A 72,089-nucleotide genomic window follows, 5' to 3' on the forward strand; every position below is an offset into this window, starting at 1 on the left:
AATGTAGTATAAACCGTAAAGAAAGTCTAAGCAAAACAAACAAATGGAATACAGTCAGCACTTGTTTTCATATTTATTTAGATTTCCATACTATGTGTGTTGTGTCTACATATACTTGGCATTAAACCCCAACTCTGAAAGAATGTGGTTTTCAAACTGAACGTGGGTGGTTTTGTGAGGGATACACTGCCAGTTTTTCCTGCATTAATGAAGTTTAATGTGCCAAGTCAGAGCTGCTCTGTTTTTAATCTAAGCTAGTAGCTTTTGTTCAGATTTTAAGCCAAAACAACCTGCTTTAAAAGCTATCACTGAATATATTCAGTGTTGCAGACGTGTGCGGTGTGAAATACCTGATTTTCAGTTCTCTACAGACTGTGAGAATTAATCAACATAATCATATCAAGAGAAACTAACATCGTCCATGCAAGTTATTTATTTTCTCCTTCACTAAAATACATCTTATTATGTTAAACTCAATCAGCAACCACCAACTGCAGAAAAAGACAAATTATTACATTACACTGTAAATGTACAACCATGACAGTAAAAGACCATAAACTCCATATGAATATAAAAAATATATAAATACAGTTTCTGTAACAGTGAAACACTCATGATTCAAAGTTATATCTCGAGGCAAAGTCTTTATTTATACGGCATTTTAAAGGAATCTATATGGAATAAAGTTGTTTTTTATATTACGGACGTTAAACTGCACAGAACACCACCATCATATCTCATGGCAAAAACTTATTTTGTACAACATTTATATGATATTTTCATGTGGTGTGTTTCTTTTGATGGTAAAAATGTGTATTTATATGGTAAAATATGAAATAAAACTCCAACTTTACCCGTAAAATCAACAGTACTAATATCCTTTTACTGTAATAGTAGAAAGGTGATGCCATATTTATTTTTTACAGTGTGGGGATACTGTGTACTTCCTGGAAGGTATGGGTAGTCCGGCAATTAGGAATTGTAGACAGGGGGAAGACATTTTTCTAAATTGGACCCCTCATCCACACTGACTACAGCACCCACCCACTTTTAACTCTAATACACTGGCAATTTCAAAAAAGCTCTTGGTCAATAGACTCCAGCAGGCTGCAATTTAATAGCCTTATAAGGGCAGTACAGCAGTGTTTATTTAAATCTAGTTAAGTGAACAAGCTAATGTTACTAATAGGTTAAAGCTTAATTTGCTAGTCCTCCAACTTCCTCACTTCTGTTATGTTCAGCTTTGCTGGCCAAGTGTTTCAACTGCACCATCTTCGCAAAACAGTGTCGGGTATGGTATAAGCTGAAATATGTTTTAATGATAACAATACATGTATTTATTGTGTATTATTGGTTAAAGTATGGTCATTATCAGTGATATAAGCCAACAATTATAGACCTTTTTATGGGCACCCAATAGGCCTTAGGCTGTGGTCATCTGTACCCTTCGACCCCCTGACAGTGGGCCCTGTATGGGAGGTAGGGTAAACTGTGTGTACTAAAATATTTTTATTTTCAACTGAAAATATGGTACATTTTAAGGAAACCATACAGCTAGTATCAGTATTCTGACGTGACAGCGTGCCTTCGCCTTAGATGAAGTTTAGAGGAGCTGCCGAACCATAAACAGTGTTCTGAAAGCGTCCAGCAGTGAGAGTGAGGTTGCATGTCATCCAAAGGCACATGTATTCAGAATTTACACCACTTTTTATGCTGCCTGGAGGCTTTTTCCTGTGTATCCAGTGTTTTCTTATTTTGTTGACATGGAATGTCTGTGTCCTCTTGTGCACACCGAGCAACAGCTAACCCACTACCAACCTGAGGTGGTGAGGAGATGAAAAGCAAATGCTCTGCAGAGAAAGACAGCTGCTGATTCTGAGGACAGACAGGGTGGACGTCTACAGTGTCTGAAAGATGATGCATCATTAATATCATGATGAATAAAACACTTCAAAACATGTCCAGCCTGTGTCCTTAAGGTTTATTTTTTATTTTTCAGTTTTATAATGTGAGTCAGCAGCAGCGGAGCTTGTTGCAGGTCCTACCAACATATTTAATGATAGTTACTACAATCAGAGAAAAATGTTTGCTTGTTTCTTCTCAAAACATTATTAGTTAAATAGACAGAGCACATGAAAAACACAGTGAACTAATTCAACTTAAACTGTTTGAGGAAACCGATTGCCTTAAACTGTATCAGACTAACTTAAAAGGTAAATGGACTCGATTTGTGAAGCGCCTTAAAAATATTCAACAATTAATTTCTGGGTTTCTGGGTTTAATTCATGAGAATGAGTTATTCTAAAACAAAGTAATGTTAACTTACTCCTGTTGTGTACTGTAATTTGCATGGCTGCATTCAACTTCCATTAGAAAACCAAATAAAGAAGCGCTATAAAGTTAGTGAACAGTGGAGCAGGAATTAACCTGACTGCAGTCTGGTATGAGTGGATCAAACACAAGTTCAGTGTGTGTTTATTATGTAGTGCCAAACACAGGCTAGTCTGTGAAAGAGAGAGACTGACATTTTTATTGTGATTATCCTGAATCTATTTGTGAAATCAGACAAAGAAAGAACTTTATGGTAAATGGTAAATGGACCTGTACTTGTATAGCGCCTTTCTAGTCTTCCGACCACTCAAAACGCTTTTACACTACGTGCCACATTCACCCTTTCACACACATTCACTCAGTGATGGCAAAGTCCATCGAACAGAAACTAACATTCATATACATTCACACACCGATGCACGGCATCAGGAGCAATTTGGGGTTCAGTATCTTGCTCAAGGATACTTCGACATGTGGCAGGAGGAGCTGGGAATCAAACCAATTAGGGGACGACCCGCTCTGCCTCTGCACCACAGCCGCCTTTACATGGTACAGATCCCATAAAAATAAGGATAAATGTAACAGCTGGTGAAAATGTAGCACGTGTTCATTGTTTTTAGGTTTAGAGAAAGCTGTGATTCAAAAAACTCTTTTGTAAATTGAAACTTTCAAATCCCTGTTTGTTCAACTCAAAGATGTTAGTCATCAAGCTTAAGATCTGGGTTTGTTAGTTTGAGAGATTCCCAAATTGTATTTCTGCAAACATACACTTCTGTGGATCTACACAGAGGAGGGTGATTCAGGCAGCCACAGGTTGCAAATTCCCAACTTTGGCTATGAGTGTGAATTCTCAATGGGACTTTGGATCAACCAGCTGATTGGGTGGGTGGGTTTAAACTGGAACTCTCACTGCAAAAAGAAGAAGCTGAGCAAACTCACAATTTCAAGGCAAAAAGGTTTTATATAAAACTTGAAATTTTATGATAGGAAATAAACTAAAGAAAAGTTTTGCCAATCTATAATTGTCTGTTGACATAATTTTCTTTATTTGAAAAACTTAAATCTCTGAGTTTTAGAAACTAAAAGTTCTATTTGACAAATTCAGAGTGAGCTGTTAACCCAGTTTTTCATTATTCGGGTGCTTAAAAATGAAATATTCGCCATTCACAATGTTATATTATTTAGTTTTTCACTATGTTGAGTTTTTAAAATGCACATGATTTTTTGCTTCCAAAACTTTTTGGAGTTTGACATAAAACAAATTATGAGTTTTCTCAACTTTTTTCTTTTCTTTTACAATGTTGGAACTGAACTGGACATGTTAACGTCATACACAAATCCAGGCAATGAAACCCCCCTAACACAACCAGTCTCCAAATAACAGAATATTCTGTTCTGGTGAACAGGGTTTTTCAGTGTCCATGGTCTTTGAGGGCCCTTTTCACTGGAGGACTAACATGAGCCATGCACCATGAAAGAAAAGTAACGTGAGGATAACCGGGGCGGCTGTGGCTCAGAGGCAGAGCTGGTCTTTCCTTAATCGGTGGGTTGTGGGTTCAATCCCCAGCTCCTGGTGCCACATGTCGAAGCATCCTTGAGCAAGATTCTGAACCCCAAATTGCTCCCGATGCCGTGCATCGGTGTGTGAATGTGTATGAATGTTAGTTTCTGTTCGATGGACTTTGCCATCACTGTGTGAATGTGTGTGTGTGAAAGGGTAAATGTGGCACGTAGTGTAAAAGCGCTTTGAGTGGTCGGAAGACTAGAAAGGCGCTATACAAGTACAGGTCCATTTTATCTTTTTTTTTTTTTACCATAATTCTTTCTTGAAGAAACTCTAAACAATGACCCAGTGTACAAATAAGGATACAGTCATATTAAAAAAGAAAGAAAGAGATCCATTGTATATCCAAAGTGGCTATTCTTTTTGGTTAATGTCTTTATTTGCTGACTGCAGATCATCTATGAATACACATCCTCTGAAACTCTTATCTGAATGAAAGAAAATATCCAAATATAGCCCAGAGGAAAGTTACTCAATTCAAACTGAACTACAATATCCAAGAAAAACAGAAACTAACTACTGCCATCCCCTCTTGTCTGGACAACACCATTTAGACAAGTCAGTCCTTATCACTGACGTGTGTATAAATGTATGTGTGAGAGAGATCACTGTGACACTAAGCAGCCTCCCTCCTGGGTGGCTCTGCTCCTCCCCAAACCCCCTGCCCTCCCACATTCTGTCCCCCCCAAGGGCACGCTGACTGGAGCCAGTCCAGACCGGGGCAAGTCAGGGCAGCAGGGAACAAACAGGGTCAGTGGAGAGAGTGTGTGGAGAATGTGTGTATGTGTGTTTTTTTCTAAGTTGGGGACTGGAGGAGGATGGGTGGGAATGAGCTACAGATAATATCAGCACTGGGGGCTACAACTGCTGCTGTGGTCGCCTCTCACTGATGTTGTGTGTGCGTGAGCATGTATATATCTTATGCAACTTCTGCAGTGGGATCCACCAGTGCACATACACTGAGAATGGACTTAACAAAGTTTAAGACTTTTTGTGACCAGCAATAAAACTTTAGAAATGAACAAGATTTTAATATTTATAGATTCTAGGATTTTTAATGAGGTAAAAGGAGCAGATTCATTTTTAAGAATTTTACTGTGGAAATTAAACTTTTTTTGTGTTCATACTTTCTTTTAACTTTTTCAACAAGAAGGAGATGTCAGGAGACATCAAGAAGCCACAGGCTTACACAATGGACCTCCCTTCCCATAAGGAGAAAAAAACAAACAATAACCAAAAATGAAAAATGAAAACTAAGCTAATCGGAAGATTCAACAACAAAAAATAAACGTCAACAAAAAAACACACAGTGAGCAGAATAATGAACCAGTGACCCAATAAAAACAAAGAAATACATAAAAACAAAGACCAAGAAATTATATCTGTCAAGACCAGTGTTGGGCAGTAACTCATTACTAATAATAATATTACCGTAATAATATAAGTTTCCCCATTAACTAGTTGTGTAACTAGTTACTAATAAACTTCAGTAATAAGATTACAATTATCTCCCCAAAAACTATTACTTACAACCTTATTATTGTTGTCACCCCACTACTGAATCTCACAATCCAATCACATCCTTGGATTAATTTTTGTAATCATGGAGAAAACTAGTTTGGAAGATGGAAATGTTGGAAATAATACATTACTTTGATTTCAACAAAGAAAACTGGATTTTAATCGTCGTTAGTCTGAATTTTGGGGAGAAAGAACACAATTACAATGTTTCTCCTCTTTTTGTTTGATAAATGTTATACATTAGACACTGTCAATGACAGTGTATATTAGGTAGTTCTGTTTCTCTTAATTTGCGCAAATGTTGCGTGCTAAACACTCTTTTGTTTATACACTGTAAACTAGAGCTGACCCTGCATGAATGTGTGTGAAAGGGCTGAGTGTGGCATGTAGTGTACAGCGCATTGAGTGGTCGAAAGACTAGAAAGGCGCTATATAAGTACAGTCCATTTACCATTTATATGTCTCATGAACACACTCAGTCAGAAGAAAGACTTCCAACTCGGGAAATGGGACCATCCAAGGGGCATGTGAATACACCATGAGCCCGGCACACTTCAAACCAGTCCAAACCAGAGAAACATGAATTAAGAAACAGGACACAGGACCCCACCGCTCAGAGTAAGAAGGGCCTTTAAGAACCAAAGAATGGCAGTTTAACATAATTTGCACTCCTGTCCTTCTTTCTTTGGATAAGGCCCGTCACTCATTCACCCACATCTGAAGAGCCCATAATCAACCTTCACACAGGCCGTCCACACATACCTGCGGTTTTATTTCCACCCGTGCTGATCAGCAGGGAATTCCAGCACTGATTCACCGCGATGACTGCTTTTTTTTTGTCCGACGGCATCTGCAAGAAAGGAGAGCTCCGACAGGAAAAAGTTCAGCCTCCTATAATCCGCTTTGCCTTTGTGAAGTGAGTGACTTTGAAACTCGCTATCACAATTACCCCCCTCCCCCTCTTCCCCCGACTCACCGGAAATAGAGAAGTCGTTCTCTCCATTTCACCGTCCACCTCTCTTCAAATCCTCCCGTTTGTTTGGGGAATTGTAAGTCTCTCTCGTTTTTTTTTGTTCTTATATTATCTTTCATTATACTCTATTGGTTTTTCTCATTTGGAGCCTGGTGTGCATAAACGCACATGGAAATTAAAACTTTTTGGTTTGTGACAGAGATTAGCGTCGAGTGGAGGTCAAACATAATGGCTTCCATTTAACAAGAAAATAGATATGATTATACTGCACTTGCTCTTCGTTCAACTTCTGTCCTCAATCTGAGCGGCGCTGCTCCGATAGCTCTGCCCTCATTATGCGCCAACAAAAGGGCCCGGACCAACGGCTCACACCGCCGCTCCTTGCTATTTGTCATCCTATATTTAACACCAGAATGGGATTCTCAAACCAAAAAAAGGAAGACTGAGAAATTGAATGGGTGTTATTTACCCACCCTCCCTGTTTGCTTGTAATATTTATAGTGTGCACCAACAAAGGTTTTGTTGGCATTGGATGAAAACATTGATGAAAATTCAGCATGTACAGGAGGATTAAACGGGACTAGAGATGATTTAGCGTGTGCATCTGAACTCCATCTGCAGATACCACAATCTACCTCGGATTACAGCCACAACATCGACTTCAGACAAATAAAAACACAACAAGATCTCCTAAATCTACATGGCTGTTTTAAAACTGACTGAGTTGATTACAAAATGTTTGCTGACATGATTGAGGAGACAGTTTTCCTGATTTGTCATTAACATATTGAGGTCATGTTCGCCATATATTATCACATTTTGGGGAAGTGGTCACAAGTGTTCATTTCATGCTCAGATTAGTATGCTGGAAAGCTTTAATCAATCAATCAATACAATACAGGGAATCAAGTGTTTTTATTTGTTACCTCGTACGGAAAACCAAGCGGCTCTTAAACCTACTGCTCAACTGCAAGGCTCCAAATAAAATATCAATTTGTAAAAGGTTTACAGCGTTTGAAACCATCCAAACGATAAGTTTGGGGCTGTATAAATGTCCGCCACATGTTTGTCTCTGTGGTGAAACAAAGCCAGAGCTTTGTACACATTCCTGCACAGATTCATTTGTTATTGAGGGTTAATGAGTGACTGTGTCATCCAATGAGGACATGAATTGTTACAGGAAGCTTATGCACCATAACAGCCCGACCTCATATAGAAGTTTGTCATTAAACAGAGAGGCCAGCAAGTTCTTTCTCCCAACTTATTAAATACTGCCGCTTGGTCAGTGGCACTGCGTTTCAAAATATGAAGCTGTAGGTATTCTTTAGTGTCATTTCTGGACAAGAAGGGGTCCGCAATCAAATTAGCAATAATGACTAGGCAACAGCCGGTTAGAATTTCAAAATGAAGCAGCTTAATATTGTGAAACAGTTGCTGTTGAGTTAAGTTTAAGCACAAAAACTACTTGGTTATGTTTTAGACTGTAAGTTACATTCCTTATGTAACTAACACAAATAACTTAAAAGATATCAACTTTGACCATTGGTTTCAAACAGGAAAGAGCGACCTCCTGGGTTAAAGTCCTGTGTTTGTTTGAGCCATCCATCCACCCCACCACCTCCATATGCAGACTTTCTGGCTCTTTATACTACATCTATATTAAATACCGCTTAAGTATGGAGCCCTGCAGGTCCACAGATGACACTAAGGGGCACCTGCAGCGTCACATTTTGAAGGGCCACTGACCAAGCTGCAGTGTTTCACGAGTTGGGCAGGCTGGAGATCCTGGATCCAGATTATTATTTTTTTTTTGTATCAATGATGATAATATGCTTGATATGCTTTGCAGATCAAATCAAGACACTTCTTCACATTGCTGGAAAAATTATATGAAATATAAATTAGCTCCATCTTGACCACATTAATGTGACAGCTAGTCTCTGTCATACCTTTTGTACTTTTACTTATGTAAAACATTGAATGCAGAACTTTTTTACATGAATATGTCTGCATATATCTTTATATCATATTATTGTTTTTATCTATAACAGTGCATTATATTGTATGAGCTCACTGATGATTCTCATACACAAAGCACTCATACTGAGTAAAATGGGTCAAAATCCGTACTCCGGCTTAACAACTTCTGGTTACTACCGCCCACTTACATAGATACAGATGATGGGGTACTTGCTCATCCCCAATATATGTGTATATATATATATATATATATATACACACCAAGAACCTCATAATTGTACAGAAATAAATAAATTTACTGACTTTCCTCCACTTTATAAAAACTACCTTCTCACAGCATTGGGGACTGAATCAGATTTCTGAAAACTGTAAAAAAAAAAAAAAAAAAAAAAAAAAAAAACAGTGGACATAAAGAAAACACAGAATTCCTTCAGTCAGGTCACCTGAAATCGGACTTTTTCTTTTACCACAAGGAAATACATCAAAATAAAGGCACGCAAGACTGTCCTTTTCGCCATTTTTTCCCAGTTTATTGTTGGCATATTGGTGTGTTTGTAACGTGTGAGAAAGTAATGTGTGTATACTGTATGCCACCGCATTGTGTACAACACCTTTTGCATTTGGCCATGTTTTTGTTCTTCATAAATGGACCCTTAAAGTTTTGGTTACAATGACACATAATTACCATGGATTTCAACCTAAATTATTACCTCCTTTTTATTTATAGACATGATCTTTATCCAAAAGTGGAGAGAGAAAAAAATGAAATAATGTCAAAAAATGAGAACTTGAGTTTTACATCTGCTACGGCTGTTCTGTCTCTCTTTACGTCTCCCCAATGGGAAAAACAAAAAGCCTTCTTCAGGGGCACTTAAATAAGAGTCGAACCTCTGAATCAGAATGTGGAACCCAGCAAACGGATGGCACGCCTTCAGAACAAGTAGATATAGATAGATTTATATATAGAGTTTTATATTCAGCTTGAAACTTTTTAAAAGAGTACAGTAAACACTTCTCACACATGATAGAAACTACTTGATCCCTCAGAATCAGAAAATTGCGGGCAAAACACTGTCCAAGCCCACGATAAGGTGAACCCACCAAACCCAAAGTAGAACAAAAAGAACAAAAACTGAAAAAACAAAATAAAACAGAAAAATAAAAAAATATCCTGCCCACAATCTTTTCTTACAAAGTTTGAAGTAGATCGGAATAGAGACACCTGACCACACAAACAGAATAGAAAAATCTAAAACAGTGGTATTGCATTTTGAAATGCACAAAGATTCTCCTGTACAATTTGGCGTCTCTCTGTGAGTACAAACGCCTAAAGGGCTCAGTGGCGGTTCCTCCAGGTGGCTCTCGATTTGTCTTTCAGTACACATACATAGTCCGCGTCGGGTTTAATTTCTTCAGAGATGTATACATCAGTGCTGTAAACAGACACACGCAGATTGGAAAAAGGACGAGAGATCAGTGTCCAGTTTCATCTCTCTGTCGCCAGTGTTCTTCCTCCTCCTCTTGTTAGTTTCTCAGTCCTGCTGAGACAGTGGGCTCCCTTCAGGTAAGGCTATCCATCTACCTGCCTGCACTCATCTCCCAATCCCCCCACGCTCTCCTAATCCCAAGAGTGGGGTGCCTCCAAAGCCCGGCAGTGCTCCAAGGAATTCCAGAAAGCTCCTCGAGGGTGTCATTCCTCAGTTTGCGTGTAGTTTGGGTGTGTTTTAATTTTGAATTTCAGGCTGGGTGAGGAGGGAAGAGGGCAGGGAGGGCAATAAAGGTTAAAAACTTGATGCTTCTTCTTATTTTTTTGTTTTTATAGCCTTGGTTGTTGAGGAGTGATTGTGCAAAGTCACGCAGTCTCTGGTATGTCCACGCGGAAAGAGCTAGCAAACCCTTTTCCTCGCTGCAGAGAGAAAAAAAAAAAAGCATGGTTAGCTGTGTTTGTGTGTAAGTGTAGACGGAGGGTGTCAAGTCTGAGAAGGAAGACAAAAACAGCACTTAAATGGCCTCATTCACACGGAATTAGAGGGTTCACATATGCACAACAAGGGGTAGGAAGTCTCACATCCCTCAGCTTGGCCGCTTTAATTCACTCTTGTGAAATGGCTCATGGATAATGGCTCATGGATAATATGTTAATATGTTAAGGGGGGGTTATGGGAATGCATGGGGGGGGGGACTAATGCATTGCAGCAACAAAGAGGAAGGCTGAGCTTTAACAGGCCAGTACAAGTCTTTGTTTGCCTGCCTCCGTGTCGTCTGAATTTGATGACGGTAATCACTGAGCTCTGGCTATCATCCCCACACCCACCCCCCTCTGACCCGACCGAGGCCAGTCCCAGGCCCAGGCCTGCAACTCCCCGGGACAAAAGAGTCTCTGTGTATCACTGGCTGACTTGATCAGATTAGAGGGAGCTTCAGCCTCTCCTGTATCATCATTCTATCCCTTCCTCCACTCCCCCTCTTCTTCCCCACTCAGCCCTCTCTCTAACCCCCCCACCAAACACACACACACACACACACACACACACACACTGCCACCCCCGCGCTCATTAGCATGAGGGCCACAGTGATCCACTTTGCGAGGAGAACGAGTGACGGTGTTGGTGGGAAACGCGGCAATATCAGAAGCCCTTCAATTGGAGTGCTGCATCATGAGCGCATAATAAGCACATCCATGGTAACTGCTGGAGCCACAACACAGTGTGGCTGATGGGCGTAAAGAGGGAAACACACAAATGATAATAATTTGAAACTTATTTAATGTTTGCCTGCATGAGGGGTTTTTACAAATAGCTGCATCAGAGCTGCCGTGGAGGCTACTGCGCTCATTCTGTTCGATACAACCTTTTCTTTGTCACGACACCAGTGCTACTACAATTTTGTATAATTTCACAAGTTCTGTTATTGTTATAATAGGAAGTTTTTCCTTGCCGCCGTCGCCAAGTGCTTGCTCATGGTGGGAACAGTTGGGTCTCCGTAAATCATTTTATATGCAGTCTAGACCTGCTCTAATTTTCCTGAGATAACTTTTGTTATGAATTGGAGCTATATAAATTAAATTAAGCTGAAACTGAATTAAGTAATGATTTATTTTATTTTGCTGCTGTTGGACGGAAATCTTGGATGTCCAAATTTGTTACTTATCAGGAAATGTTGAGTCGAAAAAGTTAGCAGTGTTGGTTTAAAGGTTTTTAATTGGTTAATTTTTTTTTTTAAACCCAGACAGACAAAAGGGTGACCAATAGCATTGATTCATGAAAAAATAAATAAAAAGGATAAAACATGGACATACAGTACAAGGTTTCTGCCAGACAGCGAGGATTTCATACTTCCCTACCTTATACTGCTGTAATAACCTTCCTCAACATAATCAATATCATATAATTTGCATCCAATTAATTTATAACTGCCCAACCTTCGTCCCCTGGAGGGCCAAAACTGAGCCTTAATGGTGAATCACGAGCAAATTACAAACACCTATTGTACTGTTCAGAACCAAAATGGTACTAGACACAAAGTGTCACTTGGTTAATAATAATTAGGGATTCTACTTATTTAAAGCTTCACAAAAAAAGAAAACAGCATAAAACTTTAACTTTTAATTCTTATTTTTAGCCTTTTATTAGATTTTATTTTGCTAGAAATGTTTTTGCTGGAACCTTATGGCAGACCTTTGGGCATCCCTGTCTTATACTCATAAAACCCTCTCAATATGGCTGTTTTTTCAGAAAGATGTCAACATTAAGGGGTTGTGCAGCACCATTAAATTCCCACAACTGTTGATGCTTTAATTTTGTATTGTTTTAACTGTTCTTTATTCGGTTTACACTGCTGTATTTATTTTTGCTGCTACTACGGAAGATGTTTAGAGCCACATGTGAACAATTTAATCCTGAGTTTAAAGTCAGATTCTTCGTCTTCTGTAGGAATGTGTACAAGCTTATCCTAACCTACATTCAACTCGTAAAATTGGCCATCCTTTGTGAGGCCGGCACACAGCGTGCTAGAACACAGCCTTCATAAAGAGCAAAAAATGTGACACTTAGGAGCTTGCTCAATATAACGTTTTGATCCAGGATAAAAATAGGGGGGGGGAGCACAGCAAATGAATAAAACATTAATTAAAAGGAAAAAAAGAGCGTTTTTCCTGCTGCTCCTAACAGCATGCTGTGGTTTTAAATGATGGCACTGGGGAAGCAGCGGTGCTCTGACAGTTTGATAATTCCAGCTAGCTGTGTCGGATGATGAGAGAGGGGGCCTCTTCAGGCACTGCTTGACAAAATTATAATTAAGCATTATCACCAAATTGCAGTGATTGAGAATGTATCTCTTTGTGGCCTGTGAATGAGAGTTTAGAAACAGTAATTCCTTGAAAAATGCGCCTTTTCCCATTTTTTTTGCCGAGCTCTGTGAGAGCAACCATTTTTTCCATAGTAAGACAGAGCTTCCTTCATGCTAACATCTGCACCCACATCAAACCAACCTTAAAGATCACATTGCTTTTGGCACATTTAATTTGGAAAGGCCCACAGGCTAATCAATGCTGGAGCTTTTTGTGTGTGTGTGTGTGTGTGTGTGTGTGTGGTGGGGGGAATCGAAACGGTAGGTGAGGGAAGATAAGATCATTGCAGTCGGAGATAATAGAGATGCCTGAGAAAGAGGGAAGAGTTAGTTAAACACTCTGACAGGGAGGCTGACAGAACAGGGGTCAGACCTGAAATGAATTTCACGCTTCCTTCCGCCGGCCAATCCGAGAAGAAAATTTAATTTGGAATCTTTTTTTCACCTAATTCGATCACCAGATCTGCGAGTTGATTTGGCAGGCACTTAGGCCAGAGCAAAACACAATACTCACTTAAATAAGCCAGGTTATAAGGTGCTCTGGAGCTAGGCAGAAATGCCTCCAACTCTTTCCTCTCTAGGGAGCCCTGGTGATGGCTGAGGTGATGGTTTTTGAGAAGGTGGTGGTGGTGGTGGAGGTGTTGGTGACTGAGACTCTCTTTGCCAAAGGTGGAGAATGACTTATCGGCCGTTTGCTCGGGGCTTTCAAATACCTCTGTGTCCGGGACCGAGTCCATGCCGGGCACGTGGAGGTTGCTGCGGTAGTCAGGGCCCTGGCGCCCTTCAGAGGGCACAAAGCTGGGCATCCAGCAGCGATCGGAGTGGCCCAGGGCCTTACACTCCTCTGTGCAGTTAGAGAACAGATCGGTGCCTGGGAGAGAGGAAGGGGAGGGAGGAGATAAAATGTGAGAGGTGTTAAGGAAGTTAGTGTCTCTTGAACACACACACACCATCTGATGCATATCCGCAAGACTTTCACAATATGTATTTATGCAACCTGCTCTTTGATTTCTCATGTCAGGGCTTTTCTGTTCCCTGATCGCTGAGATCAAAGCCAACCACACAATGTTGAACACACACACAGAAGGAGTGTGGAACAAAGACTCATGGGACTGCTGGTTCTGCTTTGTAAAGTAATAAAAAACTATAATATAATGTATAGAATATAATTTTGGGTACACATACAGGTACAAGCTATTTTCCCTCGATGCTGCTTTATACTTGTACATTTATCTAACAGTTACCAAGTACTATTTTACTACAAGGTTTTTCATAGAAAAAAACAATTTCAGTGTGTGGAAGATGACAATAAAGGGGCAATTTTAGGACAATAAAAAAAATAAAAATAGAGCCAAAGCCATATTGTGACCATCCGGACCCACAATAATGTGCCCCACCCTACCGGAGTCTGAACCTTGGCAGAATTTAACTTACTTACTTATGAGCACAGAGAATTTAAGAAATGTAAAAATGAAAACCAAGTAAGAGAGAGAGTATTTCAGGACAGACACAGGAGGTGCTTTACAGATATGACATACTTTTATTTTATTAGTATTTCTACTTACTTACTTACATCCACTGTTACTATTTAATGTACACATCTTGTTGATGGTACATGAGATTTCGAACTCAGGTACTTGTTGTATCAGAACTTTCACATCAGGCTGAGCTGCAGCCAAGCAATTTTTTGTTTTTCCAAAGCAGTACAGTATTTATTTTACATGACATTTTAGTAAATTCATCATAGGGTAAAGGATTTCACTGCAAAGAAATAAACTGCCACAGCGAGCCACTCAGCACTCTTTCTCCAAAGCAGAATGATTTCCGTCAATGGGTGAGATACTCTAATTCATTAATTCAGTTTGAAACAACTAATTCATTGTAGTTTCCCTTGTTTCTGAGCAAGTAAAGCAAATTGCTGCTCTACAATCAAGACAACTATCCCTGACATAAGTTAACTTGCACTGAAAATTATTCTTTCACTTTTTTTAAGAAACAGACTTTTGTTGTTAAATAATTGAATAGATGCCTGGTTAAGATGAAGATTTATGGCCTTGAAACTGTTGAGGTCTCTTTGTTTTCTTTTTCCTCAAACAATTCCAAGGCTAACGAGAAATCTCTCTGCTGCAGGAATGGGCACAAGTGTAAGAACTTGTCATTTCGTATGGTTTAATAGTGAAATTTATCAACACATTTTCAATAATGTTTTTGGGGGGTTTTGAAGGGGAAGCAATTCAGTTTGAAACAACTCAACACCAACAACCAGAAACACAATTCTCAACCTTGGACATGCCCACACGGTCAAATAAAGTCAATTATAGCACAGACTCATTCCTGAATAATGCAAACATAATGCACAAAATGTGGGAGAAAGCGTGGGGTCAGTTGGAACCCCTTTGTGGGTTAATCCGACCTCTGAGTCTTTGTTCTCTAAATTCTCTCTAAATTAATGAAATAATTCCAGACGATTAATAAAATTCCCCCTAAAATCTGGTTTTCTCTCTTCTTACTGGGATTAACATGTTCACCCTGGTACTTATGGCAAGAAATATCTCGTTTTTTATTTGGTTTATCTGCTTCAAAGTTCTAACGTGTGTAAAATGTTGTTAATAATTAACAATTTCCTAGGACAAATGCCAAAGACATGACCCCAATGGTGGCTGGTGCCAAACACCAAACAAAGCTCTGAATCCTCACCAGACAGATCGCCTGTGCTAGACACTATCACCTCGCATTTATCTTCAAGAATTGTTGGCCGTTTACATGCAGCAACATGCAAAAAAACTTCCCCAGGAAGGGGGGGGGGGATTTATACATCACAGCCAGAGTATGTGTACGTGTGTGTGTGTGTGTGTGTGTGTGTATAGGGTGCAGTCTTCAAAGCCATTGCCCATGGTCCCTTTAGAATTAGATTAACCAAACCACAAACTCAATAGTATTGGATTACCCAGCCTGCCCGTGTCCCGAGCCCTCAGCCTCACCCCCCTTTACGAAACCCATTGTCCTCCATAAAAGGCTGGCTGCAGGTACAACTGAAACCCAGTTTGAGCATGCTCTCTTTCATGTGGAGCAATTATTGTGAGGCCTTTTTAATGGCTGCAATCCTTCGCCAGAAAATCACCTTTTGTCAGCGAGCAACGCGGAACAGAGTTAGCGGGAACGTTCAAGTGCGGCTATTTAGGCCGAGTAAGCCTTAAGCCAAATTGTGTTTTCATTGCCCCATATGTTTTTCACAGTAGGACCCAGATCCTGTGTATGCATGTATTTTGAAGCCTAAATCCGCTTGGTTGTGTGTGTGTGTGTGTGTGTGTGTGTGTGTGTGTGTGTGTGTGTGTGTGTGTGTGTGTGTCTGAGTCGCTGTTTGGGGCTACAATCTGAACTGTCCAGCTAGGGCTATCTGCTGCTAATCCCTCTGAATACAGACTGATTAGACTAAAACTGCTGCCATCCCAGTAAGCAGTGGGTGTGTGTGTGTGTGTGTGTGTGTGTGTGTGTGTGTGTGTGTGTGTGTGTGTGTGTGTGTGTGTCTGTAGCGGTCAGCAAAGGGGGAATTTGCTTTGTTACAAAGCGGATTAATTTGGCTTGCCGTCACTAACAGCTTGGAAAAGTGCCCGGTCTCCTAACGAGAGGGTTTCTTATTAAATATTAACCAACATGCCATAAATACGCCATCACATTAGGTTGTAATACAGCCTCTTAGAGGAAGAAACAACTTACTGTACGGCTGACGTACTGTATCAGTGCACCTGGACAGTCAGAGCTCTGCTTCCATTACAAAATGGATGCTGTGTTAATTCTCAAAATGGGAACGGGAAATATGGCATTTAGGCTCTGTCAGGGAGATAAGACTCACACACACACACACTCAAACACACACACAGGAAGAGAGACAGAGGGATGTAGGGAGAGTAATTTCAGCCACAAAGCCAGCTCAAGACATCTTGATATTTCTTGACATTTTGGCAAAATTAGATGTTCCCGTGTCACATTAGACAGTCTCGCCACACACACACACACACACACACACACACACACACACACACACACACACACACACACACACACATACAGAGCCTGAGCCTGAGCCGTGCTTAAAATGTGAAAAAAGGTGGTGGACTAATGCCTTCATCTCTCCGTCACGTAGTACTCCAACAATTTTCTCAGAGCAAACAGAGTTCTCGGTCCAGCTGCGGAGTACAGTATCTGCCCTCCACTTCAGCGACGGGATGAAAAAAAACTGTGTCAACATGTCTCGCACTGAGCCAAAAACAAGCAGGGGGGCCAGCAGCAGACAGAGGGAAGGGAGGGTAATGCGATCTTGAGGAGCGCTGACCCTCGTTACTTCTGATGCCTCATCTCATCTTATCATTCTGCACAGCCCCCGCGCAGGGCAGACATAAAGTCTCGATAATAACCTTCATTTGGTAATTGGTATGCAGAGGTCTGAAAAATGAATTACTGATCAGCGAGCTGTTACCACGGTGATAACGTGAACTGCAGGCCTAAGGAGGAATTCATCACAGCAGTGACGAAGAGATGGAAGTGAAGTTGGGGGCGCAGGGTGGAGAAGGGGGATAGAAAAGTGGATAAGCGCCTCGACTCAATCTTCTCCAACTGCGTGACATTGGCTATATTGATAATGTGTACTTTACACATGTAGCTGGGCTGGAAATGGGGTCCTGAGGGGACTCCCGGGGTGTCAGAAGTGTACCTAGAGGGTCAGGCAGCAAATGAGGAGCACTTTAATTCCACTGTGATTTTCACAAGAAAATGTGCCCATTACAGAATGTATAGAATGACCTTTAAGTTCACTCTGAGCACTTCTACTACAAAACTCTACAACACCAACCCCACATCGGAAAGTGCCAGAAGCTTGTAAGTGGACCTTAAGTTAAGTTATTTTTCTCAGGCTTATGAGGGAAGTTTCACATTCAAAAGGAATGTAAGAAAATACTGTTACACTTGAGTATCGCAATATTGTTTAGTAATAGTAATAAATAATTGGATTTTTTTGTTTAAACTCCCGATAGCTGTATGGCAGTGCTGTAAACTGAGGACTGTGAACGTAAAATAACGAAAAATAAACGTTTTCTGATTATCAAGGACTCAAATCATTAATAATCAGAAAATAAACCTATAACTGATTTATCATTCAAATTATTAGCTGGTAGTTTCTGCTGTGTGAAGAAATGCAGCTTTCTTACATTTACTGAAGTATTGTACTAAAGTGACCGAATCTATCTGTTGGGAGTTTAAACACAAAATAATTGATACAATATCTTACATTCCTATCATATACTGAATGAAACATGACGTTTTTATGAAATTTAATACAGTGTTATGGATGGAAATGTTATGTTAAAATCAGTTACACTTCTACCAGCTACAACATTAAAATGCAGTAGTAAGTAGTGTTATGTTATTTCAGGGTTCTAGTATTGACTTTAACTTTAACTGACATTATATACTCTATCTATAATGAGACAGTAAATAAACATATAAAATAGATATATGAAATCGTACATACATGTGTTTAAAGGTGAAAATAATGTATGTGAAAGACAAAATGAAGATTATACGGGAAAAACAATGAATGTATGTAGGCACAGAATACATACAGCCACTCATAGTTCTTTGATCAGTAATATTCTGAATACAGTTATTTCACTTTTAGTGGAGTATTCTTTTATAGTTTATTTGTATTTCATTATAAAGTGAATCCCTTCAGGCTCTATGAGAGTTTGCCAGACAGAATCAGCTATTGCTATTATACGATTACTTCGGGCTGTGGCACCTTGTGAGGCACATTATTCTTGACATTTCATAGACTAAATAATTATATGATTAAGCACTCCTGAAAAAATAAATTGGTTTCACCTCTACTAACATGTTTGCACATCGTTTTCTCCAGTAGCACAGCAGACCTGAGACTTGTACACTGTTAGGGTTAACAAGCAAGATTTTGACATTTTCTGAGGTAACACATTAGGAATATTTTAATATATATATATTAAACGTTCAATAGTAGCAGTAGTAGTAGTGGTAATGGTGATAGGTGTAATAGAAATATAGCAGCAACAGTTTTACCACTCATAATGCTAAATTTAACATTGTATATATACACATTTATCTTCTTTTTCAGCCCACTAAAAAACATGCCAGTCCACACACATCTGCACACTGCGGTGTAAGATGGCACATCATGCAAAGATGGATGATTTAATATTCCATAGCTCTGAGCTATTTTGGCTATAATTTGATTATAATAATATAAACATTTTCCGTTTTCGGACGATAATTTATCTGCATTGATAATTATACTGTAACCCTACTCTGAATTTATCTACAAACACCCGTTGCAGGTGATTTCCGAACCAGTTTTTGACTCTTTAAGTGCGTCCTTGATGAGGAAAAATGGAGTGGTTTGATCAGGGAACAACCAGCCTGAAACAGCAGAAAATGTTGGCACGACAACGCAGCCAGCAGCGGGGGAAAAAAAGAACACAAATCACTGTGTCAGAAATACAACCACTGCTACAGTAAAAAAGAAGGAGGCAGAAAGATTATGTGCCAATGAGGGTAAACAGCACCATCCTCCTCTGTGAGACCTGCTTCCAACACGCGTTCAAACTAATCTCACTGGAGCATACTGTATATCTGCCAATATGTAATCGTTATGCTTTAATATGTAGTTCAGCAAATTTAGCCTTGAGATGAAAACCAATATGTTCCTATAAATCTGATCACATGGAAAAGAAAAAAGAAAGAAATACCTCCTCTCTCGCTGATGTACTCATGACAGAGGCGAGAGAAGAGGCTAACACACCATTGTGATGGATGACATGGACACGTTTATTTAACATTAGCATTTATTAAACACTGACGCAGTTCGAGTGCGCTCGCTGCTGACAAACTCAATTAGCACACGCAGGGTAAAGCCTGTGTTTCCTTTTTGCAGCATTGTGGGAGCAGAATTGCGAGACATTAAGCCATGTTATCAATTATCCTAATCAAACAACGACTTAATGCACGGCAAATAATCTGTTTAAAGGCAGTAAGCTGGCTGATAACTCTGCAACAAAGTAACTCTATCCAATTTGACACCACCAAGGGTACTCAAAGTCAGTGGTGGAGCTGCCGTTGCATCACAACTGGACGCACTAAATGGCACATGCGACAGTGGGATTGTATTAACAGGCAGGGCTGCCGACACACTCCAAATAGGACACAAAGCAGCTGGCTGGCTCAGGCCCAAGCAGAAAAAAAAATTCCACAGTGGGGAGATTCATACTTTTATCATCTTATTCTGTGATCAGATACTTCCTCGTTGAAAGCAGATTTATATTCCTCAGAATAAGATACTGGACAAAAGGATAGTTGGCACTGCTACTCAAGGGCTAGCAGCATTCATATAAGATACTAATACATTCAAAATTGGACATAAAGCACCTGGCAGGCTCTGAAGTACTGATTCAACTTCTTTACTCAAGTAAAAATGAAAAAGTACCAGCTTTGAAATGTACTGAAAGTATAAAAGTATAAAGGACTCTCTTGGTTTCTCTACCAGCTGTTTCTGTACAAAGCTAACTGAAACTTCAAACATGGTCAAGTCTCGCTTTGGGTGTTTTTGTCACTTTAGGTCTGTTGTGCGTGATGCACAACGGTCTTGATGTGTGTGATGCAGACAAATATACATAATGGATAATTTCCCTCAAACGCATTAAAATTGAAGTAACAGGCCTGTTTTGAAAATGTAAGCAGTAGAGAGTGCAGGTATTTATGTAAAAATGTAGGGCAATAATGTAAAATGTTCTCAAGTAAAGTACAGATACCTGACAAAACTACTTAAGCACAGTAACAAAGTATTTGTACTTTACTACCCATTTCTGATTAGGTGCAAAAGAAAAACAGATGCAGTTGTGAGTAGGGCTGGGTATTGAACTGCAAGGTTTTTTGGTAATGCATGAGATTCAAATGTCAAAAACCGTCAAGTCTAGAGAGAACAAATTCATTTCAATTCAATTCAATTTTTATTTGTATAGCGCCAATTCATAACAGAAGTTATCTCAAATGTCTGGACAGATTCAGAATCTGGTTTCAAGTCCAACCGATGTGGGATTTTTGAGGCTGATACTGATTTTAGAGGATAAAGATCAGCGGTTACAGATATGGCAGACGATATAGTGAATTTATGAGCTGGAATGAAATTGTGTGGTTATACCCTTATGTTTATTTTTTGTTTGTAAAGCACTTTGGATCTCTGGGTCATAAAGGTGCTATATAAATAAAGCTTTACTTACTTACTTACTTACTTTATTTCCCAGCCGATCAACATGGACAAAGTGTGTGGCAGTTAGTAAAGTGGTAATTTGATTAATGGATTGATATATTAATATTAACATAACCCTAACCCAATTTTAGAGGATTTGTCTTCAGGAATCCTTTTTTTTATTTTTAGGTTTAAAGTTTATAAAGTCTTCACAATCAATCACTGATAAAACTTCACTAGGAATTAATCCTTGTTCCAACATCCTAAAAATGTACTAAAAGTTAAAATGTTCCATTCCTCCTTTTGCTGGGGACCTCCTACAACCCACTAAAGGACCCCTGTTGGTTTGAAAATCTGCTGTTTTAGACAACATCTTACATTCGCCAACTTCTTCTGATTTTGTTAAATGATAAAAAAAGAGTTTATATTCCTCAAAGTAAGGCATCAAAAAATAATGTACCAAACTCAAGTATAAATTCTAAGTCACATCCAGCCCTACTTGTGTGAAAGACTATTCATAACAGAAGATGAACTCTGGCTGGCAGCGTTCACGTGAAATGCTAATGCACTGGAAATAGGACAACTCCATCCACATAAAGCAGCTGGCTGGCTTGGTCCGATTAGGAGTGAGAATGTTCCGCTGTGGTGAAAGAGAAAAAGCTGCAGCTTATTAGAGCTAAAACAGGGGGCAGAGAGGGGGTCTGGCTCTGTGTGTTTCTGTTTACTGAGCTCTGTGTAACCCATCTAGGCCCACTGGAGTGACAGTGAAAGTGGCTCCATTTGGCACCGGCGAGGGCCCCTGCTGCGGCTGACCAGACACGATGACAGGCTCCGTACACAGAAGGCCCGCACCAAAGAAAGCTTGCCACTGAATGAAGACATAAAACCAGCATTCATAAATCAGCGGGGCCCTATTGTGTGAGCTCAGATGGGTTCCTTTAGGAGAGGGAGATTAAAAAAAAGGATGGATGTGGAAGAATGTGGTCAGGGAAGATGGGAGAAAAGGAGTAACTGCATAAATGAATGCATTAATTAATTTAATGAACGGATGAATCGCCTGTTTTGTCTGCGACGGCCGCAACCTATTTGGTCCTCTTCCCAGCTCTCCGGAGCGAGCGCGGCCTCATTAAAAAGCCTGTCATGTCTCACGCAGTGGTCTCCAGCACCGAGTGACCGAGCTCACAGGGAGCGGGCTCCTCATTAACACCGCCACATATTTACAAACAGCGGCGGGAGGGGGTCGCTTTCTGCTCGCCGACACGAAAAACCTCATGTGTCAGGGGATTCTGTTACCAGCCGTCCAAAGCTTTTTATCTTCTTTTTTTTTTTTTTTTAAGGGATGACAGGAAATCACAAGCCACATGTCACTGGAGAGAAATCAGAATGTCTCAAAGTACAACAGCATCAGCATAAAAGCTGATCGGACCTGTCGGACTCACTCAAACGGTGATGCTGACTCCACTTGTGTGTGATGTTGGCCCTTATTAAAATGAGCTTTCATTCTCCTCACAAACTGAGAAAGAAGAGTCCACATTTCAGCGCTACAGGGATGGGCAACAACCTGCTCTCGGACCCACACTGCATAGTAACCACATGCTAATCAGCAACGCCCACTCCAGTCCTACAGAAGCAAGAGAGCCATTGATCCGCCCTCTGAACGTGCAGCTTAACAAATCAAATGCTGGAAAAAAAAGGCAGCTCTTACCGGAGGAATTGCCTCGGTTGGTGGCGTCGTGGTCGCTGTCCCCCTGCTCACTGTCTCCATGGCCGCTGTCTTTGGAGCTGACCAGGTCCGCCTCCTGGAACGCTGAACTGAAACCAAAGAGAATTTTTTATTTTTTTATTTTTATGTTTTTCATCTATTATCATTCCGGCGTGCATTTCTAATCTCTCTGATGCCATCTTATCATCGAGAGCATCGTCACATTAATGAGAGTTATCAGCGAATGAGGCAGGCGACAGATAAGAGGGTTATTACAGCTGGATGTGACAGCAGCACAGAGGCTGCAGTAGGGATGGGATCTGATAACCATTATCGATTTGGTAACGCTTGATTAATAAGGGTACAAATCATATACTTAAATTACTTAAGTACGACCTAAATGCACGACTCATGATAATTTAATGCATGAATGAAGGACGTATTATGAATTCCTGTTGCTCACCACTGACAAATGACTTTCTGTGATTAGTTCCCACATAATAAGTCATCAATTAAGGAATATGAATTCATATATTAATTGATATGCAACCAATTAGATGGAGTACTCTTAAAGTCTTTTTTTCAGGACCTTGCATTTCCTCAGCCTCTCCGATTACGAACAAATAGCTTCATATTTCCCAGTGGTATTCTTTGACACATTTTCAATTTTTTTGTGTTTGTTTGCTGTCTGATCACTCTCCTCTAATTTGTCCATTATGTGGTAAATGTGTCAAAAAATACCACTGGGTTTTGAGCAAATGCATGATCCTACAGAAAGCTTTAAAGTGACTGGAATCCTGCTAATTTGATAGCATTGATTAATGTAAGAATATACATTCCTGAACTGAACCACAAAAAGTCCCAGTGACTTGATCATTTGTAAATGATCAACAAGAATTTATGATACATCTTGCATTCATTCGTGCATTCAATCTTCATGAAGTATATGATTTGTACCCTGATTCTTTGTCAATTCCTTTATCAAATCCTGATCAATTTCCTGTGTGGAAGAGTAGGTCTGCACAGGTTCTCAGTATCAATGCAAGTGTTATTATCTCTGAGTCTGAACAGTCTAAAAACATTGATAGTAGTTTGAGTGTCTTAATGAAATAAGGCCACGCTTTAGACCGTTTCCTCTGGCAGTGTGGATGCACGAGTTTGACGTCATTGTTTTGCAACTCCGATGGATCGGACAATTCTCGATTCCTATCCCTAGGCTGCAGTGACTCCCTTTCTCCATATTTACCTGTTGACGCGTCTTGGCCTGTCGACCAGGTAGCTGAGCTCAGCTCGCTGGTGTTTGGTCTGCAAGAGAAGGGGGGCAGTTTTCAGTGCCTGTCGCTCGAGCACCTTGCGTAACACGATTAGCATAAAAAAAACCAAAAAAAACAACAGACATCAGAAATGACACAACCCACACAGTTCCAAGTTGATATTAGCTATGTTCAGCCATTACATGTATCACACGTGTGTTTTTGAGGAGGTGTGCTACTTTCCCACAGGGGGGAGGGGAGGGGAGGAGGGCTTATCAGATATGTTGCCAAGGCACAAGATGAAGTAATGCACCTATTCAGGGCTGGCACAGCCAAGACACGCATCTTTGTTCTAGTGCGACTCAGCAACTTTGTGACCAGTGTGCTTAATGTGAATGCTCCTCTCCTCCCGGGGACTGGGTCACACACACACACACACACACACACACACACAAATAGATGCACCCACAGCAACCAGCAGCCATTCTTATGTCGTTCTCTTATTCAGATTTTTTTTCTTTTTATTTCTTTTAAGTCTTGGGAGAACAACAAAAACATGCAATCATTGCTGTTTCAGGGCCGAGCTTCCTGAGGACTGCCAAAGGCAACATGTCAGCAACTGGTAGTCTAATCACTGTGTTTGCTTTAATGCCTCTTGTGAAATCAGTCAGACGATCTCGGCATACTACTGAACTGATGTACAACATTTTGGAAATGGAAAATGGCCCCTGTATAAAGCAGCTTTTGTATCTAGCTTGTACGGATGTTTGTTTAAATTGTATCAAACGGGCAGGCTTCTCAGGTTTTAGACATGCTGAGGGTCTCTGAATGGAAGGGGGGGGGTTAAACTGTAGGTATGAGAGGGACTCTTACCTCGTTTGATAAAATGCTGCCGTTTGATATGATGTCAGGCTGCTGGTCTGTGTACCCTGTCACTATGGCCCCGCACGGGTTGTGATCGGTGTCTGTGCTCCTAGATGGACTACACGGCTTTAGGAACATGAGGTCGGTTTTGGCAGACTCTGGAGTCAGACATACCTGGTAGCAATAGTTCTGGTTTTGGTGGTGGGAGCCGAAGCTCCCTGACTCCTCCACGGGGACTTGAGCCGTACCAGCTCCACTGACGTTGCCGGCGCTTTGCACCAGCATGATATCCGACTTGCTGAGCTTTTTCTTGCGGGCCCTTCCCTGCCGTGAGCAGCAGGAGCTGCAGCCCAGGCAGCACTCGCTGGTCAGGCAGGTGTAAATATTGAGCTTTTTGTCCTTCTGGCAACGCACAGCCAGCACGATCATAACCAGGAGGAAGATGAAGGAGACGGAGCCCAGGGCAATTATGAGGATGAGGGTGAGGTCCAGGGTGCCATCTTTGGCCTTGGCAGTGCCTCCCCGGTCCCCACCGCCACGGCCTTCAGCCACACTGTCTACCAGCATCACCAGAATGCTGGCACTGGAGGACAGCGGCGGCTGGCCGTGGTCTCTCACCTCAATCAGCAGGTCGTACAGCTGGTGGGGGTCTCTCTTGGGCGACACTCGCCTTGCTGTCCGGAGCTCACCTGTCCTCCAGTCCATCCTGAACATGCCGTTCTCGTTCCCCCTCTGGATGCTGTAGGACAGCCGGGCATTCTCACCATCATCCGCGTCCATAGCAACAATGCGGGTTACCAGATAGCCCGGCTCAGCTGAGCGGGGCAGGGGCTCCTTGGCTGTGCCATTCTTCCCCAGGGGGGCCAGCACTAGCGGGGGATTGTCATTCTGGTCCACAATGATGACTTTGACTGTGGCGTTGGAGGAGAGCTCTGGGGTGCCCGCGTCTCTGGCCTGAACCATGAATGTGAAATCCTTCAGCTGCTCATAATCAAAGGACCTGAGTGCATACAGATAGCCGGTCTCCTCGTTGATGGACACATAGGTTTTGACAGACATGCCCTGGATGTCACACTCTAATATGGAGTAACTGATGAGCGAGTTCTGGCCGATGTCCGGGTCCTGAGCCGTTACAGCGTGTATGTACGCCCCTGGCACGTTGTTCTCTGTCACATACACATCATATATGGGCTGCGTAAAAGTGGGCGCGTTGTCGTTCTCGTCTGACACCTGCACTCGGATGGACTTACTAGTGGCCAGTGACGGCGTCCCTTTATCCCGCGCCACCACAGTCACGGAGTAGTGGTCCGCCAGCTCCCGGTTCAGCGGGCCGTCGGTCACTATGGTGAAATAATTCCTGAAGGAAGATTTTAATTTGAACGGGACTTCACCGAGGATTTCCACGTGGATCTGTCCGTTCTCCTCTGCGTCCTTATCCGTCACACTCAGCAGCGCGATGACGGTGCCGGGAGCCGCCTTTTCGCTCACTGACTCGGTGACGGTGCTGAAGGTGATCTCGGGCGCGTTGTCGTTCACGTCGTTGACTTTGACCAGCACTTTGCAGTGCGCTGGCACCGCGTTTGGTCCCATATCCTTGGCCTGCACGAAGATCTGATACAGGCTGCTCTCCTCGAAATCCACCTCTCCGCGCACCTCGATGCGCCCGGTGCGCGGGTCTATGCTGAACAGGTCCTTAACGCGGTTGGAGATGTGGTTGCTGAAGGAGTAAACTATCTCCCCGTTTAATCCCTCGTCCAGGTCGGTGGCGTTCAGCTGTATGACCAGCTTGCCCACCGGCGCGTTCTCCGAGAGGCTCACCGTGTAAACGGGCTGGTCAAACACCGGCACATTATCATTAGAGTCCAGCACTTTGACCACCAGCAACGCGGTGCCAGTCCGGGGAGGCTGACCGCCGTCCACCGCGGTCAGCACATACCTGTGCGCCGCCTGCTGCTCCCTATCCAGCGGTTTCTCCAGGACCAGCTCCGCGAACTTGTTCCCGTCCGTCTGGGTCTGCACGTCCAGATAAAAGTAGTTATTTGTGGTGATATCATACGTGCGTAAAGCGTTAGAGCCAACGTCCGGGTCGAACGCGCTCTCCAGGGGGAAACGGGTGCCCGGAGTGGCGCTCTCCGAGATCTCCACCGTGATGTCTGTCTCCGGGAAGCTGGGCGGGTTGTCGTTAATGTCCACCACCTCGATCTCGACCCGAAACAGCTCCAGCGGGTTCTCCAAGAACACTTCCATGTTGAGCTGGCAGCTGGGGCTCTGCTTGCAGATCTGCTCCCGGTCGATCTTCTCGTTAACGAACAGGACGCCGTTCTCCAGGTTCACCTCCAGGTACGGTGTCCGAGAGCTGGGCACCACCTGGAAGCGGCGGGAGGCCAGTTTGGTAAGGTCCAGTCCCAGGTCCTCGGCGATATTCCCCACCAAGGTGCCATGGTCCGCCTCCTCCGGCACAGAGTAGCGAATCTGAGAGAGCACTCCATCCGTGATGCACAGGACAATCAAAAGCACAATCATCGCCGGGAAAAAAGTGCACTTAGGTAAAAAAAAAAAAAAAAAAAAAGATTATAAAGCGTATTATCCTCTGTGAACGGATGAAATGTCAATTTTCATCAGCCATTTCAGTCGGGAGAAAAAAAGTCTCCAAAATGCGTAAAAGTCTCCGGAAATGAGCGAGGCGTGCGAAGGAATGTGTCCCATCAACAAAGAGGCATTTTTGGAGGTTTAAAAGCAGTTTTAATGACTGCACACTATTTTCCCCCTCTGTTCTGGCTCCGCTGTCTTGCTCTTCAGACGCGTCACGGAGAGGCTGCGGCGCACATTCCAGGGAAGCGCAGTTCTGACGGAGTGATGGAACCAGTCTGGAGAGGAGTTGGACGAAAAGAAATCGTAATCCACACAAGAAAAAAGAAAAGGCGCATTCTGTCCTCTGCGGTGGCCCCTGATCGCAGCGCAAATGTCAGACTTTTTCCTGTTTGCGTTTTGCGCCTCTGTGGCTCCTGTTGGCACCCTGCTCCCTCACTGCGGTCACCTCCACTCCACTCTCTACTGACGCTGTTCACTCAGCTATTTGCCTTTTTCCCGCATCGCGCCTCCCCCTCGCAGCCCCGCGGCTCTAAATCATGCTGAGAGCTCTCTCCTGATTGGACGGCGGGCTTGCCTATCAACTCTCCCTCACTGTCCCCCCCCTCTCTCTCTCTCTCTCTCTCTCTCTCTCTCTCTCTCTTTCTCTCTCTCCACCTCCATCTAAACTCTGGCTCCTCTTTAGAATACCTGACGCAAAAAGAGAGAGAGAGAGAGATAGAGAGAGAGAGAGAGAGGCACAGACAGAACTGACAAAACTGGACCTATATGACTTTAACCCCTCAGCTGCCAAACTGTGATCACACTCCATCACCTGCCCACGATGTGACAAGCGCATCCTCCCATGAACCAGTGTGTGCTTGCACTGAGAGTGGGGGGACTTGTTGACTCGCTGACGGGCCGTGTGAGCCTAAGGACGGGCCCGGGCGAACCGGGTTAATGCATGCAAATGTTGTGATATGTATGCAGGGAATCATTCGCCATTCATGTGCTACTCTTAAGGCTGTGTGCTATAATTACACCCAGTAGTAGTAACGTTATTAACTCTCCTCCAGCCACACAGCAGCAGGACGCAGAGGCAGGCAGAGCGGCGGATCTGCGGACCTCATACGACCCCTAGCGGCATAAATGCAAACCAGAGACTAGTTCATGTATGGTCTGGAAAATTATTTTTGGTTGAGAGCAACAATAAACACTTAAATAATGTTGGTGCCAACACATCAATAGTAGACTAGAATAAAACACAAGATCTTTTGAAATTTGTTTAAAGGTTTCTGGGACAGGATGTAAATGCTCCACACCAGACTACACCTCAAACAACAACAAAACAACAACATAATTTCACAAACAATCACAAATGAGCTTTAAAGTTACACACAACATTTTTTGTTGACCAGAACTGATCCAATCTTTTTTTATAAGAGTTAACTGAATGTTAAGTCCATGCTTTTACAGCACAGTCATGATGTGTAGTTTGTGAATCAGTCAGCTCCTTTAAAGGAACAATGGGAGCCGGCTCCTCTCTCAGACCTGATTTCCTTTCTTTTTTTCTATTAATGAATACAAGACCAAATAATATGATGATCCCGTAATGCATTTGTTAAATATGATGCAGAAATATTTCACTTTCCTAACATTAAGCAAGCATGGTGAGACTTTAGTATGTTGTGCTGGTTGCTGACATATGAACATAGTTCAATATAAATAAAACGTTCACTACAAGTGTATAATAGTGTTGGATGTTTTTACAGTATTTAAGGTTTAATACCAAATAAAAGATGGTATTCTGGAAATTACAAGATTAAGTATGATTAAATTGAATAAAAGATGATGGGATATGATATGAAGTGATATATGTGCACACATACCAATCATAGGTCAGAATATTGCTAAATTTGGCTTAATCATAAAAGCCAGAAGTGGTACTAAATGAAGACTCAATTTGGAGCCGAAAGAGCCAACTGCTTTCGCCGAGCGTAGCTAAATGATCTGGATAAAAAGAATCAGAATTTTCACCACTAACACACAGTATGCAGACTTTTTTCCTCCTTTGTGGGAATAGTCAGTTCTCCTCTGTGTCTCCGACATACTAATCACAAGGACATTGTAATTGTAACTTTTCTAACCTCTCTTCATAAGACATCTCTTTCAGACCTGAAATTAGTTTAGTGGCTCTTCTCTCAACAATTGTTTCTATATATTTTAATTTGTAAGGAGATCAGACTGAACTTGCAAAAATGTATACAGTGGTAAAACTATTTCCTTTGATAAATTATGGAAACCTCTTCTAATTACAGCCAGCATACAGTCAGCATCTTTTAGTTTTTCTGAAATATGGGTGTGGAATTCAAGTGAACTATCAACCACTACACCATATGTATATATATTTCCTACCACTACACCATATACATGTATATATATATACATGTATATGTCCAATTCTGAAAAGGACTCTTCTTCAGGACTCTGACAGTTTAGTTTCTTATTGTTGCTATATCCACTTAAAATGGCACGTTAACACACAGGCAGAAAGAGGTGCTGGGAAAATTTGGACTGGGAAAGATAATTTGATTAAAAGAAATTACTAACATGTTCCACAGATTGAAGAAAGTTGTATAACAAAAATGTAAAAGAGACACAGACCTAAGAGGATTGTATCATCCATGTTACCATATTGGTAAGGCCAGTGATGTTTGCTTTTAAAGTATTCAACTCTGCAGCCAAGATTATGCCAGTTTGCTCCCAACACACCAACAACTAAGTAGTTTTAGTAATTCGAACCTTTGATTTAACATTTTAAGAAATATATATGTTAGAAATTGAAAATAGAAAGGATATGACCTCTGTGTCTTCAGTGGTAGCTCCAGGCCTGCTGGTGACATGGCTTATTCCTCTGTTCCATAGCACTCCAACAGTTCTCTCTCTCTCCCCTCCTCCAACTACAAATAAGGCTAATATATTTATTTTTCTTTATGTCAATTAAGGTCTTAAAAACTACTGTGGTCATTGTGACTCAGACAGTAGAAAGGATTTTATTGATGGTTGTTTTGACTGTGTTTGTGTTCCATTGTAAAAAAAGCAACATTTCACTTCAAAACATTATATTCATTTGATGGTTGACAAAGCAATCTCATCTCGAGGTCCACTTGAACTGTAGATGTTGAAACAAAGAGAGAATTATTACTGACAGTGCAGTTACAGCAGGGCCCGTAGAGAGATTCAAGATTCAACACTCAAGAGGTTTATTGTCATATGTACAGTAAAAAAATATAGTGGTTTATACGTACGTGGTGAGAGCAGGTGAGGTCCTCGCTGATGTGGGTTCCAAAGAATTTGAAGTTTTTCACCCTGCCTACCTCTGTCTCACCGATGTACAGTGGGGTGTGCTGTTCCCTCCTCCCCCTCCTAGGATCAATAATCATCTCCTTTGTCTCGTTTGTGTTCAAGGAGAGATTATTTTCCTAACAGCAGGCCACCAGTCCTGTCACCTGTCTTCTGTATGCCGTCTCCTCCCCACCACTGATCAGTCCAATGGCCGTGGTGTTGTCTGCAAACTTTATATTGCAGGTGTTGGTCGGGGAGGACACACAGTCGTAGGTAAAGAGGGTGTAGAGCAACGGACCTAGCACGCAGCCCTGGGGGGTCCCTGTGCTCACAGTTATGATGCCTGATCCCTGGTCTCCAACTGACTGACTGGGGTCTGTCTATGAGGAAGTTCAGCACCCAGTTACAGAGGGTGGGTGTCAGTCCGAGGGCGAGGAGCGGACCCTCCAATTGTGTGCCAGGTGGAGGAAACAGGTAGCAGCAGGTGAGTCACATTCACTGAAAAACACAACTCGTAAGATTTACTTAATATAATCTCGTAACAATTTGCACAAACATTTTCTAAGTAAATATTACTGCTGAAATATGAAGTACAACTCACTTGCCAGTATCATGTAAAATTTACTTACCACTGAACTAAACTTTTGTAAAAATATTAAGTAAATGTTATTTAATTATATCTACATTACAAGTTATATTTATTTCAACTGAGTAAAATCAATTAAATATTTTCATATACAAGACATTGCTATCATCAAAATATTAAGTAAATCTTATATAGGGGAGAGTGGGGTAAGATGAGCCATTTTTCATATTTAGGATCACTACATCAAGGCAATCATAGTTTTGTCGCTAACTAATGTATCTGCATATATTTCAGGATGTTGTGCATCCCTTCAAACAAACAGAATGAGTGTTAACATAACTGTTTCAATAATATAGCATGTCTGAAAAAAGTGGTCTTGTGGCTCAACTTCCCCCCTACACGGGGTAAGTTGAGCATAGGAGCGGGGTAAGTTGAGCCGTATCCCTACTCCCCCCCCCCATAATACAGATGAACTTATGTGTATGAGCAGAAATAACTTAACGGACAAGACTGGACTTGCATGAGAGGCTTTCTGTTCAATATTCAATCAAGTTAAATATACCGAGGGTTTAGGAGGAACTACTGACAGAAATGGAAAATAACATTCATAACTATGTTTTCATTAGTGTATAATCACCTAAAACTAAGAATAATTGTGTCTTCATTAGCTGAGAATGAGGCCTTCATATCTACAGAGCCCACCATGTTGCACTGCCGTGAGAGGGAGAAGTAAAATGCAACATTAATCCAAAAACATACTTACTCAAAATACATTTTGCTAATCTTACATACTTTTACTTAAGGTTTTCATCTCTCCCTCTCTCTCTAAAAATTAAACCTTACTGTACAGAAATAACCGATTAAAACAGTAACAATGTAATTTTGCATCAAGCAAACAGAACCAAACTATCAAAATGCACGCGGTATATACAAAACAGAAAATCAATAACTTACGTTGACGTTGTACATGAGGTAACCCATCCATGTGGTTACCCCGTCCATGCAGCATGAGCAGCATCTCCGGACCTTCACATTTAACCGTCCTCTCTGGCTCGTTTGTTTACATTTGTGTTGATTGGCTGAAAGTAGCGTATCCTGTCCTCTCTAAATGCTCATGTGCAGATTCAATTCTAAAGAAAAACTCATGTTAAAGTAAAAGTGGTGCCATCTGATGTATGAGCCTGGTTTTCATTTCTTTTTTTAAATGTAAAATAGTCAGTAGAAATTTATCACAATATAAACTATTCAAATATATTCAATTAAATGAATCATTTATTTTCTTTTGTATTTTTACAGATATGCAATGATGACTGCTGGGTAATATGTTGATGTTGTCCCATGTCAAGTCTTGTGACAATACAATATATGTCACAGGTTTCTTTACTCTCTGGTTAAACAAGTAGGCAGAGTCAGAAGTTCAATAAGGTAGTTTATTAACACAGGCAGTTTTGGTAAAAAACAAAGATGGGGGTGGTGAAAGGGCAGTCTTTTAAAAGAGTCTTTACCGAGGTCCAAAAGCTGTCCAGCCAGTCCTTACTTCTCATTGACTGCAGGTAGGGGGGGTGGAGTTCAGCCAGCATGTCCCTTGCTGCTCCTGTTTCTTCTCTTGTTGTATCTGTTGGATTTCCCCGGCCACCATCCTGCTCCACTTCCTCCTTTTTATCTAATTGGGAAGGTGATTAGTACTTGCAGGTGTGCCAGGTTGCTGCAAGGGGAGGTCCTTCAACCACACAGGAGAGAGAGACACTTCAACACAGTAATTCACACACTCACACACTCACACACACACACACACACACACACACACACACACACACACACAATTAAGAATAAATTAATATAATGCAAAGCACAAAAAAGGTCTCTCCTGGTGACTTTGTGACATATACATTAGCTAGCACCAGTCATAATAGCATGCGCTGGGGCCCATCATAACTACTGTACTGTTTTCATTTGAGTGACTCTTGGTAAGACCGCTCTGGCAGCTAAACACAACAGTGACGATGGCATTATAAAATGAGGAACATTCTAAATAATGAAAAATATATGAAGTACAAAGGAGCGTAAAAATAGAGGAGTGCATGCATTTGTATGAGTATTATTTCACCAGGAGAGTCTCATTGTGGTTGACCTCTTTTGCAAGAGAGACCAGGGCAAAACGGCAGCATAAAGAGAACAAAATCAGACAACGGATAAAAGAATAGTAAAAACAGACATCACATCAGAGTAAAAGTAGGTTAAGAACAGTTACAATTACTAGAGGAGTTCAGAGTTTTGAATTCAGTCAGAGAATCAGATTCATCCATTTGAATCCCTTCACAGACAAGTGGCTGCAGCAGAAAACCTGCAGGCTGTCCTCCTCATATGTCTGTTGTTAGTGCATTGGATTATTAGTATTGCAGAAAAGTAATTTACCATTAACTGATTATTTATTATTTGTTTATTATTATATGTATAAGCTCTACCAGAACTACTTTCTTTGTTTTAACTCCTTTGATTTCAGTGATGTTTCTTTTATGTATGGTGAAATACTCAGATTACCATCTATAATGAATATTGTACATTGTTTTTGCCCTTATTTCCCCTTTGTATCTTACTCTGTCAGTTTTTTTAGCTGCCTTTACCTAATTAACTAGTAGGCAGTGTGTGTTTCTCAAGGTTTGCCATTCAACAAAATTTCTCCACCATCCATTTTGAACTGTTGTGATGATTCTCCATACACCCGATGAAGGTTGGTAGACCAAAACGTCAGCCAGCCAGACTCTGTGCAGAAAGATTTTTCTTTACTTTTCAATCATTTGAATTGTCTCTTTTCTCTTGCAAAAATAGTCTGCTCCTCTCCTCTTATTTCTGTGATCCAACACTTGACCTTAGTTAAGGCCACAGCAAACCTGTGCCTGTCAGATCAGTGGGACTGTGACTTCAGTTGAGTGAAGGAAGAGAGCAGCTCAAGTCAGATCGAGTGCTCCCTCTAGTGAACGGCTGCAGCACTACACTGCACACAGGAAAAAAAAAAAAAACACACACACACACACACACACACACACACACACACCCATACAGTGGCATAAGTGCATGATTTACGCTGTCTGCAGACTGTCAGAGCTACACAGAACAGGCCACTGGAGGAGAAACATAAATTGGCTCCAAGAAGAGATTTTCTAAATCAAGTCCTATCAAGTCAGTGGTGCAGTCAGACATGCATCAGTGTCTGCTCAGATACCCAAAGTGAGAATCCAGGAGGGGAGGGAAAGGGTGGATGGGGGTGTGGTGGCCTGTGTGTGTGTGTGTGTGGGGGGGGGGTTCAGTGCCTCCTGCATGTGCAAAACACACGAACACACGATTATCCAGGGCGAGCACTGATACAGAAACCATATTGACAGTCATGAACAATAACTCATTTAGCTACACAAATATGATTATACATCTCTCATCACTTCACCTCTCTCTCTCTCTCTCTCTCTCTCTCTCTCTCTCTCTCTCACACACACACACACACACACACACACACACACACACACACACACTGAAACAACAGCAAACAGCTCTCTTGTCCTGATTTTTATGGTCATAACATTTTATTCTCAAGTCTTTTAGTGGGTAAAAATAACGGCCATCTCACACAAAAAATCTCTTCCACACATTGTAGCGGACAAATAGAGGGAAAAAAAGCATCTAAAAAAGGGTGCCCTGAAGCAATCCCATCCATAAGATAATTAGAGCAGGAGAAACAGCATGTAATCATCAAGTGTTATAAAGCTACAGGGACCACAGAGCATCGTCTAATCTGAAACCAAGCACTGTCTCTCCTCCTGTTAGCTTTAACAAGCTCACTATCAATTAACACAAGTGGAGTCACTCCTGTGTTGTCACACTCCAGGTAAATTTAGACATTAGACAAGACAACATAAAAGACAACACAGTCGGAAGCATTTCTGCACTTCTATGGCAAATATGCAAAGTGGAGACCTTGAGAAATTCCACTGTAAGTCCCACACGCTGCACAGTTTGTAAAAATCTCTGACATTACAGTGACAGTACCTGTAATTTAGAGCCGTGGACACAAATTTCATGACATGGACAGATTGAGTGATATGAACCTGTTGACCTCAGACTTGGCTTGACAAAATTATAATGACCACAACACCAAATATTTGAGACTGCTCTTGGACTTGAGCATTTTGACTTAAAATGACTTAATTGTCTTGATTTGTTTAGGACTGAGGAAGGAGGAAGGAGGAAGTTTGGGACCTGTTCTTAACTTGAGAGTTGTTGTTCTTGACTTCAGACTTGTGACTTGCACAACAATAACTGTACCAAAAAGTCTAGCTTGAAAGACTGCAAGTATCTCTAATGGATGATCATTTTTAGGGATTGCAATGTCGACTTTGCATCCGACTGAAACATCTCAACAACTATTGGATGACCTGTCATGAAACATTGGTGACTTTTCCTCTAGTGCCACCATCAGGACAAAAATGTAATTTATTTAATTAACCAAATACTGGCTAAAGTAATGTTAAAGTAGTTAGTGCTAATTAGCAAATGTTAGCACATTAACGCTTAACTAAGACATACCCACTAAGCATCAGCATGTTAACGTTGTCAATGTTAGCATGCTAAAAGTAGCATTTAGCTCAACTCAGCATGGCTGTAGTTGTTACATGATGAATATCTCTCCTAATATTTCTTTTAATTTTATTTGAAGGAAGTAAAAATTTGGTTATATTTTTCCAGTCAAATTCATTAAGTTTTGGCCCCAAAAGTAAGAACCAGTTTTCAGATGGAACTGATACATAAACTTCATTTAGCAGCAGACCATCAGAGTGGGACCAACGGTGCAGAGCAGTGTCTCACTGAAGGCTTTTTTCATATTAGTACTTCACGTCCTCTCCATTTTCAGAGAATTTCTGCTTCCTCCTTAATATGTGTGTGTGTGTGTGTGTGTGACCAGCAGCTTCAAGATAACTTCCTGTTAACTTGAAGCAAGGTTGTTAGAACTCACAGCTGAGAGATCTGCTGTTTGTCAACCTTGAATTACTCCCTTCTCATTTGTTAAAGGCACACAACGGACGACTTGTTAGAAAAGTAATTGCATTTAAAAACAACAGGAAGAGGAAGGAGGGCTGAAGTAATTCACACAACATGCTGAACTCCACCCTGGAAAACAAAACCGAGTGTGGCTGCTTGTTCTTCAAAGTCTTCAGTGAAAGTGGAAAGTGGAAGAGGTGGAACATGGCTTCCTCCAATTTATGGTGTTTGGAGTGGTGCCGCAGACTGACAGCATTGTGGAAGCTATTAACCCTTTAGGCGCCGGGTTTTATTTTGAAAAATACTAGATTTTGACATCTAAATTTCAGGAGGCTCTGGCTTGAAAGTGGTTTGAGATAGAGACAAAGTGTAAATGAGACAAATATTGAGAATGACCTAAAGTTTATCTAGGGAGTAAATTTTCCCATCTAATTTGCATATTATGATGTCATATGTCGACGGCCATATTGGATTATATAATTTCCATGAAATACCTGATATTTTGAAAGAGAGTTGAACTCATTTCATCAGATTCACCCCCCTCCATCCATTTGTTATGTTGTCCACATATCAAATGAACAGGGAAAAGTAAATTGTAAGCCAACAGTCGTAAACTAGAACTATTAATACCACAAAACTCATGTAAACAGTAGACTTTTTTTATGATTTTTTACCCACCACCACCCCCCCATTGGAGGACACTTTTTCTTTTCTTTTTTATTCTCTTCTTCTTATTATTATTATTATTATTATTATTATTATTATTATTATCATCATTATAATATAATAATAATAACAGTAGGCGTCTTTTAGCTGCAGAGGCCTAATCTATGCCCATCCATCCAGATAAAAGTTTGTAGTATTTGTAGAGAGTGGAACCTCTCATTGCAAGGCACAGTACAGAGACAATATGAAAAATATTGAGACCCCACCACATAGCCTAACAAATGGACAGGTACACTACCGCATCGGATGACGTGAGCTGCGCATGGACGCACTGTGACCGGCGCGGTAGAAAGAGTGAACACTAACGCTGGTCCCAGCGCTATTCTCACCATCCCCGCTACTTCTACCACATCCATTAGCTCCCTTACTGATACTACGAGTTCATGAAGTACTCCCACCTATGTTGGGCAAAGGGTCGTGTGTTTGTGCTTGTGTGTTTTCCTCGCTCTGCCCGGCAGCGCCATTGCAAAGACGAACCGTGACTATCACGCTCACTAATCGACCAGCCGTCATCTCCCAAAGGTAGATTTTCCCCTTCAGAATCAGAGTCAGCGAATAGGAGACCCATCACTTCCCTAAGCGTCAACTTTTTGCTTGCCATTTTTGTTTATTTCATCTCAATAACTCCTAAATCCAGTAATACCGCTTCAGCATAAATAGCGTCGTGGCACACTATTTCCGGTTTCTCACCCAACAGTTTGGACGGGTCTTCCTCGAACATTTTGCATTGAAACATGACGTTTTTCTGAGCTAAGGTCTAAGTACGGGATGTCTGCCAACTAGTGGAGGGGAGTATGAACGACATATAACACTCTATTAGGAGAAAACAGCTGTTTTATTCAGTGCAGCGTCCTGTCGCAATTTTGTGACTTTGGCGCTTAAAGGGTTAAAGCTTGTCTACTTTTCCAGATTCTTCCTGTCTCCTCAGCTCATTTAGCCCCACTCCCAATCCCATTTCACAGTAGGGTGGCCATTCGTCTGGCTTTAGGCTGGACACTCATTTGTCCTCCTTTGGAGAAAATAACTAAAAAGGTCGCCTTTTGACACATTACCTCGTTAGTTTAATACTTATTGGCTAAAAATGTGTGTCAAAATAATTGGTTACATTTTCGTGTAGTGACCTATCAACACATGGCTAATTTTGATATTCAAATGAGCCATGTGTTGATTTGCCATGCAGCAGTTGCTACCACCAGGCTGTCAATCAAGCTCTCAGGGAAAGAGAACATAACCTTAGCTAAGGTCGGTTGTTGGACTGAAATTCAGAAAATGCTCATACTCATATGTAGATAGGCAAAGCCTACATAAAACAGAAGGTGCTGTATTTTTTTTCCCCTTTATCTATCCAGATAAAAACATTAAGAACAGTTTCTGTATGATGTTTATTAGACCTATGTAATCTGAATTGGAAGGCCACGTTGTCATGAGCTGTATCTTGTATATTTATTATTAGCTATGTGGTATGTGTATGCACCTTTATGTAATCTGGTGGAAAAACATTAAAATTTTAAACCGGATCATAGACTGCATGTGACACCTCATCCAGGTGCTTTAATTTTTTATAAAACCAACACAGAGGCTGCTTCTCAATGAAAACACTAGCCACTGTCAAACACTCATCTGCTGCTCTAGCCACATATGTGCTAACTTTGCAAAAAAAATCCCTCCATGCATGTCTGCACACACACACACACACACACACACACACACACACACACACACACAGATACACGCACACATAGTGTCCAGAATGGCGCTGTCACGGTGGCATCACTCAAGCAGTGGGAGCTTCAGTCAGTCAGTCAGCTGGCAAGAGGCAGACGGTGTGAAGCCAACACAAGCCTCCCCACAGCGACAGAGTTAGAGAGGGATGAGAAGACAGACAGAGGCAAGTGGAGGAGAGACAGACAGAGAGGAGTGGACAGATGGAGAGAGAAGCGTGGAAGGATGGAGAAGGAGCAACGCGGATGCAGATGGACGTCAGACAGCAGAATCAGAGCGGCAGAGCCAGCCTGCCTCACTTCAAACACTTTAGAATCTTCACGAAGTTTCAACCGCAGACAAGGCCTGCTCAGACATAATGCGTGATGGGGGCAGTTGAGGTCACACATTTAAACCTGAGTATAACCTGGTTTTAACATGTGATTCGCATTTAGATACATGATCTGGATTTACACCTGTGTTCTTGTTATCTTGATTCTGCTGCATTGTGAGGGTCAAACCTTAAACTTGTTGTTTTATTCAGTAGTTTTGGTAGTTGTTTTGACTGGGATTTTTACAGCAGCCACCTTTGATAAAAACTGTAACTTTTTAGTTGCTGGTCTACAACTGCCTAGATTGGTTAGTTTGTTTGGGTTATTGTGTGACTTTGGTGATCCAAACTAACGTGTAGAAACACCAAAGTCAGTCTGGTGACTTTGGAGAGAGCATAGATTGATATAACGGTGTCAGTTCTCAGTCAGAAAGGGCTGTCTGACAGCAAGGTAAAGTGGTATTCTAAATATAGCGTACACTTAAACTGAAAATAGGCTACGTTTTGCTGCTGTCCCGTCCACAGAAGTACTCACTCTTTTTCCATCAATTTCTTTTCAATTCACATTTGTTCCCCTATGAACAATAATTTTGGTACTTGATAAAAGTTCCTCATGATATTTCTCTGTGTGATCAATTTGATCAACCGTAGACGAATTATTTCAAACTGAATATTGTTTATTATTAATCATACAAAAGTGGATATAATGGTGGATGTTACAATATTTATATATACACAATATATCAATGTTGAGTTTGGTTTGATGCAGTTTGCATTCACACTATATGGAGTGGGAAAAGCTGGATGCTCCAACCTTTCTTCTGCTCACTTGCTAACAATTTTTTACCCAAATTAATGTATGTAACTGACTCAGTTATGGTGGTGTATGTTTTATATCAAAGTCAGTTGAGCCACTCTCTCCATGTACCCCCTGGTTGGGAACAATCTAAATGTTTAAATGCTCTCATATTCGTCAATACCTCTTTTTAGTGATGCCACCGCGTTCCCAGACCTGGGAACAGGTAACCTTGTGTTGTGTACAATCTTATCAGAACCAACAGAACTGATCAATTAAGCTACTAAAATAAGAAAAAATAAAAGCAGAATTATCCTTTAAAGGAGGTTATTATTCTGAATATTTTTGTGTGAAAATATTTCAATGTTTAAAAGGAGAGATTAAAGCAACTTTTTTAACTGAAAATAGTTATAATCCAAGCCGATATAAGACAGGCAGAAGAGTCAGACAGCTCACTGCTGTACATTACTGAAGCTATTATATCTTTCTGTGTAAAGGTGTAATTGCAGGGACTTCTGCACAGCATGAAGCTGCATTTATTGTTTGAAATTCTGTATGAAACCAGGTATGTTAGAGCAGAAAGGCATACTGCAATAATCCTGAATCCTGAGTCAGGGCTGGATTGGATTGGAACATAAATAGACTGGCCTGCTGAAATGCTCCATCTGTGAGGCAGGCCAGAGAAATTAATTCTTATTTGCTGGCTGAGATTTAAGTTTGCTGTATTGTTATTTAGAGGAGAAAATGAGACGGAGGAGAAAAGAGAAGCAAAGGATGGGATGATTGTGTGTGTATCTGTGTGTGTGTGTGTGTGTGTGTGAGAGAGAGAGAGAGAGATGAAGAGGTAAAATGACCTGTTAAGATTTGTGAAAATTACTTAAAGTTAAGCAGAACATTAATTCTAAATTGCTTCTAATCGCTTCAAATTAATCCAAATACCAAAGTTTCGGTCATTTCCAATCTGCTATGTTTATACTGTATATACGATATCATTGCATGCAACTGGGAAGTAACTGGGATCATTTGGTGGAGCAAATTCTGATACCTAAAAGGCAACATAGGTTTACAGGAACACTAATGGGCACTAGGTTTTGGTACGGACCACCAAATTGGCACGTGTTCCTGGTCGGTCAGAACAAGGGATGTGCATCTTCATCACTGAGGCCGATATAACACACATCTCAACGATTTGGCAATGATCCCATACAATTAAAGATTCAATTCAATTCAATTCAATTTTATTTGTATAGTGCCAATTGATAGCAAATGTTATCTCAGGACACTTTTCAAATGGAGCAGGTCTAGACCGTACTCCTTAGAACCTTGAGCAAGCACTTGGCATGGTGGCAAGGAAAAAACGTCCTTTTAAATTTTTCAATTCAATTCAATTCAATTCAATTTTATTTGTATAGCACCAATTCATAACAGAAGTTATCTCAGGACACTTTTCAAATAGAGCAGGTCCAGGCCGTACTCCTTATAAAATTATTTAGTTTAGAGAGGAGGACTCTGTGTAATTATAATTATTGGTCACAATATTATAATAAGTAATAAAGGCATCGGGCCTCTACTAATAATTATAAACAAATACTTTTTTAGCGATGCAAAGATATTCGAAACAATGCATTCCAAGTTAATCCCAAATTGTATTTGATGCACACTTTTTAAATATTTGCAATTGTATCTTGAAATTTTATGCTGGTGAGCCGACGCTCCTGGCATCCCAGGGCATTACAAATCAATACATTGTTTTATTTCCAAACCTTCAGACATTTTTCAAATTTGTGTCTTTTTCATTTTTAATTTCTGTTTTTTTAACACATTATTCTAAAAATTAATCTAAATATGTTAAATTTGACAGCATTTGACACCAAATTGGAGTAGCCAGGTATCACCAGACATGCCACCCCTCTAGATCCGCACCTGACATTCAGGCCAAACTTCTGCACCTAAAGTAGAATATAATGTGATTTTGGATGAGAACGGAGCTCAGTGACACAGAGGAAAATAATATTGTTTACGTCTTTTCTCACATATGATCGTCTGTTTTCTCTTTTTGATTTTTGCTGGGCTTTTCTCTCTATAAAAACAACCTCTGACGGTTTTATTTGTCAGAACATGGTTCTGCTGTATTTCTGTGTTCTCTCTTTAAATGTATGAGACTTTTTCCTGCCTCTGTGTTCCATTTGTCCTCTGACACCATTGTAAGTGGCTTCACTTGCTCTAGTTCTTTCAGGGCAAGAGGGGAGGGTGGAAATTGCCTCTCTTAATTGAGTTACCTTGCATATCTATTCCCTATTCCCACCCGATCTGATCACCCTCTCTCTCTCTCTCTCTCTTCCTCACTCTGTCTCTTTCGCTCCATCACATTATCATTTGGCTTGTCAACGGATTTGGAGGTGAAGCTGCCTTCTGTTCTTCTCATTTTCACTTGGAGTCCATCTCATAGACAAACCTTCCATTTCAATCAGAGGAGATTTCATAAACCTGAACGTACAAGGGCAAAAATGAAGACCCCTTTCATATCCCAAGTTTGAAAACTGTTTCCAACACTACACTACTATATTAAGGTGCTATATAATGTAAAAAAAAACCTAACCACAACCAATGGAAAGTGAAATAATAAATACAGTATATGACAATATATTGGTTTGTAACTGGGTAAACCGACCCTTAAGAGAAGCCAATTTTTGCCAAACCCAGGGTTAGGGTAAAAGTAACATCAAGTATGTGGCGTAACTTAAAACCTTTGCCTAACCCTAAGCAAGTAGTTTTTATGCCTAAACCTAACCAAACTGCAACTGTTTCACAATGTTAACCAAACAAGCTTTGATTTGAAAATCTAACTGGATGTTGCATATTTATCCTTGTGGGTCCAGAAATTACACAAGACACCAGTTTTTGGACCCCAGTATTTCTAAAACCCTGCATACAGCAATACTAGTGAGGTACTGCTAACCTAAACACAAAGTGCTAAACACATATCATTCAGAAAACAGCACTGAAAAAGCCCTTGTTAAAAACGGTAAAAGAATTAAGGTATGGCTTTTGTTGTGCTAAGGGTTAGGTTTTTGCAGTACTGGTGCCTTTTTTGGTCCAATTCAGGCCGCTCGTGTTGTTGAGAATTTGCAATCACAAATCAAACGCTAAAACTATGGCTCAGCCTGAGCAGCCTGTATGTGGTGGCTGCGTCTGACATGTGTACAGCCTTCACACTGAGAGTGTGTCAACTGAGCGTTGCTTGATCTGTTCACTTCTATTTCCCAAATCAAGAATGATCTTTCAACCTCAACTTTTAGGACAACGTGAGGGCATACAACAAAGAGTAGCACTAGTAGAAAATACTACAGTAATAGAAATACTGGCTCTACTACTTGTAAGCCAGTAGTGTGATGGTGTGGTGGTAATTTGTGAAGGAGGCATATCAAATCTAAAAGAGAATTTTAAGTTGCTCTTTGAGACCATGTTCTCCCAGTAATATACACCACTGTGCAGTGTTTGTTGTCTGACAATCCTTTAAACACAGTAATCTCTTAGATCCCAGACCAGATTTCATCTTGCCGCTGCCTTTCCAACACCATCCATCCCTCCCTTTACGTCTCCTCTAGATTTGAGAAGCTAAACTCTGGTAGGATCTATTCAATTCAATTTAATTTATTTGTATAGTGCCAATTCATAACAGAAGTTATCTCAGGACATTTTTCAAATAGAGGAGGTCTAGACCATACTCCTTTAATTATTTACAGAGACCCAACAGTTCCCACCATAAGCAAAGACTTGGCGACAGTGGCAAGGAAAAACTTCCATGGAATCCTCGAACAGACCCCGACTCTAGGTGGGTGGCTGTCTGCCTCGACCAGTTGGGGTAAGAGAGAGGGAGAGGAAGACAGAGAGAGAGAGACAGAGGTAAAGGCAGAAGGACAGAGTGACTGATGGTGATGATGACGACAACAGCCACATCGATAGGGGACAATGAGCAATGATAATAGTAATAGTAACTGTAGTAATAATAATAATAATTAAAGCTGCAAGCAGTGATGAATGGGCCCTCGCACTCCACGCAACTAGGGGTGTGCTGCTCTTAAAGAGCTCATAGTACCCTATTACCCCACTAGAACACTACGTTCTCTGAATGCTGGGCTACTTGTGGTTCCTATAGTCTCTAAAAGTAGAACAGGAGCCAGAGCCTTCAGTTACCAAGCTCCTCTCCTGTGGAACCAGCTTCCAGTTGTGGTTCGGGAGGCAGACACCCTCACCACATTCAAGAGTAGGCTTAAGACATTCCTCTTTGATAAAGCTTATAGTTAGGGCTGGATCAGGTGAGTCCTGAACCATCCCTTAGATATGCTGCTATAGGCCTAGACTATCGGGGGATTTCCCATGGTGCACTGAGCTCTTCCCTTCCTCTCTCTTTATGCACTCATTCATGTCCCATTAATGCATGTTACTAACTCCTCTTCTTCCCCGGAGTTCTTGTGCTTTCTCGTCTCGCAGGTTCTCATGGATCCTGGTGGAGCCTCCTGCCATGGTCCTGCTTGACTGCCATTGCCAATACTGTTGTTGCTGTGCACCTGTCTGTCTGTCTGTCTCTCGCTCTCTTTCTCTCTGCCTCTCTCTCTCGCCTCTCGCTCTCTCTCTCTCTCTCTCTCTCTCTCTCACCCCAACTGGTCGAGACAGACGACCACCCACCTAGAGCCGGAGGATCTGTCCTAGGTTTCTGCCTTTTAACAGGCAGTTTTTCCTTGCCCTTGTCGCCAAGTGCTTGCTCATGGTGGTACTGTTGGGTCTCTGTAATTAATGTTAAAGAGTTCGGTCTAGACCTGCTCTATTTGAAAAGTGTCCTGAGATAACTTCTGTTATGAATTGGCGCTATACAAATAAAATTGAATTGAATTGAATTGAATTGAATTGCTGCGGCCGTGTCACATGCCGTCGTAACACGTGCGGAACACAACATGAAAGTTTCACGTAAATCAGCTCAAAATCGCCACGCAGCACTTACTTTCTGTTGCAAGTTGGTGGCGCGATCACTATGTCTGAATATTGTCATGTAGAGTTTCATTGAGATTGGATCATATACACTGAAGTTGTGAGGACGTGTTCAGGGTGGGACTGTATACTGAAGATATGAGTACTATCTGTTTGATGGCCAATGGGTGGAATTTGACACGTCGTCACAGGCATGCGGTTCAACGTACAGTCACAAATAGCACAACTATTGATCACCAATGTGTCTAGATTGCAATGATAAAATTTGGAGTCAATCTGATAAAATCTGTAGGAGGAGTTAGTTACAGGGCTCCAGACTAACTTTTTGCATTGGTTGCACTGGTGCGCCTAACTTTTTTTTTTAGGTGCACCAGCACAAAATGTAGGTGCACCCAAATTTTTCACTGCGTTGCCTTTAACGCCATATGGTCACCTTTTTATTGCTCTCCATAACTTTCATATGATGTGAATGATTTTAAACAAGAATAAGGTGTAGAGAAATGCTTGTCTTTATTTGAAGCACAATTATATATAAAAAGATAAATAAAGTGTTTAAAGTGCTTCACTGAGCTGAAATTGAACATTTCAAACTAAAACATTTCAAGTAAAGTAATTATTAATGATAATAATAATGATTACTCCTACCTGCCGCTGAAATGCAGCTGGGAGAGGGGCCACTTTCTCTACACACTTGTCACGGCATACGTGTGTTTTTTAGACATGTTATGTTTTTTTAAAGTTTCGATATGAAACGTTGTTGACCCGCTCACAAATGCACTATTTCCGGCCCATATTCTGACCGCACTCCTGACAGTACACGCAGTGCATTGCATTACGTCCTTTGTTGTACCTCAGCCAAGGAAATTGTTTCAGCCAGTCCTGTCTGAAGGAATATATTTTGGCCTTTTTAATTTGGGTCTCGGAGCCGGGCTCTTTCCCAGACTCGGTTGTCTCCTCCTCTGGTTCCGAGTCTGATGCTGTCGCCGAAGGACCGGGGCTTGGCATCTCACCAGGGACCGAGGGCTCCGTGTCTTGACGGGATGGACTCTCAGAAGTGGGGATGGATGGGATTATAATAGTAGGGCTGGTTGTAGGCTTGGTTTCGTTAATGAAAAAACTTTGTATATTTCTGCCTCTCTTCATTTTCCCTCGTTTTGTAGCGTTTATTTTATTTTTCCGTTTCAGTTAATCAGCTACTCTCGCGCTCAGGTCGCACGCAATTTTTAAACACACACAAAATTTAGCGCGGTGAACAGGACCACAGCCAATCAGAGGCAAAGACCCGCCCAAGCTCTGTCTCTTATTGGTTTAGAACACGATATGATCCTTAAGTGTGTGAGTTCGGTCACAGGAGAACACAGAGAGATGATGTGCTTGCGAAATAAACTGTGTTATGTTTTCACCCGGGCAGCGTCAGGTGCACCAGTGCGACCTAGGAAAAATTATTAGTTCATTTTAAACGTGCCTACCGAGTTTCATAAATATCGGTGAAACGTGGCGCAGGGGCTGCTGTTTTTTTATCCTGTAGGGGGCGCTACAAACACGACAAACACGATTTTTGGTATGTGAGCTACAGGCACAACTCTACACGTGCCCTGTGAATTTCATATTCATAACTATTACGGTCTCTGCACAGTGATTTACCATGCCACCACAGCGCCACCTGGTGGCGGATTGTTGACACATTTATTAACGAGCCTCAGGGAGCCATGGGCAAGCATCGTACCAAGTTTCATTTAAATCACACGTGCCGTTGTGGAGATAAAAACTTCTTCATTTTAAAGAGCGCCACCTTGTGGAAATGGCCTGAAATTGTGCACGATGCCTAAGGAAGACATGGGGAACTATGGACCCAAGCTTGGTGTCAATCGGACATACCAATGTGGAGAAATCGTCCACTTCCTTTTTTAATGTAAAAACAACAGGAAGTTCTAATTTTATTATTATTTATTTTAAGTAAAATAATAATAATAAGATTCAGCTCCATTCACCGAACGTGTGGATATACGTTTTTCGAATGTGCGACAAACGATGCGGGAATTATTAGCCTAAATCAATTTCCTGTTGCCACTAGGTGGCGCTCTCACTATTTCTGAAAATTATCACATAGACGTGTTCAGGGCGGGACTCTTATCAAACACGTGAAGTTTCGTTGAGATCAGATGATGTGCACTGAAGTTGTGAGGATGTGTTCAGGCTAGGACTGTTACAGAATATGCAAAGTTTAGTGGACATTGTACACTGAATTTAAGGTGAATGGTCGAAATTCAACGCAACCCCACGTCCACACCCTTTATCATGCCAAAAGAGCGCCACCTAGTGGCGTATTTTTTTTGTCCTTTTTAAGTGAGCCTCAGGGAGCCATGGGCAATCATCGTACCAAGTTTCATTTTAATCACACGTGCCATTGCAGAGATATAAACTTCTTCATTTTAAAGAGCGCCACCTAGTGGCGATGACCTGAAATTGTGCACGATGCCTAAGGAAGACATGTGGAACCATGGACCCAAGTTTGGTGACAATCGGACATAGCAATGTGGAGAAATGGTCCACTTCCTTTTTTGACGAAAAATCCACAGGAAGTGTTAATTTTATAACGTGCTTATTTTTTTTAATATCAAAATTCTTTGAATTACTTTTTTATTAGGACGGTCCCCACATGCTACGTGAAAGATTTTGTGCCGATCGGACAAAGCACATGGGAGGAACACAGAAAAGTAGTTAATGGACATTTAGAAAAAAAACAATTTGAGGCGGAAGTGGGCGGGGCTTACATGCGGAGATTCAGCTCTATTCACCAAACGCGTGGATACAAGGATTTTGAATGTGCGACAAACTATGCAGAAGTTATTAGCCTAAACATATTTTTAATGATAGTAGCGCCACCTAGTGGCCAACCTGAAAGCGACACATAGAATATAAAATTTTTCACCAGGCCTGACCACTTTGCCAAATAAAATTGAGTTTTCGTATATGTTCAGGGGGGCAAAATCGCAGTCAAAGGCGCTATAAGTAGTAATTAAAGCTGCAAGCAGCGTTGAGCGGGACCTTGCACTCCACGCAACTCGGGCGTCGCGTGCCGTCGTTACACGTGCGTACCAAAACATGAAATTTCACGTAAATCAGCTCAAAATTGCCACGCAGCGCTTACTTCCTGTTGCCGGTAGGTGGCGCTATCACTATGTCTTAATATTGTCATGTAGAAAAGTTCAGGGCGGGACTGTTATAACACACGTGAAGTGTCATTGAGATTGGACCACGTACGCTGAAGTTATGAGGACGTGTTCAGGGCGAGACTGTTACAGAATATGTGAAGTTTATTGGAGATTGGACATTGCACACTGAAGTTATGAGTGCTGTTTTATGGCGAATCGGCTGAATTCGACAAGTCGTCACCGGCACGGTCATTTCACGTAACTCAGCTCAAAATCGCCATGCAGCGCTTACTTCCTGTTGCCAGTAGGTGGCGCTATCACTATGTCTGAATGTTGTCATGGAGACATGTTGAAGGCGAGAGTGTTATCAAACACGTTAAGTTTCATTGAGATTGAACCACGTACGCTGAAGTTATGAGGACGTGTTCAGGGCAAAACTGTTTCAGAATATATGATTTTCATAACTAGGTTCGGGAACAAAGACCACGCCCTGCAATCATCTAATTTCCGCTCAAAACTTACTTAAGCATACCTTATCCGTTCACTTCCTCCTTGACTCATTTCCCACATGATCGGCGTCAGACGAACCACGGAGTACAAGCTCACGCTCAACTCTTCAGACAGCAACATGTTTGAAGACGGATGACAAACTCACGAAATGTCCGAGTCCTCTTCCTCGCCTACCATTCCTTCTCGTCAGCCACCGCGGCCCCGCTCAACAATCCACGTGCTCCGACACTCCCAGCCTTCATCCACCGACAGCTCCAACACCATCGGGCCTTCGCCCCCCAACAGGTCCAGTGAAGTTCTCCGGCGTCCGACCGACCTCCCTCCTGCCAGCAGCCTCGGGCGAAGCTACCGCGACCCGACTTCCCCTCGCCGTTTCCTCGGCCATAACGCGGTGACTTGCCCGGAATCGCCTCTCTCAGCGAAACACACCCTTCCAACGCACCGATAACAAAACGAACTTCCCGCACTTCCAGGAAACGCCATACTTCCCGCTCCAACTTCGCGGCGCTTCCGGGTTCACGGGGCCAGGTAGTTCCGCCACCTCATCAGCCCTCTCGGGCCAGGTAGTATCAAACCCAGTACCTACCATTTCGTCTTCACAAACAACCTGAGCACAGGCATCCCTACATCCCAGCATCTTTTCCCTTCTCTCATTTCTAACTTCCTTGTTCCGTCTTCTTCGGCTGTCTCCGCTCCTCCCATTCCAATACCGACCTTCTCAGGCGCACAGAGCATGCCCACAAATACAATCCATGTATTTCTGGGCACGCTCCCAGCCACAAAACCCTTATTCTACTCCTGTTTATTCATACATATGTTTCTCTTCCTTAACACACCTCCTTTTTTCCCCACAGGTCCAATGTAGCTCAATCGTGGGCTTTCCCACCCATCGTCCATGCACAATAATTTCAATCCAGCCTCCGCATTGCCTCCAGCACGGCCAATCCTTCCTATCATCCCCGTGTCACCACTCTCAGACGACAGATTTCCGTCTCTCATTACGTGGACATCGCAATTTAATTCCGCACGCTTAACCTTTTAACTATAAATTAATCTTTCATGACTTACTCTTAAAACCTAGACGTAATATATCTTTTTATGTTCGTTCAAATACCGGTTCGCCTCTTATTGCTGCAACAGTTAGTGTTTTATTTTAGAGTTATCAGCGTGACATTAGTTTACTCATACGCATTGACATTGCCATTCAATACATCCGTCCGAACTTACCATCTCTCGTTTGGCCCATCGGGACCCGGTCGTCCCCTGTTCCAGGGTCTCCTCGCCTTCCCCGTTAATATTTAACGATAAATAATCTTTCATGGCAAATTCTTAAAATCGTATACGCAAATATTTCTTTACGTTCGTTCAAATACCGATTCACTCTTTGTCCAGGCAAGCAGTAGCCTTGCAATGGCTAATAGTTATATTTCGTCATCATCGTAACAATAGTTTCGACTCATACGCATCGACCTTGCCTTTAATACATCCATCTGAAACTTACCATCTTTTTTGGCCCATCGGACCTGGTCATCCCTTAGTTCCAGGGTCTCCTCTCCTTCCCCGTTAATATTTAACGATAAATAATCTTTCATGGCAAATTCTTAAAACATATATGCAATATATCTTCCCACTTTCGTTCAATGTACTGGTTTGCCTCTTAATTCAGGCAAGCAGGAAGCCCTGCAACAGTTATTGGTTTTACTTCAGAGCCATCATCGTAACATTAGTTTACATACGTAAACGCATCGACCTCGTCATTCAATACATCCGTCTGAAACTTACCATCTTTCGTTTTGGCCCACCGGGACCTGGTCATCCCTTAGTTCCAGGGTCACCTCTCCTTCCCTGTTCATATTTATTTAACAATAATCTGTTATGGCAAATTCTTAAAACATACGCAATATCTTTCTACGTTCATTTAAAATACCGGTTCGCCTTTTAGTCCAGACAAGCAAAGGAGCCTCGTAACAGTTAAAACATTTTTATTTCAGAGCCATCATTGAAACATTAGTTTTCAGACATATACGCGTTGATCTCGCCATTCAATACATCAGTCCACAAGCAACCCTCATATCCACAGAACACTTAAACTGCAATTGAATGCAAACAGCCACTATTTACCCACTCTTAACAACGCATCGCAGTACAATTTACCTTCCTGTTCCCCTCTTTCCGCGATATTCGTTCATCGTTGCCCGATCGCAGATCAGAGCCGGATGGTTACACGCCTCTGATACTCAACCCAGCCCCGGGGCTCAGCAGCAAGGGAATCTTCACATACCATATTCTGTTCGCATCCCAAGGCGCCGGTTGCGTGCAACAATTCAATCAGGGAACTTACGGGTGCTCACAATATCCAGAACTCTACTGCCGCGTTCTCTCAGCTCGCTCTTCCCTGAATCACAACCAACGGCGCTGTGTGCCCCGTCCCTCCAACCACAACACACACCCTCAGAGCTGCTTTGACCCGAACCTTACCTCAAAACCAACGTAGCCCTGCTTTTTCCGCCATATGCCCTAAACACCTATACCCCCCCCATCCATCACCCCCTAATCCGCAAACGTTCAACCACAGCTCTTGTTCCAAGGGCGTCGACAAGAGAAACAGACCAGTCCTCTACCATGCCAAGAGGCCGGTTCGTAACAATTCCTACAACTTCAAAAGCAACATCTCAAGTTGCCATTTGCTCCTCACCTGCTCCTTCCGCAGCATAGCACATGCAAGACCCGCATGTCCCCATAATCCAACTAAACACAGCCCGCACAAGTATCCGAATACACCAATAAAAATCAACGCTCGTGCCACCGCCTCGAAGAACCACCCTGATCGACAGATTGTTAACCACCTACAACGATTTACACACGGTCTTAGGTTTACAGGTCACACCAGATTCCTCATACATGCCACAACTCCGTCAGCCACCTCCGAGCCCGACATAGTTGATAAATTCCCGGACAGAGAAATAAAGACGCATTCACAATGGGTCCATTCCCCAGTCCACTGTTCCCTACATTCAGAATCAATCCAACCCACGTTGCTTCACGAACATGACACACCAGACGACACAAATCATGGCACCAGTTCCTCCCACCACGTAATGGCATTTTATTATTTTACGACCACTACATCACTAAGCCGGAACACGCCCAGCTATTCTCATATGCAGCACCTCCAACCAAGTTGCTAATTGTGGCAGGTGGTCTTCAGCCTAGTGGCTGCTTGACTTCTCATCCTTCTTCTTCCTCTGCTATACGCGAAATGTACCCAGTAATCTTAGCAATCATTCTTTGGGGTCACTAACGGTCCAATAAAATCATGACCACCACCATTCGACATCATAAACAAGGGACCAGTCCCACTGCCTTAACATAACGCAGCTCATACAGAAGCTTACCCTAGCTTCAGCACAGCATCAATTCATCACTCGAGCTTCTTGCATCCCAGGTCTCAGAACGCAATCGCTGTCACACTCTCGCTTCTCGTTACGTAAATTCAGACAATCGGCACTAGCCTCCGACGCCGTTTCAACTCCAGTCCCACCATCTTCAGCCTCCATCCTCTACTGACTCCCCTCAGATGGATAATTCGGTCCCCATCTTCTTTCACTCGATAGCTTCATCCCGTTCGCTTCCATCGTTTAAATCATCATACCCACGTGATCAGTTTCGACACATCTGCAAATCCTGTCCAAACCAGAAATTCCCCAGAGCCATACTCGGGCGTTCCCTTGCATCCGGGCCACATCCACTGCTCCCAGGCAGGGAATCCCAGATATCGGCAATTAACCCCTTGGCAGATGGTCTTCTCGAGCATATCTCACGTACATCTGTTATAACCTAAAAAACGATATGAAACACACGCATACGAATCGATTCGAAGTCTTTTTGGGGGCTCTCTACAAGAGATGCGAAGAGACAGTTCCCCCACTCAGTGTCTCGCAACCCACTCAGTTCCCTCTTACATCGCGCCCAACCCCTCCATCCATTCATCGATCCGCCAACCGACCTTCATTCCTCCTACCTTCATTCCTCCGACCTCATCCATCCCTCATCCCTCGAACCTACCCCCATCCCTCATCCCTCGAACCTACCCCCCTCCCTCATCCCTCGAACCTACCTCCATCCCTCATCCCTCGAACCTACCTTCATCCCTCGAACCTACCTTCACCCCTCATCCCTCAGTATACCACATTGGTTCACATTTGTTCATTATGTGCAATAAACGTTTCTTATTTCATACATTTGATGGCGTGGTCATTGTTAGTGAAATTAAGTTTATTGGAGATTGGACACACACTGTTTGTCTTTTTATTTTGAAAGGGCACAGCCACGGACATGCCCTTCAACGATACATGCACAAATAGCACAACTTTTAATCAGCACCATTTTTGGACTGTACTGACCAATTTTGAAGTAGATCCGATAAATTCCCTAGGGAGGAGTTCGTTCAATTTTAATCAGCACCATTTTGGACACTCCTTGAGTACCGTAAATTCCCTAGGAGGAGTTTCAATACCGAAAATCCCAAAATGCACACAGAATTCACTATGGCCAACTTTGAGGGCACACCACGGACACGCCCTTCAACGTACATGCACAAATAGCACAACTTTTAATCAGCACCATTTTTTGACTGTACTGACCAATTTTGAAGCAGATCCGATAAATTCCCTAGGAGGTGTTTGTTCAAATACAACGCGAAAAATCACAGAAAATGACCAAAATAATAAAAATGGCTTACTTTGATGCCAAGCCACGGACACGCCCTTTAATGTACATGCACAAATAGCACAACTCTTAATCAGCACCATTTTTTGACTGTACTATCCAATTTTGAAGCAGATCCGATAAATTCCCTAGGAGGAGTTCGTTCAAATACAACGCGAAAAATTCACCGAAAATGCACAGAATTCACTATGGCCAACTTTGAGGGCACGCCACTGCTGATATTTTTATAGAGATTCACACAAAGTTTATTATAAGTTTATACAGAGAATCACCAAGCTTCTGATGCACATACAAGCCACTGACTTCCGTGAAAGAGAAATAGTCAAACTGTGATCAAGCCTCCTTAGAAGCTAACAGAATACAGAGAGTGAGTTATGGTGATTATTGTGTAACTTTATACTGACGTGCTAACGTTATCTCAGCTAGCGCTAGCTTTGTTGTTTCTCTGCTTCGTTCAGGTGTGTGTGTGTGTGTGTGTGTGTGTTACGGTGTGTAAATTAACTTGATCAACGTGCACCAGAGTTAACACTAGAGCTACAGTGAGAGAGAAACAGTCAAACTGCAGGGATTCATTAGTTTAGTAATATTGTGTAACTTTGATTAGCACCCAGCAGCTGGGGTTGCTCACTAGACTTTATGTGGAGTCAAACCGACTAATAAAAGTTTTCTGATCCATTTATTTAGCGTTACTGAAGTACTGCTATTACTGACGATATAAGTGCAGGTCCAGTGTAACATCTTATATATCTTATATATATAATCTCCTGTTGTATTATAAACACTGTGGCTCACTGCTAAATGTCTGTTATTGCACCGGGAACTTGTTCCAACATCAGTTACAGTCAGTAAATGTCCTGTGTGTGTATCTGCTGCCATTAGATAGACATTGTGTTGGTAACCTCAGACTGTTTCAACAACACATCACTACAGTTAGCTGCAACCAGGAACCACCAGAGACACTGCTTATTATTTTATTTTATAACTGAGGACTACTGTGAGCCACAATGAGCTGTTGTACTTGTATTATATTATACTGTATATTATATTATACTGTATGTTATATTATACTGTATATTATATTATACTGTATATTATATTATACTGTATATTATGTGCTGCCTTACAAGTAACACTGAATCCTCCATGTTTTACAGGTGACCTGATGAAGCTCAGGTGTTCCTGGACCCATCAGAGGACAGAGACAGCTGCAGCATCAGGACAGTCTGGGTATCCAAAGGAGGACTGATGAAGATGAACACTGACTGCAGAGCACCGTTACCAGCTCACACTTCAATATACTAGAAACCATAAACCTTGATGGAGAACATGATCTGCACAGTTTACATAAAAGTTATAGCTTTGTTACTTACAACATGTGTAACTGGAGTATAAATGAAATATAAATAAAGTGTTTTACTTTTAAGAAGAGTTTTTGTCATTTTTAAATTCAGTAATAAGTGTGGTTTTCTATAAATAACATGTTATTTCACAGAGGTTTTATGAAGATTTTGAAAGAGTTGAAAATCTGGTCATCTATCAATATGAAAATGGAACTTAAACCTGTATTAATGACTGTAAGCAACACAATACATTACTGTCTCACATTCAAACTTTATTACATTGGAAGATAAATGACATCATAATACAGTATATAATATAAATGATAGAATATGTAGTATACAGTATTTTTACTTTTACACATATCTGAAGGTTAACTTTGGTAATAATACTTTTAAGTTCAAATATCAGACTATGAAATATGGATACAGTACAGTTAACAGTTGGTTACTTGGCAGTTTTTAAACCACATGAACAAGTCACTTTATTAGATGAGTGATTCCTTCAGTTATGTTGACATGTTGTACAGGATAAAGTATTGCAGGTTTCTGTTTCCATGGTCTCAGTAAACTAATGTGTATAAAGAATATAACAGATGGGAGGTTACAGTAATCATTATACTATTACTCTGATTACTTTGGTACATTTACTGGGTGTTTCTTCACTAGAAACAACTGCTTGACTAATGTTGTTAATATTATGTAATATATAATATGTTTAACTTCACTGGGCTGTGTAGACTGTAGGTCACTGCTCACTGCTGTACCTGTAAAGACAAGCATAAAACACAATGTTGGTTCTCATAGTTAAGGTATAAACACTAACATTATGTGATAGATAGAGGATATTTTTTTTTTTTTTTTTTTTATATATATATATATATATTAGTTATTTGTATGTATATGTAGTTAATATATCAGTATTTACCTGAGGAAAACGTCACAGAAAGCTGTAATCGTGATTGTTGATGTTGTTCATTTCTCTGTGATTTCAGGTCAGACTCCCGCTCTAACATGTCCGCTGGTGAAGATTTTGCTTTAGAAGCAGTAATTGAATTAATATTGACGGTAAAAATGCAGATAATCTCAGTAGCAGTGAGGAGCTATCTGCCGGCAACGAAGGGGAGGGGCCGGAGCGTCATCCGCGTGAGCCGCGTCATCCGCGTCATAATGCCAACCAATCAGAGCAGACTGGGCTTTTCGGGAGGGGGGTCTTAAAGAGACAGGCGCTAAAACCTAGCGATTCAGACAGAGGCTGAAAAGAGGTGCTCAGCTATAGGCAGTATGAGAAAAATAATGTGTTTTTTGAACATTAAAACATCTAAACCTATTGTAGGAGAGCCACAAAATACAATTATGAACCTGAAAAAGGGCATAATATGACTCCTTTAAGCCTACTTTTAAATGTGGAGAGGGTGTCTGCCTGCAGAACCAAAACTGGAAGCTGGTTCCACAAGAGAGGAGCTTGGTAGCTGAAGGCTCTGGCCCCTGTCACTTTTAGAGACTATAGGAACGACAAGTAGCCCTGCATTCAGAGAGTGCAGTGTTCTAGTGGGGTAATAGGGTACTATGAGCTCTTTAAGATATGAAAGGGCCTGGACATGAAGAGCTTTGTAGGTGAGGAGGAGGATTTTAAATTATATTCTGAATTTACAGGGAGCCAGTGCAGAGAAGCTAATACAGGAGTTCTTGTCAGTACTCGTGCTGCAGCGTTCTGAATTAACTGGAGCATCCCCTTATTGGGGCAGCCTGATAATAAGGAGTTGCAGTAATCCAGCCTAGAAGTAACAAATGCATGGATTAGTTTTTCTGCATCCGTCTGTGACAGGATGTGTCTAATTTTTGTAATGTTACATAAATGAAAAAAGGCAGTCCTAGAGGTTTGCTTTATGTGGGAATTAAAGGACATATCCTGATTGAAGATAACTCCAATATTATATATATAATTTCATTGGGCTTGATTGATAGATATAACTGCATAACAGTGACACTTAATGGAATGATTCCTAATAATGTTGCCCAAGGGAAGCATATATAAGGTGAATAGAATTGGTCCAAGCACAGAACCTTGTGGAACTCCATGACTATGTAGTGTTTATAGAGGATTCATCGTTAATATGTACAAACTGAGAACGATCTGATGAATAGGACTTAAACCAGCTTAGTGCGGATCTTTTAACGCCAATTAGATGCTCAAGTCTCTGTTATAGAATATGATGGTCAATGGTGTCAAATTACTAAGATCTAACAAAACAAGTACAGAGACAAGTCTATTGTCAGAAGCAATTAAAAGGTCGTTATTAACTTTAACCAGTGCTGTCTCTGTGCTGTGATGAATCCAAAAGCGTGACTGAAAATCCCCAAATAAGCTGTTGCTATGTAGAAAGTCACACAACTGTTTGGCGACTACTTTCTCCAGAATTTTAGAGAGGAAGGGGAGGTTAAAAATGGCTTCATAGTTGGCTGAAACCCCTTGATCTACAACTTGTCTCGGTCTACAAAGAATGTATTTAAGTCATTTATCCCATATGGCAGTCAGCTCGCCCAATTCTTAGAGACTCATTTGTTATCTTTCAGCAAATGTTTGCTAACAAGTTCAACTTAGAAAGTAATGATAAGTCAGTGTTGTGTTCCACTGTCCCCAAGGGGTTGAAAAAATTATTCCAGGTTTAAGATGTCTTTATTTGTGGGTATTGTACTGTTATATTATTTAGAATAGCTATACTCTCAATAATGTCCTCATGTGGCATCCGTGTCAGATGGACCAAAAGCCTCTGTGTGCAATAAAGTTGAACTCTGTTATATTGCATTCCAGTCTGGGGCCCTGGAACTTGTTGTCTACGTTCCCAACGTTTAATTGTGAGAAAAATCAAGCAATAACATCACTTCCCCCGAATGAAACAGTTCAAATATGTGGGCTCAGGCTCTCTAGATCTCCTGTGTCCTTGATGCAGAGAGAAGGCAGGAGGGAAAGCTTCTGCTCTCATTGTAATTATCAGCAGCGGCTCGTCATTGTCCATCCAGCAGCGGTCCAGTGTTAACCAGTGATTCCGTGCTCTGATCAAAGAGGAGGTGAGCGTGGTTGGGAGCGGGGTTAGACCAATCAATAGGCACCTATTAGTAAGAACACTACGGAAACACAGTGCTGATCAGCAATAGCTCTCTGAATAATGCTTGTGGAAGTGTGTGAGTACTCCCCTCTCTGGCTCCCTCTCCTCCCCGTCAATATATCTTTCTCTTTGCAGCCTGGTGATAAACTGTCTGCTGCTCCTCTCCCGTCTTTACATCATCATCATCATCTTGCTCCAATCCTAACCTAATTACCAACACATTTAACGTTTATCTTAATTACCCCCACACCCCCTCTGACTTAATTAATGTAATCAATAATTAATTTAAATATCACTTTTTAAATTAATTATTGTTGCATTTCGGCTAATTAGCCACACTAATTAACAGAAAGTGTCTGTATCCCCACTGTGTATGTCACAGATCAAATTCATAAAGTGTTTCAGCCATTGTTTACAGGCGAGTGCTCATTATCATCTTCCGCCAACTCTCCCTGAGACGCTCTGTGTCTGCATCTTGTTTGTTTGTTTATTTGGATAGAAACATCTAACCATCCTGTTGCTAAGCTGCACATCAGTTGAGAGCTTTAATTGTCTTGCTTCTCCCCCTTCTTCTTGTCCAACTTCTTTATTATTTATAGGTCGGCACAGCTTGCACTGACCATTCTTTGTCATTCCTCTCATTTTCCCCTTTTCATCATCACACTCTCTCTGTCTGTCTACCTGAGTTTCACCCTCTGTCTTGACATTTAACCGTTCTAAAGACAGAACTTTTATCATGTCGCGTTCTACCTGCAGCACTGCAAGCGAGGAAATGGTCTGATGACAAGAAAGGAGGAACGTAGTTGTCCGATTAGAGTGTCTGCTTTGCATGGCAAACAGAGGGAGCTGATGCACATACAAGCCACTGACAGCTTTTTTCTACAGCACTGTCTGGTTCATTTTCAAAGAGCCTCTGTCACCAAGGCAACAAATATTACAGAATTGGCCAGATGATGGCACTGTAACAACTTTACAATTTTAAGAACAATTTCTGAATTACTGTGGTCAAAATTTGTTAGCTTTACATATCTGATGAGCCCTGTTTGGGGCAGTCTCATGTGTTGTGTGGTTAACAGACAGTTCCCATAGAAAAGCCTAGGGAGGTGGTTTACACTGTTCTCTAACGTAGATGGGAAAGTCCAATAATGATGACTAACTGGTTGGTTTGACAAATGTAGGTCTGGTTAACTTTGTCGCCTCTGAAAAAGAGCAATGCAAACCCACTTTCCTAAACCTTTTACATCATCAGTGTTTTTTCATCAAATTAGCTCTGGTTCTTGAATGGTAAATGGATTGTATTTATATAGCGCCTTTCTAGTCTTTCGACCACTCAATGCGCTGTACACTACATGCCACACTCACCCCATTCACGCACATTCACCAGAACGGAAACTAATCATTCATATACACTTGTCCACCGATGCACAGCATCGGGAGCAGTTTGGGGTTCAGTGTCTTTCTCAAGGACACTTAGACATGCAGCGAGAGGAGCCGGGGATCGAACTGCCAACCTTCCGATTAGTGGACGACCTGCCCCAATGAAACTGGTTCCATTCAAGATTGCTTTGAGAAACTGCAGGAAATGAAGATATAATCACAGTGAATCACAGAAACAGCATGTAGAGGCTGTAATCACGCCTAACTCATTAAAGGGACACTTCACCCATTTGCATTAAGCTTTGTATCATTAGAAACCCAGTCATATTTTTGAATGGTCGTGCATCCTTCCCTCATTTTCCCCTGAGACTGGAGAAATATGGATTTCAGTGTTGCACTTCCTGCTTCCAATGTTGTCATTCTGCGTGATTGGAAGCAGGAAGTCTCATATCTCTGTAGAGGGCGTGAGACTACAAACCCTACTTCCTCTTTTTTTTTACTCACGCTACAGACCTATTACAGATCAGTGGGTGGGACTTAACCTGCAGAAACTAAAAAATATAACCGCCATCTTCTTTGGAAGCTGTGCTCTCACTGTGCGCCTACGGACACACGGACGTCTGGCTGTACAGTGAGTGTTTCTATTTTCTTTCTTATAACAACGTATGTATGTATGTACACAATTTGTTCAAGTATTATCACAAAGTTATTCCCGGTTAATACGTAACGTCAGCCAACTGAACTAACGTTAACTTCTTTACTGCACAAACAGCTTGCAGTTGCATTGCTAACTACTGTGGCACGCTAAACACAAAGACCATGCATCGCTAACTGTGTGCTCAATGTCTTGTAGACAATATCGCCTAACAGCCTTTCTGGAATGGGTCCTGCAAGGCGAGAGATTGGGTCGAGGCCATCGTGTCGTTTTACCCGCTGATGTGGTGCAGGCTATCTGACAGAAACATCCAGCTCCAGATGGCCAGTACTGCGGGCACCAAGAAGTTGAGGACGCTCAGGAGGAACTATAACTGTCATTGTTAACATATTTATTTTTGTTGTTGTTGATATATTTCTGTAAATGAATGGTTTACATTCACGTTGTTGTAGTCCTTGGTAGTGTTAGTGGGAGTGGCTTGCGGAGCTGTGCATTGTGGGAGTTGTTGTCTTCCATACAAATGCGCCCTAAAGTCACTTTCTGTCTTTTCTCAGTCAAATAGGCGCCAAAGTCGAAATTTACGTTACATTTCGACTACGTATATAACCCACTTTCAACAAAGATTAATGTTTCCATGGGTGAAATGCTCCTTTAACTGACAGACTCTGGAGTATCTGCGTGCTTAGTTTGGTTTGTTTACAGTCTACCATTAGAGTTTTAAACAATATTGCAACCTACATTGCAATACTGAAGTGGTCTAGCAAGAAACAACTCAGGGTCATCCAGCAAAAAGGTTTTCCAAACCAACTTCATTCAGGAAATAGCGAATACCGTATCTCTGCTGTTTACCTCTCAGTCATAACAAAATATAAAATGAATGCAGCCATGATAACTTTTCAGAGTTATAAAATGCAGTCCAGTGTATTGTCATCTGAGAAGACTCACAGTGGAATGTCCAATCACAGAACTAGAGAGTGTTTTGAGGGGGCGGCACGAGCAAGATCCATCTCAGCAGAAACAGAAAAGACAATGGCAATAACTACTTTGTATGTTGACCATTTTTCACTTTGTTCATTTGCTTTGAAAAACTGCAGGAAATTAGGATATAATCAAAGGAACTCAGAAACAGCATGTAGAGGCTGTGCTCACTCCTAACCCGTTAACTGACAGACTCTGGAGTATTTAAAAGAGTATTAGGGGGAATTCCAATCCAACTCTGTGTGCATTTCATGTTTTTTTAACGAAAGCAACGTAAACCAACATGTTAATCATCTATAATCCCTGCCATATTCCAGGGCCCCTACCAACCCCTGACCACCCAGAATCATTCAGCATCCCAAGTACGAATGTATTCTAAGAATGTAAAGCAGGATTTTGGAGGGAAAAAAAGAGCTCAAAAAATACTTTTATAGGATTAGGAGGGAAGAGTTCGGATGCTTGTCAGGTCTCCACGGGGGAGGTGACGGTTATAAACAGGTCTGATCCCAGCAGCCTCTTTCCCTGAGCAAACTCTGCTGGATGCTTTCATTTAAAAGGCCATTACTCCTCATCATGTCAGACACAGAAATAGACCCAATATAGAAAAGAGGGCATTAGCATGTTGAAGCAATTCACTAAAGCAAAACTCCCTGCAGATAATAAGGCTTGCCATGAAAACTTCAGACCCAATCACCAGCTACGCTTCGGGCTTTAGGTGGGTGCCATGACTGTTGCCTGATACCAAAACAATACTTTTTGAATTCCTTACTGTGTGATTATGAACAGGATTCCACAAAAACCTACATAGCCATACCTACTTACAGGATATTATTATACAAAGCTACAGATGGCAGTAGCAAACTTGGCACTTAACACTTGAAAGGCCAATAGATCCACTACTGAAAATTATAATTTAGAAGTTTACTTTAATTAGGTTCTCAAAATTCCTCAACATTGAAGCTTTTTATTTTTATTTTATGGTAATTAGTTTAATTATTTCAATCTGCCATTTAATTAATTTATTTATGTCAGCCTGATACATAGCCAGCTCAAAATCATTTCAGTCAACACAACAAGCAACTTATTGTTTTTCATGTTAATCAAATAAATATGAAGATTTATGGGTACAGTGTATAACATTTTGGGAGATCTATTGGCAGAGATGGAATATAATATTCATAAGTATGTTTTTTATTAGTGTATTTGTCATTGCGGTTGGGAACAAAACTGCACCATTTTAATTAATGTAACTGATAAACTGTCAAATGTCCTTCGTTCAGTAATCTGTGTGATGTTTGATCTTCACTGTGCAGAATGATGTATGTGCCAGATAGGTATAGAAGCAGGGCTGCTTATATATAATAACAGTTTTACAATTCTGGGTTTGAAAATTTTTGTAAACATTCATGATAATGAGGAACTCAGGATTGAAGCCCCAACCCTGCAATTAGTGGACGACCCCCTATACTCCTGAGCCACAGCCTTCAATGTAAAAACACCTCCCTATACATTTAAATTTAGAACAAGAAGAGAAGAATCAGGACCACTGAAGATACGTTATGTTTTATATCCATCATGTGACCAATGATTAGAAACATATATGCTTGATTAAGTTGATTAAAGTCGCATTAGCAAATAAGGATGATTGAGTACCATGTAATAAAGACAAGGCTGATACATTGCATGTATGGAAGTGAATCGTGACCAAAATCTAAATTTAAATGCATTTGCTGAAATGCTTTTTCATTTTAAGAATGTGGCTGCATTATTTGACTCATAAATAAAATGAATAATCAATCATCCTGAAATGTAAAATTTGAAAATGAAAATGCATTTGCAGAAATGCTTTTTCATTTTAAGAATGTGGCTGCATTAGCTGACTCATAAATAAAATAAGTAATCAATCATCCTATTTGCATTTGCATTTTCTTCTTAACTGCACATTTTATGCCATCATCAAAAAGAAAACAAAGAGGAGATTGCTATTTCGTTTTCGTGGTCTGCCCCGCAAAATAGTGCTCACAATTCGAAAAAGCATTTGGCAATCTGAGCGGCGCAGGAGAGTGACGCCAGTAGCCGCTCTTCTTCAGCTCCAGTAGAGGGCGGTGTGTACATTTCATATATGGACGCATGGAGTTAAAAAATCTGGAGTTAAACAAAAAAGTGCTAAAGTGTTAGATTTTGGGAGTTTATTCTCTACATTTAACTACAGCTTGTGTTCAGGGTAACTCTTTGGCGGAGTAATATTTGGGTGTTCATTCACTGAGTGTTGAGGAGCCAAAAATGCTCAGATGTTTCCTTTGTGCTTCATCCTTTGGTACAGCGTTACCTTTGTTCAGGCACCTCAAACTAATTAATGGGATGTACCCTGGGAAAAAATTTAGACTAAAATGTGGTCAAGTAGGATGTTGCTTGCAATTTTCAAGTTATTCTGGATTTAGAAGACACTTGATTAAGATACATGCTTCTAGTGATAACACCTGTGTGCCTCCTGAGACCCCCTCTGGCCATGACAGCCAACAGCACAATAATTCTCAGTGCTTAAATGATGGAACACCCTCTACTTCATCCCAAATTATTGAGGCAGGCCCTTCAGTGTCAACTCACAGCAAAGATATGTGTGCCTGATGTGTGATTCACATTTGTATGTCAGAGGGTTGTATTATTTAATGTATTAACATTAGCTATATGGAATTCACCCTTGTTTTTATGTACATGTTTATGTACTTAAATTACAGGTTTAAAGTCTACCTCATGTTAATACATTCCATTACATAAAAGTTCTTTGTTATCTTGTCAGACATTTGTGCAATGCTTTTATACTATGCACTTTCTGCACTTTTCTTTATGCACTACAGAAAGATGTGGTACTGACATGATTTTTGAAATAACTGCCTGTTCCAGCTGTTTAGCTGCTGTTAAAGCAGTTTGTTTTAAATGTGAATATGTCTGGTTGGTTTGCTGTAAAATGTTTACAGTTTGTAATTCAAAATGTCACACATGGATTTAAAATAAAAATGTGTGGTAATCAATGTTTTTTGTAATCATTTTCACCTAAAATATTTTTTGTGTTTTTAAATATTAACTCAGAAAAGTGTTGAATAAAAACATATTTTTAAGTGTTGACTGTTAACACCATAAAAGAGTTCACATTAAATTTAACTCCAGGTGAGAATTGTATTTAACCCCACATGGGATTAGTTTTTTAACTCCCACAAGTGTTCAGTTTTAACTCCACAAAAGAATTTAAAAATCAACTCCCGGAAAAGAGTTACTTTAACTTTTCCCTGGAGTACATTTGATGGTCTCACATGTACACTCAAATGTAGCTGATTCAGTGGTCTGTCCCGGGACCAGTTGGTCTCTGGCACGGACCAGTGGTCAACCACTAGGTAGGTGCGCTAAAGACATTGGTCGCGACCAGTGGCACAGTGGTCATGACCAGCTTCTTACTGGCACAAAGGACACTAAAATGACTGGTCCTGACCACCTCCTCTGTGATCTGTTCTGTTGTTTGGACCAGTTGAGTGATCTGTGGAGTGTTTGTTTGTTTGTATTTATTTTTAATACAACTTTTCCCGTTTCTCACTGTGTTAGCGGAATAGCCTAAATGTGAGAAGCCATAACCGGTTGTCTATCCAATGTTATTGATCACTATTATTAATAGAAATCATAATAACAATGATTACATTATTATTATTATTCGTAGCTGTATGAGTAGTACTATCGATTATGCAGGTCAGTGTGTTCGTGACCTGCCGCACAGTCCTGACCAGCTCCTACCTGGCACGGACCAGTGGTCACTACCACTAGGGGCGCTAAAGACACTGGTCTGTCTTGTGGGTAGCAGAGTCAGCACAGAGCTGAAGAAGAGCGGCTACTGACGTCACTCTCCTGCGCCGCTCAGATTGCCAAATGCTTTTTCAATCTCCTCTTTGTTGTCTTTTTGATGATGGCATAAAATGTGCAGTTAAGAAGAAAATGCAAATGCAAATAGGATGATTGATTACTTATTTTATTTATGAGTCAGATAATGCAGCCACATTCTTAAAATTAAAAAGCATTTCTGCAAATGCATTTTCATTTTCAAATTTTACATTTCAAATTGAATTTTGGTATCTATTTGCTGGGGCATATTTTGAAAATTAAATCTCAAATGTCTTTTTCTTTTTCATTTTAATTAAGTAAAAGAATGAACAGTCTTGAAGAAGAAAATTAAAATGCAAATAGGATGATTGATTATTCATTTTATTTATGAGTCAAATAATGCAGCCACATTCTTAAAATGAAAAAGCATTTCAGCAAATGCATTTAAATTTAAACTTTGGTCACGATTCTACGGTGGCCCTGAGGTGCAAATCACAACAAAAGAGAAAACACTACGGCAAATCAGAAAACACAACAGCAAAAGAGAAACACAACGGCAAAACAGAAAACACAACGACATTAATCAAACCGGAAAAGGTAGGTACCCTCGGGCGACATGAATCGTCGCTGATTGGACAAAAGAACTGGTCCGTCCTTTCACTGGTACAGCGAGGATGTGTTCAGGTACAGTCAGGTACAGCGAGGATGCGTTCAGGTACAGTCAGGATGCGTTCAGGTATAGTAATTTGTCGTTGTGTTTTCTGATTTGCCGTTGTGTTTTCTGTTTTGCTGTTGTGTTTTCTCTTTTGTTGTTGTGATTTGCACCTCAGGGCCACCGTACGATTCACTTCCATATGCATGAACTCTGTACTGAGAAACAGGATGGATAAACAGCAAACTCACAGCAAACTCACAGCAATGATTAGGGTCACACTAATCACAGTTTCTCCCTGCAGCCGTACAACAGGATCTTGAGATATAGGGAGCGCCACATAATCATGCAAAACAACTCCATATTGTGAAATGAACAAGTTGTCAGTTGCATGCGAAGATTAGATAGTGTTAATCAAACTGTTGCAGAGAACAGAGAGTGTTAGTCAATCTGTAGCAAAGAACAGGTGTATGTATGTCTATTTGTATGTGAAGTTTCAGATTACACCCGGAAGCGTCAGCATGACGTTGGAGTCAGATACCACGAGGATGGAAGGCGCCTACAGCTGATGGGAAGAAAACGACGCCTTATTGTGATGTTTCTCACAGATGTACTATAATACACTGGGTCAGGGAGAGTTAGAGAGTCGGACTTTGTGAACTGACACACACTTTGTTGCTTGTCAGGGATACTATAGTCTGGACCCAGAGCTCTGTAAACTTTGCACATTCTACTGGTGTTAAGAATAAAGCTGATTATTGAGTAAACTAAATCTTCTCCTATTGCTTCATTAAAAGAACACGTGAGGATAAGAGTTTAAAGAGATACTCTTACCTCAACACTTTATTGCCATATTTTCAGTATTTTTACACATTTATACTTGAATTGTCCTCTACATTTGACCCATCCTACTGGGAGCAGTGGGCGACCAGAGAGCAACTTGGGGGTCAGTGTCTTGCTCAAGGATACTTCGACACATGGACAGAGGGAGGCGTGAAACCCTACAGTCCCGCTCTACCTACTGAGCCATGGCCACCTGCATATTCTAGTCACACATATGTACCATAATGTACTTTAACACAGCAAGTAACTTGTTGACTACAATGTTATTAATAAAAATTAATGATGGACAAAATTACCACAATGTTATCCAAATTGTAATACACAGGACTTCACCTTAAATTTGACAGCACACACACACACACACACACACACACACACACACACACACACACACACACATTCAAGGCCAGTGCGGATATTAGTGGCTGTGGACACTTGTGTGTGGCTGGCTGTGGAAGCCTGTGAAGCGCAGCCAAAAGCAAGCTGAATTTAATGACATGGAGGACAATTATTGTGCATCCCATGGAGACCAACTCTAATTTAATAAGTTGCGTTTGTTCGGTGTGCCTACCCTCCAGCCTCATCAGTGAGAAGCTTTCAGAGGGACTACCACCAGACTCCACCACACTCATTTCTCTCTCGCTCTCCATCCCTCCGTTATGATAAGCTGTGGCTTAATTAATTTAATAGGGTCAGGAGTTATTACCACCTCCACTGTACACACTTTATTACTAGGAAGCATCACCTCCATTATGAATTTTTCTTTTTCATTGCACATATTTTTGAAGACTTTACTCAAGCCTCCTCAGGTGCACAGCAAGGTGAGCAGCAGGGTGGCGGAACGGAGGAAATAATTTATTCCTCAGTCGGAGGCCACACACAGTACGTGTGTGACCATGTAGTATATTAGGCTTATTAACTTGCAAGCTTTGATGTGTAGTAAAAATAAATGTGATTTAATTAGACTAAGAGGGTTTTGATTTTCAGAATTTTTATGTGATTTATAATAATATTTGATCAGGTAACACACGTTCAAATACTGTGATCATTTGGGCACAGCAACAACCTATAACAATGGTTGAACGTATATAAAAAATAAATCAAAGTAAAACCCAGACATTGTCACTCGGGCATAGGAATATTTGTTTTTTACAAGCAACTTTAACGTCCAGATGAAATGAAAAAAGCCTTTTTTACCCTTTAAGATTAAATCCCCATCTTTGTATAATTGTATCCTTCCGCTGCTCTAACTAACGGTTGTAGCTGCCATTAGCGTGCAACCGAACCGGGCTCAGCAGGCTCCTTGTGAACATTCAGCACTATTGGCAACGTCAGGAAAAAAAGGGAAAAAGCACTCTGTTTCATGTGGATTTTAAGTCAGCCAACAAAAATAGAACAGATGCATTGTATTGTGTGAATACACACAGGGGAATGGAATTCTCTCTGAAAGTTTGGCAGAAAAATTTAAAATGTTGTTCTTTTAGGACCACATCACTCATAGAAAGAATCTGATCGAGAAAACAGGTTTTTAGGGCCTTTAAAGTATAAGATTGGTGTTATATTGTTTTTTCTTACTGACAATAAGTCATATGAAAAGACAGAAGCCAAGCAGTAAGTAGTCCACCCTTTAATATTTTCTCACTGGTACTTTCCTGAACACCTGGCCACTGGACTTATGGTTACTTTTACATAAAGCCCCTACAAAGAACATTCATTTTGTGTTGATTCTGTCAGCCCCTAGGGACAAAACAGGTAGCATTTCTACCACCTTGTTTCATTGCCCGGTGGCAGGCATTTAGAATAAGTACTGTATATAGAAATAGCCAATCCTCTTGCGGAAACAAGTTATGAACACAATGTTGACATATTTGAATTTGTATTACTAGATTGTAAGCCATTAGGCAAAACTTCCTACAGCAGATGTCTATCTGACAGTGCTGTAGCTAAATTTAAGGAGGAGATTCCATCGATGTTTAATTCAATGCCAAGTCTGAATATAACGTTCTATAACAACTTTAGTCCCTCCAAAATTGATAATCTTGTCGATAGTGCTGCAGGCTCACTACGATCAACATTAGATTCTATTGCCCCTATAAAAAGGAAAATATTACAACATAAGAGACTAGCACCGTGGTACAACCACCAAACCCGGCAGTTAAAGTAAAAAACAAGGAAATCTGAAAGGAAATGGCGCTCTTTGAAATTATTAGAATATCGCTCAATTTGGCAAGATGATCTTAAAACTTATATAAAGGCCCTGAGGCCAGAGGAGCCTATTATTCAGCACTAATAGAAGAAAATAAGAACAACCCTAGGTTCCTCTTCAGCACTGTAGCCAGGCTGACAGAGAGTCACAGCTCTATTGAGACACATATCCCCATAAACTTAAGTAGAAATGATTTCATGAGCTTCTTTTATATTAAAATTATTACTATTACAGAGAAAATTAATCACAAAATGCCCTCAACAGCTATCAGTTGCTCTCCAAGTTCAGGAATTTTAACTAATGTAAACTCAGATGTATATTTAGAATGTTTTACTGCTATCACTCTTCATCAGTTAATTTCAATAATTTCTTCAATGAAGCCATCAACCTGTCTATTAGACCCGAACCCAACTAGGCTGCTTAAAGAAGTCGTACCCTTAATTGGCACTTCTTTACTAGATATGATTAATCTTTCTTTATTATCAGGATATGTACCACAGTCCTTTAAAGTAGCTGTAATTAAACCCCTTCTTAAAAAGCCCACTCTTGACCCAGGGGTTTTAGCCAACTATAGACAGATTTCTAACCTCCCCTTCCTCTCTAAGATTCTGGAGAAAGTAGTCGCCAAACAGTTGCGCGACTTTCTACATAACAATAGCTTATTTGATGATTTTCAGTCAGGATTTAGAGTTCATCACAGCACAGAAACAGCTCTGCTTAAAGTTAATAATGACCTTTTGATTGCTTCCAACAATGGACTTGTCTCTGTACTTGTATTATTAGATCTTAGTGCTGCATTTGACACCACTGACCATGATATTTTTTTACAGAGACTTGAGCATCAAATTGGCATTAAAGGAACTGCCCTAAGCTGGTTTAGGTCATACTCATCAGACCGTTCTCAGTTTGTACACGTTAATGATGAATCCATAAATACTACAGTTAGTCATGGAGTTCCACAAGGTTCTGTACTTGGACCAATACTATTTACTTTATATATGCTCCCTTTAGGCAACATTATTAGGAACCACACCATTAACTTTCATTGCTATGCAGATGATACGCAGTTATATCTATCAATCAAGCCCGATGAATTTAATCAATTATCTAAATTACAAACATGTCTTAAGGACATAAAATCCTGGATGAGCTGTTAAACTTTCTGATGTTAAACTCAGAAAAAACTAAATTCTTGTACTTGGCCCCAAAAACCTTACAGACTCACTGTCTAAAGATATAGTTACTCTAGATGGCATTACCTTGGCCTCTAGCACCACTGTCAGGAATCTTGGAGTTATCTTTGAACAGGACATGTCATTTAATTCCCACATAAAGCAAACATCCAGGGCTGCCTTCTTTCATTTACGTAATATTACAAAAATTAGACACATCCTGTCACAGACGGATGCAGAAAAACTAATTCATGCATTTGTTACTTCTAGGCTGGATTACTGCAACTCCTTATTATCAGGCTGCCCCAATAAGTCCATTAAGATGCTCCAATTAATTCAGAACGCTGCAGCACGAGTACTGACAGGAATTAGGAAAAGGGATCACATCTCTCCTGTACTATCTTCTCTGCACTGGCTCCCTGTAAAATTTAGAATAGAATTTAAAATCCTCCTCCTCACCTATAAAGCTCTTCATGGTCAGGCCCCTTCATATCTTAAAGAGCTCATAGTACCCTATTACCCCGCTAGAACACTGCGTTCTCTGAATGCAGGGCTACTTGTGGTTCCTATAGTCTCTAGAAGTAGAACAGGAGCAAGAGCCTTCAGTTACCAAGCTCCTCTCCTGTGGAACCAGCTTCCATTTTCGGTTTGGGAGGCAGACACCCTCTCCACATTTAAGAGTAGGCTTAAGACTTTGATAAAGCTTATAGTTAGGGCTGGCTCAGGTGAATCCTGAACCATCCCTTAGTTATGCTGCTATAGGATTTCCCATGATGCACTGAGCTCCTCTCTTTCTCTCTCTCTCTTTCTGCACTCATTCATGTCCCATTAATGCATGTTACTAACTTCACTTCTTCCCCGGAATTCTTGTGCTTTCAGGTTCTCATGGATGCTGGTGGTGCCTCCTGCCATGGTCCTGCTTGACTCTGGTATATATGGGCTAACAGGGCTAAGCCCCCCCTATCTTTTACAGTAAAGATGAAAAACTATTATTAAAAACCTTAGAACATACTGTTTTGAATTTGGTAGAACCTAGAGCAGTAACAGCACCAGGATATATGATATATCTTGTTTTTTTTCCTGTGAATGGGCTAAATGTATTCAGCCCAAGCACAGCAGCGTACTCTTCCATTCGATTGTGATTGACAGGTGTCATGACACACCCCCATCTGGGCTAAATTAATTCAGCCCAAGCTCAGTAGCGTAAGCTTCCATTGACTTTTGATTGACAGGTGTCCCGACACACCCCCTTCATATGCTGCCCATTTGAGCTAAATTCATTTAGCCCAAAGGCTGACCTTCGAGCGAAGTAGCTACATTACAGTGACCTTCGACTAATCACAGCGCAATATCGTAATAGTAATTTTGTGTTACGTGGGTTCATCTAACGGACTGGAGTCTAACGAACAGCAAGTGTAGCTAGGAATTCACTTTTCTGTTTCCCATGTTTGCTTTTTGGAGGAGACACAGCTTGGACCCATCAAGGAATTGTGGATTTAAAACATTTATCACCACTATCAGTCACTACTATTAGTGCAGTCTGTCTCTGTCCTTCTGTCGTTACCTCTGTCCTCTCTCTCTCTCTCTCACCCCAACTGGTCTAAGCAGACGGCTACCCACCTAGAGCCGGGGTCTGTCCGAGGTTTCTGCCTTTTAAAAGACGTTTTTCCTTGCCGCCGTCGCCAAGTGCTTACTCATGGTGGGAAGTGTTTGGTCTCTGTAAATAATTTTATTAGGAGTACGGTCTAGATCTGCTCTATTTGAAAAGTGTCCTGAGATAACTTCTGTTATGAATGGCGCTATACAAATAAAATTGAATTGAATTGAATTGAATTGAATTGAATTGGTGATGAGCAGGTGCAGTGGGTTTTTACAGCCCTTTCAACAGCTGCATCCAAAAATGTGGACCAAAAGTAAAGTAAAGCCGTGGCCCAGACAGTTAACCAATGAGATGAAACACACCATATTCTGTGGATATGTCATTTGAATCATTGTTATTCTAAAAATACATACTCCATACACTATACGTCAACTGTACAGATGTCAATTATGACTATGCTACTAGCAGCCATGCTAGTGAAGCACCGTCCCCGCTGATTTCCAGTGGAGTGGAAATATGGATGAAAACTTCCTCTGTGACTCGTATAAGGATCAAATAGCTGGCTTAGCATCCCTTCATTCAGCCCTTTACTGTAGATGTGTCTAATCGCAGCTGTAAGCTGATGTGCAGCCTATCAGCACAGCCAGGTAATACACGATGAGAGCAGAATGTGTGCCTCCCCCCTCCTCTGTCTCCTTGCAGTGAGTCAACTTCTTAATCCTCTTAGCATTCAACTGGCTGCTGTAGGGCGACAAGACATCAATAAGCAGAGAGGAAATGCAAAGCAGGCCCGAAACAATAGCTGCCAGAGGACCTGCGCTCAACACACAGCAAATGTTTCAATTAAAGACTCAACAGCATTCATCCAGAAGCTTTGAAGCACACAGAAGTTTCTAATCAATATGGGAGATAATTGATTCCCCCTTTTCTCCTGACGTACTCTAAAAGAAAAGGATGAAATATATGTTCACCACTGACTGCAACACCTTCCCAACAGGGGAATATGAAATCTTATTTCCAAC

At 41.1% G+C, this 72,089-nt stretch overlaps 2 protein-coding genes across 7 annotated transcripts; both read right to left on the reverse strand.

The window, feature by feature from the left end:
• Nucleotides 1-8,877: 8,877 nt before the first annotated feature.
• On the reverse strand, nt 8,878-27,903 carry LOC127375231 (protocadherin-10-like). 6 transcript variants are annotated; one of them, XM_051421219.1, is made up of 5 exons: nt 24,979-27,903; nt 23,934-23,992; nt 22,691-22,797; nt 13,231-13,587; nt 8,878-10,275 (listed from the first exon to the last, which is right to left on the reverse strand). In XM_051421219.1, exons 1-5 carry the CDS (start codon nt 27,325-27,327, stop codon nt 10,256-10,258), a joined length of 2,892 nt encoding a protein of 963 aa, XP_051277179.1. In that variant the 5' UTR covers nt 27,328-27,903; the 3' UTR covers nt 8,878-10,255. The 6 variants fall into 6 exon arrangements, with proteins under 6 accessions (XP_051277179.1, XP_051277178.1, XP_051277174.1 ...); XM_051421218.1 differs by having other exon boundaries at nt 23,934-24,037; XM_051421214.1 differs by having other exon boundaries at nt 23,934-24,037; nt 24,814-27,902.
• Nucleotides 12,604-27,327, reverse strand: LOC127375102 (protocadherin-10-like). Its single transcript, XM_051420938.1, has 5 exons — nt 24,814-27,327; nt 23,934-23,992; nt 22,691-22,797; nt 13,231-13,587; nt 12,604-12,644 (listed from the first exon to the last, which is right to left on the reverse strand). Exons 1-5 carry the CDS (start codon nt 27,325-27,327, stop codon nt 12,604-12,606), a joined length of 3,078 nt encoding a protein of 1,025 aa, XP_051276898.1.
• Nucleotides 27,904-72,089: the final 44,186 nt, after the last annotated feature.

This window comes from Dicentrarchus labrax, unplaced genomic scaffold, assembly GCF_905237075.1.
Source record: "Dicentrarchus labrax unplaced genomic scaffold, dlabrax2021, whole genome shotgun sequence".
Taxonomy (NCBI): Eukaryota; Metazoa; Chordata; class Actinopteri; family Moronidae; genus Dicentrarchus; species Dicentrarchus labrax.

Coding starts and splice junctions, on each gene's coding strand:
- LOC127375102 (XM_051420938.1), bottom strand. CDS start 27,327: ATGATTGTGCTTTTGATTGTCCTGTGCATCACGGATGGAGTGCTCTCT. Junction 13,588..22,690: donor CAACCGAGGCAATTCCTCCG/GTAAGAGCTGCC, acceptor CCTCTCTCCCAG/GCACCGATCTGTTCTCTAAC. Junction 12,645..13,230: donor TTATAACCTGGCTTATTTAA/GTGAGTATTGTG, acceptor TTTGTCAAGCAG/TGCCTGAAGAGGCCCCCTCT.
- LOC127375231 (XM_051421214.1), bottom strand. CDS start 27,327: ATGATTGTGCTTTTGATTGTCCTGTGCATCACGGATGGAGTGCTCTCT. Junction 24,038..24,813: donor GCAGCATTTTATCAAACGAG/GTAAGAGTCCCT, acceptor GTGTTACGCAAG/GTGCTCGAGCGACAGGCACT. Junction 13,588..22,690: donor CAACCGAGGCAATTCCTCCG/GTAAGAGCTGCC, acceptor CCTCTCTCCCAG/GCACCGATCTGTTCTCTAAC.